General features: G+C 47.1%; 2 protein-coding genes across 4 annotated transcripts in view; both read left to right on the top strand.

The window, feature by feature from the left end:
- Window positions 1-20,836, top strand: part of LOC104638687 (transmembrane protein 151B-like) — a 23,556-nt gene extending 2,720 nt beyond the window's left edge. The window contains exon 2 of the mRNA XM_075754444.1: window positions 17,528-20,836. Within this exon, the coding sequence (XP_075610559.1) occupies window positions 17,528-18,958 (1,431 nt within the window). The 3' untranslated portion in view covers window positions 18,959-20,836. The remainder of the gene's footprint in view (window positions 1-17,527) is intronic.
- A 4,281-nt stretch (window positions 20,837-25,117) lies between these two features.
- TYRO3 (TYRO3 protein tyrosine kinase) lies at window positions 25,118-70,232 on the top strand. Of its 3 annotated transcripts, XM_075754437.1 has the most exons (19): window positions 25,118-25,564; window positions 29,118-29,301; window positions 31,598-31,698; window positions 35,795-35,965; window positions 38,711-38,797; window positions 42,889-43,004; window positions 45,831-46,008; window positions 46,500-46,642; window positions 47,958-48,102; window positions 52,361-52,490; window positions 53,326-53,426; window positions 54,479-54,574; window positions 56,933-57,013; window positions 58,442-58,534; window positions 59,273-59,394; window positions 59,697-59,806; window positions 61,275-61,434; window positions 62,817-62,953; window positions 67,784-70,232. In XM_075754437.1, the coding sequence occupies exons 1-19, from the start codon at window positions 25,477-25,479 to the stop codon at window positions 68,157-68,159; spliced, it is 2,619 nt and encodes an 872-aa protein (XP_075610552.1). In that variant the 5' UTR covers window positions 25,118-25,476; the 3' UTR covers window positions 68,160-70,232. The 3 variants fall into 3 exon arrangements, with proteins under 3 accessions (XP_075610552.1, XP_075610554.1, XP_075610553.1); XM_075754439.1 differs by lacking the exon at window positions 29,118-29,301; XM_075754438.1 differs by lacking the exons at window positions 29,118-29,301; window positions 31,598-31,698.
- Window positions 70,233-70,712: the final 480 nt, after the last annotated feature.

The raw sequence follows: 70,712 nt of genomic DNA, 5'->3' as shown, positions 1-70,712 counted from the left end.
CCAAATGTTTCAGCAGTTATTGCTGTAGATTGATTCTCTGGACATTTTTGCCTTTACTTTCCTCCCTGATGTAGCAGAACCTGCTGCTCTGTACTGCTCTGGTTAAGCTATGAGCTGGCTATTTTTCTTGTCTTACTTATTACTATGACAGCCTACACCTAACACTGAAAAGCTGATAGTGATTTTTCTGCATTTCTGCCAATTTACACCTCGATCGGGAAATGGTCTTAAATATTTAAATCTTTAAAACTTAGTTGGAAATTGTTTTTCTTTTTCAGGAAAGTAAAGCTGGTGAGTACAAGCATCATTTATTTGCTACCATAGCCAAGTAATCACTGAAGAAAGCTGAAAGCAGCAGCCACTTGACATTTTGAAATACCTATTTGTCTTGTCTGTACCAGCAGAGTCAAACAGCAGTTGTCCATGCCTGGTTTTATCTTCTCTTCCATATTTAAGAACTTCAATTGGGCATGACATAATGTAATCAGTTAAGCTATTTAAATAAAAGGGGGAAAACCTCATGGGTTGATGTTGCTGAAACCCATGGTCATCAGCTCACTGATGGAGATGTTACAGAAGAGAGATGCTGCTTAAAGCTGTCTCATCTGCCTCTTACTGCCAATGCAAAGTGCAACGGGAGCTTGTTTCAAACGTGCTATATTTGTGGTCACAAGAGCACCAAAGTGTGTTACAAGTTAAGAAAATATACATACTGCTTGTTTGCACGCTACAGCTTTACAGGCTGCCAGGTCAAAAGGCAGTTGGGTCCTTTCCTCTTAAGCATGCCACTGGAGAGACACCTTCTACTTCAGGGATTGACTCCATTTAGTTTTCCAGTTTTTTTATCCCTTTCCTCCAGTATGAATGTCAAGCATGTTTATTTTATTTGTCAAGGCTTATTTTATGGCATTGAAAACATCAGGCATAAAAGCCCTTCATAATCAAACTGGGAAGCTTTAAATTGTCCCCATCTATGGGTTGAGTCGTACTCATGTGGCTGAGCAGTGGTGGAGGAAGCGAGGCAGGTGACCCTCTCAGGTTTATCAGGCCTGCTGTAGGTGCACCTCCCTCACCCACAGATCCTCATGGTACAATGAAACCCCCTCTCTCACAGATCCACAGGAGCCCTTTTGCTCCGTGCTGCCTTTCTAGCAACCTCCTCTTCCTCTAGAGGCTTGTTGTTGTCCACAAGACTTCTGTGCTCAAGTGAAATGAACCCGGGAGCAGGGAGGGCACAGGGCCTGTGATGGAGGTTAATGTTCTTCCTTGCCACCTTTTAAGCAGAAGTTGTGGAGGGGCCATTGGGTACCAATCTCCAGGGAGGGGCTATTTCCCTTGTAAACCTCCCCCCCAAGAGCTGTGCAGGGCACTGACCCGATGGCCTCTGCTCAGAGGAGGGCAAGAAACATGACACATGGCTCCTAGGGAAGCTCTACGTTTTCTTCCCCTGAGCTCTTCCAAACCTCTGGTCCACTAACACCCTGAATGGTAGCTGCTGGTTCGCCCGGTGGAAGACTGTCACCATCCCAAACAAGTATGACTGACCAAACATTGGTTTTGTATGCAGTGCATGATGTTCCCCCTCTTGAGTGAGGGTCAAACAGGACAAGCCCCTTTCTGCCCCTCCTGCCCTTGGTTTATTCAGCAGATATAAAACAAGGAGTGCATCTCATTCCTTGATCCAAATGGTCTCCCTCATAGAGACAAAGGAAAAAGTCCAGCAGTAGTGGCATCGGAGGAACTGGAAAGCTCTTTTTCACAATCCTGTAGTTCGAGGCAATATTTGCATTGCAGATCCTGTCAGAAAATCCATGCTGAGGCATCACATAGTTTTTTCTGCTTTTGTTCTTTTCATTGTCCCACTTTATCTTCTGATCACGTGTCTGTTCTTGGTGCCTCGAAGTTGTCTGTCTTCCCTGCACTTCACACAAGAAGCTGTCAAGAGTTTAAAAAAATAGGAAGCATCAAATGGATGTGTCTGAGCTCTGAAGGGCAGCCTGGGCTCCAGCTGTGCGGGCTTCTATGGGCAAAATCTTCTGTCCTCTCCAACTGAGAGTGGTTCCTCACCACCGTGGCTGAGGCTGAAGTCAGTTGCTCCTTCTGGCTGACTTCCCCAATTCCCTCCAGCAAGGGAATTTTCTTAATGGAGCGTTGGGCTGGAGCAACTGGGGAGCTTGTGAAGCTCCATCATTGAAGGGTTTTAAGGACAATTTAGGAAAACAGCTGTTAAGTACACAGATGTTGCCTCCTGGGAGAAGGAGAGACTAGGTGACTCAGTGGTAGGTCCCCTCCAGACCTGGTTTCTAATGCTGTTCTCTCAGGTGGACAGACAGCTGATACCGGTGGAAAAGTGATGGGTCTGCACACTGTTTGGAAGCTCCAAATACTCTCCTTGTTCTCCCGTTCTCACTTCAGAGTCCTCAGGGGATGATCGCCGTCCAGAAGAGAAGAGCAGGTACCAAGGACGCTTTTCAATCAGTGCAAGCCGTTGCAAGAGTGAGGTAGGGTGTATCTTCCTGGGAACAGAGTGCGAGCCTTCCTCTTATCTGTTCCTACACCTTGGAAGAAAATAGCTCAAATTGCTCCCAGTGACCAGGAACATTGCGGAAACGGAGATTAAAAACGGTGAAATGTCCCCAGGTAGTCCATAGTGAGTGGGGCTTGTTTCTAGGTGTGTCCTAACACATCGTAGTGAGTTAACACCAAAAGTAGCAGCTGCCGAGCTATCGTCAGCCATTTCAGTTGTTGCAGTGACACTGTTGTGACACTATAGATAAGGTTGTGTTTGATTTTTCACTTACAGCGGGAGTTCTACTTTTTGGAAGAGTGTGGTTAAGTAGTTAATTAGTTTTTAAGTTCTAATCATGGAAAATATAGTTCACTCAAGAGTTCACTTTCAGACTCATAATTTGTCGGGCTCCTCTGAGCTTAAGAACTGTGAAGTTAAAAATAGCGCATCATGAAACTTTGTTGAGGTCACAGTTGTTATAATGGCTCTGTTAACTACCCAAAACTATAACGGGGTAACTTTGTTTAAGCAGCAGCACGCAGAATAGCTGGCAAGTTATTATAGCGGGGATGCTGCCTGCAGCGAAGCCGGCAGGGTCCCTGCCAACAAGAGCCCACAGCACAGGTCAGGGGTAGAGGCTGCCTCCCAGAGCCGCCCATGCCGGCTGCTCCCCGAGCACCGATCGCTCTGCTCACAGCACATCTCATCCACAGCCACAGAAGCCAGGAAGAAAAGTGCCTGAAACGAGCAGGACAGATGGCGAGTGGGAAGGCTGGAGGAGCCCGGCTGCGCGCGGCGCCGGCAGCTCAGCAGCACCAGGAGGCTGGCAGCCTTCCCAGAGCGGAGTTAAGGTTGTGAAGCGGTGTCTGGTGTACCTGGCAGCCGCTCTCACGATGACTCGTGTGCCACTGGGAGAGGACAGAGGGGCTTACACCTCATGAAACGCCTGAGCTTTTGACTTCTGTGACTTTACATCAGGTGAATAACGTACAGGGAATCCCAATTCACACGTAGCACCGTTTCTATACGACTGAGGTATTGCGCATCCCAGTTCAGCAGCCAGCCAGCGGAGACCTTGTTAAGGAAAGGCTGGTAATACAGGGAGGGCAGGGGCTGGAGACAGCTGGCTGGTGGGAGCGGGGACTGGTGGGAACTCCCAGTAAAGGGCAGAGAGCAGGTCAGGAAGGGTCACGCTCCTGGCAAGGAAGCTAACAGTAGGTGATTGGGGTGACTTGCAAATGTGGAGTCTGCACAACCTGACCTTACCAGGGAAGAGGATGGGCTCAGTCAGGGGCTTCTGCAGGTCACAGCATATTTGGCTGCGCGAGAGAAGTGATTTGTGGCCACGCACTTATGGCTGGAGGCCTTCTTCATACCCATGCGATTGATTGGCCTTAGGAGCTGGACTGGGAATTGTGAAGTACAACATTCAATTACTGTGGTAACACAAGTGATTCAGCACGAGGGATCAGCATCTTACTTTGAGTAGCTCTTGCAAACCAACACAGTGTGTCCTGGAGGACAAGAGCTGGAAGAGCCTGAGGGCCCACAGGCACAAGCCATGCCATCTCCCGCACCCTGCGATGGGCAGGGGGAGCACAGAGCACCACAGAGGATGGGGTGGTAGTATCTGCAGGTAGGGTCCTGCCAGCATGGGGGTCCCTCTGAAGACCAAAAAGATGGAGAATAACCCCTTCATGGCTGCCTGGAGGTGAGATGGCCAGCCAGAAGTGCCAGTACCTGGTGGAGGAAGAGGGTAGTGAGGGCGTGTGCTGAAAGGGTGGGAGTGGCAGGCTGTCTGCAGGCCTGAGGTGTGCAGGTTCTCTGCAGGGGAATGTCTGCCAGCTGGCCGGGGCAGGAGCTAAATCCCCTGATTCCCACCAGCTGGTACTCAGAGTGGCAGGATGCGACAGCTCACATGCAGATGAGACACCTTCCCGGAGAGTGCTGCTGCAATGCTCATGTGAAAGCACTTTATAAATGCTATTTTTTCAATGTCTTCGGGACGCATAAAAAGGTGTGCTGAAACCATGCTGTGGGTCAAAGTCAAGTAATAAAGTCCAGGTGTCCTGGCTCCCAGGATCCCTTTTAACCATTAGGTGTTTAAATGAATTTCCAGTGAAGTTTTCACCTGCTGTGCTGTCACATGTTATTGCAGAATGTGTTGCAGAGAGAGAGGAGAGAAGCAAGAGGGAGAAATAAGTGATATTTATCATGAAGCCTCTTTTCTCACAAGGAAGCATTAGCTGCTGGGATACTACCTCATCTTAACAGGGCACCATTATAAAAAAAAAACCTGACAGCACTGAGGTCCCAGCTGTGTTCGAAAAGGTGCAGAGATGGGGAAACGCACTCCCCAAATCTGACAGAGCAGCTGAAGCCCGAGCAGTGGCTGGGTGTTATTGCAAGGGATGCTCAGCTCAGCAGCGCGAGGGACCTGGCACGGCCGCAGCCTGAGCTACGGCAGCCCAGCAGCGCGGGGCTGGCAGGTCCTCTGCTGAAGTGTGGCTGGGAGGTCACATGTGGGAAATGAGAAGGCTGGAGGTTGAGAGGTCAAATCACAGAGCCACCTTGTTCTGCTTTTACTAGGTAAAAGGGCAGCTTTGCACAAAAAGTGAAAATAAAAATAAAACTTCATGGTTCTGGACAAAGCTTGATTCACAATTCACTTTGAAAGACTTCCTTTGACTTCACTGGAGCTTGGATCAGTCCCGGATCATATTTCTTCTGAGGACTCAAGAGACGTTTTTATCCCCCATTTAAATCTCAAGGTGTTCCTTCAGAATAAGCAAAGATTAAATGCTATTAATAATAATTAAATATTTTTCTAATTTGCAAAGCCTCTAAACAGAGGCATTCAATGACTGCAAATAATTGCCGGTGAGGAACTAACACTCCTTGGGCTTCCTCCTCACAAGGCTGTCTCCTCCCAGCTCCCTGCTTCCTTCCCCAGGGAAACTGGTCTTTGGTGGTTGTCCAGCCTGGCTCCAGGTCAGTCCCTCACTTCCCTGTGTGGAGACTGAGGGAAGGTTGGGCAGGACACACAGGATGTGTGGCAGTGGTGAGAACACTAAAGCATGGGACATGCACTCCTCAAGGATGGGGAAAGCACCTGCGGCTCCAGGGACCCACGATTGGGAAGGGACAAGCTTTAGTAGACCACTGAACTATGGCTCTAACATCCACTACTGCAGGCTGCTTGTTTGCACAGTGCAGGAGAAAATACGCCTGCTGGAGCACCGCCAGCTTCCTCTCGCTGCTCACTCCTCTCCCACCCCTGGAGAGCTGCGTCTTCTGAGGAAAGGTGGGTGTGAAATAGGTATTACAGGATTCCTGTTGAACCCAAGTGGTACTTTGTCAGGCACATAGAGTCCAGCAGGTAGCTACTCTCCCCTTCTCCCCTCCCTGCTGTCCCCATCCCTCCCAGACTGAAGCAATGGGAGCTGCTCCCACCAGCCCTCCTGCTTTCCCTTGGCTGGTGTCAGTTTTCCCTTCCTGTCAGCAAAGCCGCCACTAACACCCATGCCGTCAGCAAGTTGCACCTAGGTGATCCCCCAGGGCTGCGGTACCTCTGTGTCACCTGCGGCTTGCCCAAGGGTGCAGGGACCTGTGTCTGGCTTTCACAGGCTGGAGCACGCTGGAGCCTGCTCCTGCTGAGGTGAGGATCTGCAGCCACAGGATGGACAGACAGACGCACGCTGCCATCGGCCCTTCCAGGAGGTCGCTGCAGTGCAGGGGCAGGGGCAAGGGCACCTGCCCAGAAGCCTCGGTGCAGCGGGGCTGGCCGCTGGCTGCGGCGGGGGGGCAGGCAGCTGGCTAGGCATGAGGCAAGCTGCGAAATACCGAGCGACACAGCTATGGCTCATGCCAATCACTCGGTCTCGCTAATCTGGCAGAGGCTAGGAACTGCATTCCAGGAGCTTTTCTGATGATATGTGATGCTTTTATCGGTTGACTGATAAGTGTTGAGGTAAACCACATTGTTACACCTGTAAATTTACTCTGTGTCTACTAGGAACCACCGATATTCAAGGTGGGGGAGTGGGAAATATGAGTTAAGTCTGATGAGGATGCTTAAAGTGTAGGAAAACGAACCATTCTTGGAGCTACTCACCTGCTCTGAGGCAGCTCAAATCCCAGTTTTTCCTTCCTGATGAACTCATTCCCAGCATTGACATGACTGGGAAAAATCCTCTACCCCCAGAATATGCTCTTTGTGTTGCTGCTGAGTCGAAAGCCAGTGGCAACAACATCAGCAATTTGGGGGGAAAAGGGATAATTTTGTTAGTGTAGCATTTTTTGTGAGCTTGTAGGAAGCTGCCACTAAAATAGCCCTGATTTCTATTTTGCAAATGGTGACCACTTTGTTGCTAGGATTCCTTGGCACTGAAGATGCAACTTCACAGCTTTCTTGGAGCAGCGTGTAGGAGCATCACCAGCAGATGTGACTAGGGCCAAATTTCTCATGCCACTTGCATACGTACCCTTGCATTTTAGTGAGCGGCTCTCCCATCCTGCTGCGATGTGGGGCATATATGTTGGCTGGGATCCAAATGTCTGTCTTTTCTGGGATTTTCTTTATTTCTGCTTGAAGAACTCAAAAGTATCCTGCAAGAGCTACTGCCGAATCTGACATTTTAGAGGACTGGAGGCTCCTTCTGTCCTGACCTCTGCTTTCTTCTTCAGATGGTGGCTTGAATTCATGACGATGAATGGTGTGAAATAACAGGCTGTCTTTGCATGGTACTTCAGGGGGGTCCTAGCATCTGAAATTCAGGTGAATTAGCAAGATTTGTGCCTTTTTGTGGGTTGTCTTGTCCTGCGATAGGCTCTGCCGGGGAGAGGATTTAATGCTACCATTTTGTGCGCTTTCCCACCCTGAGACATTCCCTCTGACATCTCCGTGGATGGATAGAGGAGATTAAATCTCTGCAGGCACTTAAACGTTTAGCAAGAAACCAAGCAATCCCTGCTCACCACAGGAGGGCAACTGCCGAAGCAAATGCCTGAGTCAGTGATGCTACAAACACGTGAAGTACGTGCAGGTTATTCTTTTTAAACCAAGTAACATCATTTCTGTTTGGCATTGACGTCACGGCCCCTGCCTGCAGGAAGTTTTCATTCTCACAGCAGTGTCGTGGCAGAAGAGCAAATGGTGCATCCAAAACCTATGTGCAGCAACCAATGTGCTACGTGTTCAAGGGCTGGAGGGAAATTCTCTTTGATGCAAAGTGGCTTTTTCTGTTGCCTTCTAGCCCTTATATTTCCCTTTCCCTCCATGCTGGCAGCCACGCTGAGAGCACTTGCTACTGGCTCAGCGTGAGCTAGGGGTAATGGGCTTCTTGCCATTCAAAATGGATGGCAGGAGGGATTTTGTTTCAGGCTCCCCAGGAGGGGATTTATGAAGTGACTGTTGTAATATCTTCCTTTTCCCTCACCAGGCCTTATTATCGATGCCCCATGTGGTGCCCAGATTGGGTCATGTGGTGGAGGAGCACTTCTGCCCATCATACACCAACATCTGGTTTAGCGCGGCCCTGCAGGCTCCTTCCTCACCGTACTACTACTGACCATCTGACCTAGGAGACCTTGGAAGGCAATAAGAGGTTGTACTCTGACTTTTCTCCTGCAGTTATCTTCTCCTTGGTCACCCCAGACTTCTTGGGCCAGTCTTTCACCAGGATCACCTCAGGAGCTGGAAGATACCTGCACCCATGCCTGTTGTGGCTGCTTGGGGAAGGGGGGGGTAGAGATTTCCTTGCTCTTGCAAGCATCATCCCTGGCCACTGCACAAATGGTGAAGCCTTTCTCAGCACCAGAGGTTCATTCTGGTGTCAGAGCTCACCTCAGTTATGGTTAAAAGCATAGCCTAAGGCTTGCCTAGCAAGGACTCGGTGGTCCTCTCTGTGTTATATCCTGCCATGTCCATCAGGAGCTGGAGCATTTTCCACTGCCCTCACTTGATCAAGATGGAAGAGGTCTCATAGGTAGAGACAAAAATCTCCTTTCATCCAGGCAGGTCACCACCTGCGAAAGCGTGTGACTTGTGGTTATTGATTATTCTTTCCCTTTCATGTATCTTATTGGGATATATTCATCACTTATATAAATCTGCAGAGACAAATGAAATTATGACTGGCATTAATTTATCCATGTTGGCTTTTTTTTTTTTCTTGTTTCTCTACTTTTATTTCTTTTCTTCCAGTGCTATGTCAGTCTTTCCCCCTCTTTTTTTCCCCCATGGACAGGAAGATTTTTCTTGCTAAATGAAAGATAAAAAAATAAAAATAAGATTGACTCTCTGCTCAGATGAGTAATTTTGAGCTGTGGGGTCATTTTGTTGTTGAAGACAGTGATAAAGTCACCCTGTAGCCCTGAAACCAGGCCTTGGTGGACAGCAGGAGCACACTGTGATGCCGCACATCTTGCTGAGGCACAGCTGCAGCGTCAGCCCTACAACACACTGTCACCTCCGTGGGAGTCTCTGCCCCAATTTAGCACAGTCTTATCCCATGCCCCAGGCTGTGGGGAGGAGATAGGGGCATAGATGTGTTTTTTGGAGAAGTTCCCAGTGGCGAGAAAGCAGCTGTTCAGGAGTACTTCTTTCCAGGTCATAGATGGGCCGGGAGCACTGCTGGCTCATCTGATACTTTGGTGCCATCAGGATCAGTGTTCCCCCCATTTGATCCTCGCCCAGGTCCTTTTTCTGGGGCCGATTCCCTCCTACTCCTGCCCAGGCTGGCTGGTCTCCGTCCTCGCCCGTCAGCACCCTTCCCCTGCCTTGGTGGCATTTGGAGCATGTCTAGCCTATCCTTTTCTCTCCTCCGCCTCTTCCCAACCCTTGTGTTTCCACCCCATTTCTCTATTTCCATTCAGGCTATGTCTTCTCTACCTTCTGTTTTCTCTCATTCTTTCATTTTAGACATGATAGCATTTTGCTTCAGCAAAATTGCAGCTCTGGAGGTCAGCCACCAAGGGCAAATGCATTTACATGTGGGGTTTAAAAGGACAGGAGACCTTTTTGGCATGATTTCCCCGAAGGAGAATTTTAATGCTTTTGAAATTGGGGAATCCAGATATCTGGCTGCAAACCAGACACAGACAGTCAAAACTTGGGCCCTGAACTGTCCACAAAACAAACATTAGAATAAATTAGTGCTGTGGCAGCATATCTTCTGCTTATACAGCTCATGCTGGAGTTTTCAAGGAGACTGAAGCGTGAAGTCTGACAGAAGAGGAAGAAGCCATTTTTTCAATAGGGAGCTATGGAGAAATAGTAAACATAAGGCAAAATTATATATCCAATTTTTAAAGACTGTAACTCCAAAATAGATTGGTCCATATCCTTTGGACTTTGCAGGCTATTTCTCCTCCTCTATTGGGGTCAGTTTGGCAACTTTCAGTTCAAATTTTTGTTGCCAGTCAAAATCAGAAGTGGGCAAAACAAGAGGTTTATCGTTGTCACCGTAACCATTTGCATTCTGTAAGCAGTACTGAGGCAGCTAGAAAAAGAAAAGATTCTTCAAGCCCACGCTGCCACACAGCTATTTGTGGAGTAAAATACAGCTACTGGTGAAGATTGTACAGCAACAGCAAGCTCGGTGATAACGTGCTCCACTGAAGCTTTGGGAAGGTTTTTCTTACTATTGTATCTAGAGCTGCATGTGGGATTAGTTCTGGCAGCGAGCACTGGAAGTGTGAGGAGCACCTCGGTGTCCACGTAACGCCTGCAGCCTTGTTTGTATGATTGACACTTAGCTTTGTGAAGACAGTTGTCTTGCGTAAGTTAATGGGGTATTTAGCTATTAGATTGGCAGAGTTCTGCAGGAATAATTACCAGATTTGACACTATCCACTGGAATTAAGCATAAAATCACTGCTGGTAACATTTACAGTTGGCACAAACATTAGCAGGCTGGTCTGTAATAATGAGACAAGCAGAGTCCTACAGAGGGATCTGCTTCATTTGATAATTTCATTATTCAATCCAAAGCCAAATCTCAAGTTACACATTTCAGGTTGGAGAGTGCAGCCAAGCCTTCAGCTGACCTCAGAAACACTGACTCTAAAAGTACCTGGGAGCAAACCTTACCTGGGTAAGTGGTTAAACATGAACTCCCGGCGTGGTGCTGGGCAAAAATCTACTAATGCGACTCTTGGAGACAGTAAAAAGGGGGAATGAGTGGGAATGGGAGGTGATTTTATGTTTTGGTATGATGCCAGTGAAATAAGTGTTGAAGTACTGTTTCCACTTGCTGGGTACACATTTAAGAAGGATCTGAAGGTGCTGGAAAGAGAGCAGAGTACCAAAAAAGAGCTAGAAAAAAGGCTGTGCAGTGAAGGACTTCCAGACCTTGACCCATTTAAATTGTCAAAAAGAAGGCTGAGAGGTGTGATAATTAGAATGAAGAAGTATCTTCAGAGAGAGAAGGCAGTCATATGAAGGGAGTCTTTCATCACCCGGAGAATAGGCATCCCCACTGCCACGAATGGCGGCTGAAGTGAGATGAAATTACAATGGCAGTAAAATTTCACCACCAGAACAAATTACAAAGGGGATTGCAGTTTCTTCATTTCTTCATTTCTTTCAGTCTATCAGTTAAAGCAGAGTGTCTTTATGGAAGATGAGCTTTTACCAACCACTAGTTACTGGGCTGTACATAGGACTGTAGAGTGAAATTGCATTGCCTGTAAGATATAGGAGCTACGGGGAGAAGACGTAGTGTCTCCTAGTCTTAAGGTGTAAATGTAGATTGGGTTGTAATAGAAGCTGAACCTTCCTGACCCGAAATAGCCTTGAAAAGTTGATAGGAGAAATTTCTGTGACTACCTGTAAGTGCTAAAGAACCACCTGGCTGTTTATTATATCATAAGGATCCCCGCTGTCACCGAGGGACAGCCATGTGGCTAGTGGGTGAGTCCCACTATCAGATACACTCATATCTGGAGGTCAGCAAAAGCAGCCAGCCATCACTGGTAGAACAGAAGCATCAGAGTTTCAAGTTAGGCACCCAAAAACCTGGGCTGGTGGAATCAGTCTGGGCTTCTCTGAGCATGGCCCTTCCTCCTCCTGCTAACGGGGGGGCTCGCTTGGAAGAATGGGGACACCCAGACCACCTCGACCTGCGCTCCAGGAAATTCATTAGGTCTTATGTACCTGTCAAGAGGAAGGGAAGAAACACAAGCAGAATTTGCTCACCCAGAAATATGTTGTTCTGGTTCTCTACCATCAGTCTTACATTTCAAATACGCCTTTTAAGGAGAAATCAGAGTTTGAGTGAAGGTAATTTTTTTGCATTTTTGGCTACCCCCAATGCAGTTGCTTGCAGGCTCACTTAGGATGGTTACCAGATACAACTTACTTGCCCGTGTCTTAATGCTGGTCACTTGCAAGGAGTCAAGGGGTGGGTCAGAGACCCAAAACCCTGGCCACCAGCCCCTTGCTCTTGCCACCAGAGCACGCTCAGCTCCAGCAGCTAAGCGGGGGATGTGCCAGGCTGTGCACTCCCCCTCTGGTCTCTCTCCACCCCTTTACACTAGGTGAGATTAACAGCCCAAATCTGCACGCAGCTACAATACAGAGCACGTTTTAATGATTTTAATTACAGTTGCTGCAGCCAGAACCTGACCTGGCTGCTGTTGAGCCAGGACGAGTGCTGGGTGGGTGTGCCTGCGCGAGGGAGACTCCACGCCAGTCATTGCATACCTGCTTTTGATCTTGGGCATCTGCCATCGGAGGGTGTCTTTGAAGGCAGTCGCCCTTTCAGCCACTGCCTGGATGTTTTATCATTTGCAAACTAAGTTTTGCACAGAACTTTCTTGAAGGAGAAATCATCGAAATGTTGCCAGCCTGGAAACTCCTGTCTGCTACAGGTGTCAGTTGAAATTCCTGTTCTCCGTCGGCAGTTAGGGCTTTCCAAACTATTTTCCAGCAACTGTGGCAACAAATTAAATAGCATCTATCATGTAGTGTGTCGGAAGGCTCCACGCTACCAGACAGAAAACAGACCATGGGAGGATGTGGAGCTGCCTCTTTGTTTTGCGTGGTACACAGATCCTTGGCTTTCTGGAAATGACGGGCCAAAAAAAACCCCAACACAAACATGGAGCAGTGCTGTGGGGCCAACCACCTGGGGCCGAGGATGACTCAGTGCAGGGCTGTCCCCAACCCTCGTCCCTCTCCGTAAGGCCCCCAGCACAGGCCCACCAGCCCTCCCCACACGTGCCACCTTTTTCCCATGGCATTTTCCTCATCCGTGCTGAGATCTACTAAAGAATTTGGGAAATATTTTTGTCATCATTGTTTTTTAAGTGTGGAAGAGGAAAGTGAATTTTGGTTTGTGATTATGGATAGTTTCAGTAAGAGTTAGCAGGAGTTTCCAATCCAGTCAGGTGCGATGGGAAGGGTGGCCTCTGCAAGTTGTTCAGCAGCATGCCAGAGCGTAGCAAGACGTTATTTACAGCGTGTGTTTTTAACACAACTTGAAATTCATAAACAATAATACTGACAGCTCGGCTGTGCTTCTTCACAGCATGCCATCCAAATCAGGAGATTTTTACACTTTGTACTGTCATCAGAGCTGATTGGGACTTTTTGGGTGAAACATTTGATTTGTCAAAGCCATCCCTCTTCACAGAAGTGGTGGTAGAATCGCAGAACAGTTTGGATTGGAAGGAACTTTCAAAGACCATCTAGTCCAACCCCCTGCCATGGGCAGGGACACTCTGCACTAGACCAGGTTGCCCAAAGCCCCATCTGACCTAGCCTTGAACACTTCCAGTGATGGGACATCTATGACTTCTCTGGGCAACCTGTGTCTCGTTTAATCTTCTCTCAGGAGGTTTCTCAGGTCAATGCTGGAAGCAAAGCTCAAAGCAAAGCCCCCAACAAGCAGGAGGGGGATGAGACCTCTCTTGATTTGGGTTAGAGACCCAAATCCATGATCCTAACTCACAGGCAAAGTGCCTGGTGACTGAGCCTCCATCTGTTTTGGGACAGTCTCTGTTTGGCTCTGGCTTTCTGTCAGGCTCTCTGTCTTTGCTTTCTTCAATATGTTTCTCTATTAACATTTTCCAGGGGTTATGCTTTTGTTCCACATCAAAACAACACAGATCCTGCAGCATTCCTCAAAGGACGCTACTCCCATTTGCTGGCTGGCCCAAGTTATCATGGAAATTATTAGTTTCCTTAAGCATTTATTGTACTCATCCAGAAATACAAGCTTGCCCTGTTTCAATCTGAAACACTATGCACGGAAAGGAGAAAATTCCACGTACTGCCACAAACATCATGCTTGCAAGAAGGTGGTATGTTAATTAATAAAGTCTGAGATCCACTGGTTTAACATATTAATGAATTTGTTATGCAGAGAGAGATGGAAAGATATATTTCCTTATTAGATTTTTGAATGTCTGATACTTTTATTGTAATTATGTTCTATTTTGTATCTTTCTTACAAACACTGTAATAGTGTTTCTAATAGTATAATTATGTTAGATAATTATTTCAGCAAAGGGAAGGAGAAAGAAGAGTATATAGGCCAGATGAACATATTCAGAACTTGAATAGGAGGGACAGCCATGAGGGTAGACCCTGGAAGAGAGATCCTTTTATAACCAAGGACCTGCAGAGAGTGGGATCTGCTTTGGAACAAGGGAAGGTATGAGACAGCGGGTCAGAAGAGTCAGCAGAAAAGAACTGCGTTTTTCCCAAAGGGTTTTGAACATGAAGGCCCTGTTGAACTGGACTGGTAGGTGTGTGAATCAGAGATGTGGCAGTGGGCTCTGCATGTCTTCATTAATGCAAGGAGGAGAGAAGCTGCCTTTTTTACAGGCTGCAGTGACAATAGTGGAGGTAACTTTGGCTCGGGCTGATCCAGCCCTTCCAGTGCAGTGCATTAAAGACCATTTTTTAAGTGTCTCCAGAGGACGCATACAGAAATGTCATGTTGGACCTGCGAGCCTCTGAGCTGCTGCCAGCCCAGCCCGGTGCTGCTCCAGGACTGGTGAGACCAGATCCATCTCTTCCACAAAAGGGGAGATGGCATTTCATGGAGCTAAGCACATTAGGAGGCATTTGCCCGCTCTGATATGGCCACTGATAGCCCTAACCAGCGGTGCTGGTTGAATCACTGCTTGGGCAGAAGCCAGCCTGTGGGTTGTAAGTTGGACCACAGAGCTGCAGAGAGCGGAGAAGTTGTTAGTCAAGGGAAGTGAGATAAAGGGAAGGTGCGGATTGCAGTGCCTTTCACAAATAGAGCCTTAACTGACATGGGACAGCCTTCTCGCATGGCTGTGCCCAGGGCCAGGCTGACAGCACTTTGAACAAGTCGTAGAAAAAATTGGGGTTCCTGGAGCTGCGTGGAGTACTTAAGTACTCACCTTACATGAAAACTAACTGCTGGACATCTTTTGCTGGGTCCACTGGCATTCTTCACAGTATTAACCATACGCAATTTTACATGAGAGGTACTTGTGGAAACCTAAGTGTGAACTTAAATTCCTGTGTTAGAATATTGCCCAGCTGTTTTCTTCTGCACAGTCCCAGTGACTGCAGTAGAGAGACGTTCATTTTTCTTCTTCAGAAAACCTTCAGGGGAAAAAAAGAGATAGAGGTTTGCAATTCTTCATTACAGTCTATATTTTTGCATTACTATAGCACTTAAAAATTCTAGTTCTGTGTCAAGAAGAGACAAAGAATAGAAGACAGTGATTCCTGGTGGAGTTCCCATGAGTCGGGAGAGCCTGGGGCTCTTATCGGGGGTCCAGTGTATGGCTGGGACAGAAGCCTACGTTGGTGCAGTAACCACACTGGGACAGAGAAGTGGGTATTTAACAAGATTTTCAAGAGATTAAACTCTCCATGACTGCATGTAGATTTAGGGAATCACCCCCAAAACTCCCATAGTTATTTTTCAGCTGACTTAGAGACTCCCTGAAGCCACTTTGTGGCTTTCCTCAAGGTTTCTTGCAAAGGCTAAGGAAAACAGCCTTATTCTTACCCATAGTAAGGTCTTTTCACTGTCCTACCTACAGAAAAGTTATATACCGTGTCATTTATAACCCACTTAGCTTCTCTACACCCATTTTGGCCACTGTAAAGAGAACACAGTCTAGAATGCTTTATTTTGACACATACACACATACAAAAAGTTCGGGATAAGAATAGAAATTCTTTACAGATTCCTTCTGGATGCATCAGGAAGAATCATGGGCCAGATTCTGCCCTTAGTCCCTGCACATAAATACTGGTGTAGCTCCCTAAAATCAATAAAATTACTCTGCACTTACACAGTGTCAGATTAGAAGCTACAAAATCAAAACCAAACCCCATGAAGTCTAGTTTGGCACTGCTCACAGCAAGCCATAAAACCCTCTATAGTTACTTAGAAGTGGTTCTCTGTCCCAGAAAAAAAAAAAAGCTCAGTATTAAATCTGACCTTACAGCACTGCAAGGTTAGATGCCAATGCTTCTATATCATTGAGGAGACAGTAAACTCTTCTTTCTAGTGGTGCCGCACTGTTATTTCCTGAGTCATAAGATGCTGCTCCTTAAATTCCTTGCTAGTTCAAGATTACTTACTAAATCCTAACTGCTGAGGGTCCAAGATAAGCTATACGAGGGGAGAACTTTATCCCTGGAGGAAGAAAGAGAAGGCATTTCCCAAACCTAGCATCTGTTGGCATCTACGGAGCAGTCTGATGCATTGGAGGTGGCCCCTTGGGAGGAGTAACAGTGTGCTTCTATTTTTGCATGAAGTCAGGCTTGGCAGAGGGCATGATGATGCATGAATATCAGTGTGTATCTGCTTTCTCACTGTCATTTCCTCAGAGTTAGGAAGGAGGCATAGGACGGCAGTAACAAGAGGGACAAAGAGAGCCCTCCACGTTAGCTGTCAGGGCAGCGGGAGGTCTTGCTTCACACACTTTCTGCAGACAGGTGGCAGCCAGCCAGTAATGTAACTCATGCTGGTGCTGCTGGTTGCAGGGAGACAGCTCTGTTTCTGCTAGCTGCTTGACTGAAATTGGCATTTTTTTATTATAGCCAAACATAGCATGACAATGCAGCTGATTCACTGCACCGTGCCTAGGGTAAGGACTGCAATCACACTGTCTCAGGGGACGCAGTGGGAGTATGAGAGTGTGAACTCCGGCTCTACTCCTAACACAACTTTTGGGACTTGAAAGAGAGGGATGTGCTACATTTTAAATATTCACGCATACACCCTTAGCTCCAATGCTTCATCTTTCAGGTATTTTAGGTTGGAGCTAGTCTTCTAACCAGCCTGAAGCTATGCTGCACTGTGCTGTAATCCTCACAATTTTTTCAACTAAATGTGCTTGAATCTAGTAATTTTCCCGATGGCTCACCTCCAAGTAAAATGGTGTCGATCATTTGGTAGGTTTCAGGGTTGGGTGTGAGTCAGCTCTGAGTCAGGCAGCAGCGCCAGTTCCATAAAGTGCTGGTCCCCCTGTGCTGGCACGACCCGTGGGGCCGTGGCCCTGCGATGGATGCTGCTGCTGAGCCTCCCCAGCAGCATCGTGTGAGAACCCAGGTGCTGAGCACTCGCAAAGCAAAGGGGCAAGTCCACTGCCCCACGCTTTAGGCTGTTCATGTGCTGCGAAGCCTTCTTGGCCTCGGAAGATGGTGAGGTGCGTAGATGATGCTGGGTCCAGGCAGGGAGAAGGAGATGAGGACCCATCCTGCCCCATGCAGAGGAGCCCATCCAACTGGGGTGAGGGCATGGCAAGTCACTGCCATGAGAACAACTTCCCTCCTCAAAGACAGGAAGAAGCAAGGAAGGAGATTCGTCCAGATATCTCCGTCCCTGGCACGGTGTTTCTGTTTATATTCACATTTATATTAAGTAGGGTGGTGTCCCAGTCCTCAGGCAGTCAAGAGCAAAGCCAGACGCAGTCTCGAAAGTAACAGTCACTGTGTGCGTGAAGCAGCATGATTGATGGGTTCCTCGCTCTCTTTTTTTCTTTCTCTCCCCCTCGCCGGTGGTGTGATTGAAGCAACGCCCTGTGAAGCAGTCCCTGAGCGCCTGCATGTGCCGAGAGTCCCACTGGAAATGCCTCCTCCTCTCCATCCTCATGTATGGCTGCCTGGGTGCAGTGGCCTGGTGTCAGCTTGCCCGGGTCACCAAGCTCAGCTTCGATAGCTCCTTCAAGGGCAAGTCCATGATCTACCATGACAGCCCGTGCTCAGACGGCTATGTCTATATCCCGCTGGCCTTCCTCTCTATGCTGTACGTGGTGTACCTGGTGGAGTGCTGGCACTGCCACGTCAAGAGAGAGCTGCAATACAAGGCGGATGTGGACAGTGTCTATGAATGCATCAACCGCATGCAGCAAGCCACTCCGTGCATCTGGTGGAAGGCCATCAGCTACCACTTTGTACGGCGAACCCGACAGGTGACCCGGTACCGCAATGGCGATGCCTACACCACCACACAAGTCTACCATGAGAGGGTCAACACCCACGTGGCTGAAGCTGAGTTTGACTACTCTCACTGTGGATACAAGGACATCTCCAAGGAGCTCCTGGGCCTGGAGAGCTACACAGCCACCAAGCTGAGGTTCACTAAGTGCTTCAGCTTTGCCAATATTGAGTCTGAGAACTCTTACCTGACTCAGAGGGCTCACTTCTTCACAGAGATCGAGGGGCTGGATGACTACATGGAGGTGAGGGAAGGCATGCAGCTCAAAAACGTGGACTTTAAAGAGCTTATGATGGCCTATGGGGACCCGGATCACCTCCCGTGGTATGTGTCCCACTATGCTTTCTGGGTGGCAGCTATCCTGATGATCTCGTGGCCACTCAGGGTACTCATAGAGTATCGAACTGCTTATGTTCACTACCACGTGGAGAAGCTGCTGGGCCTGGAGTACACGGCGCCCACGGTGGCAGAGGAGCCCTTGTACCGGTACCGCATGCCCCGAGATGCCACACAGGACAGCACTGAGCTGGAGTGGCACATCTGCACCAACCGGCAGCTGATCCCCAGCTACTCGGAGGCCATGCTCATGGACCTGGCCGACTCCCCGGCCTACAACAGCTACGCGGTATGCCGGTACGGTGAAACAGCCCACGGCTGTGAACGCTGCAACCATGCCTCCAGCACCTCCTCCATCTTCTCACGCCATGCTTTCCACAGCTGCAGTGGCAACTCCCGTCTCTCCCTCAACACCAGCCGCTTCTCCCTCTGCCGCGTCCACGGCTCCCACAGGACAGGCCTCTGGAGGAGCCGCAGCAGCAGCATCGCGGACCGGGGCTGCCAGGACGAGCAGTGCTGCTCCTACTCCAGCCAGCTGGCTGTCAACGAAAACCCCCCAACTTACCACGATGCCCGCTTCTTCCCCGTCCTGATAGTGCACAGGCCAGAGGGGCACGATGGGCGGCATTTCTACGTCAGGCGCTCCTCCTGTCTAGAAACCTCTCTGTGACAGGCCTCCATGGTTTCTCAGCTCCTCTGCCCTGGGACAGGGCTTGCAGAGGTGCTGCCGGTGGGGAGTCTGCAAGCATTGGTCTCCACAGTGGGCCGGCAGGAAGAGCTTCAGCTCTTCCCCCTGCCATTGCAAGAGGATGTAGTCCTCTGAACAACGGCCAACCTCATTTCCAAGAGCTTCTCCCCATCCCTCACTGTTCTCCGTAGTTATTTGTTCCCCTCCTCCTTTCACTCTTTGACTCCTCGCCCTTTCTCTGCTCCTCTGTTTCCCTGCCTCTCCTCCCATCCCACCCTCAGTCTTCTTTTACGTTTCAGTCACAGCATTTGACCTCTGTTCCTGCTGGAGAAGCCTGTGCTTTGCAGTGTATTTGCCCTTTTGGATGCCCTGCAAGGTAAGAAACTCAGATAGAGCAAGGCGAAAGGCACGCGGCCAGGCAGAGTCAAGTCAGTAGGAGAATTCAGATCTGCAGGCGCTGAGTCACCTCCTGCAAACCCCAAACAAGGTGCTTTTTTATTTATTTTATTTGCACCAGTCTTTTTTCTTTTGTCATTTATTCTCTCCTTTCTTCATGTTCTCCTCTTGCTTTACCCTCATCTTCCTTTTTTTCAGTTTTCTCGCTTCTGCTTTCCAATCTTTCTGGGGTTTTGCCGGTGAGGACGTCTTTCAGGGTGTAATTGCCTTCCATTGGGCAAAAATAAGGTATTTGCGACACAAATGTCACTGACTGCTGACACAACCGCAGGCTATGCCCCTGAGAAGTGCCGAGGACTTTCTTTCCAGAGCAGTGACGTACACCAATAAAGCAAAATGCCCTTTGCTCACCTTGCCCTGTCTGGTCTGCAGCAGAGACATTGCTGTGTTTGCAGCTGTAGTTAACCTTGTCCAGCTCCACCCCTGTTAGCAATCGTTGAGAGCCGTAACGTAGATCAAGCGCCCTGTTAGTGCCGCTATTTTTAGGACTGTGGGTCTGGTTTGTGGTTATTTCATTCCTACACTTGCTCAGAGCAGCACGGGCTGGACAAGGGGAGAGAGGCTGGAGAGGGAAAGGTAGATATGGTATTAACCCTCCCACTGATAGTCTGGACTTGTTAGGAAGCTCTTCCACCCACAGCATCTATTAGAGCAGTTGCAGGACTGCTCTACCTTACCCTCAGCTTTCTGTGTGCCCTGGGGAGGGGTTTTGGCCCATATCCCACTGCTGCCTTCCCACCTTCCCAGGCGGGAAGGGGTGCCACCCCAGCCCCAGGCAGGGAGCACAGCTGGGAGCCAGCCCCACCGGCCGCTCCTGCCGGCTCTCCAGGCTCTTCCTGCAAGGCTTCCCCCAGAGCAGGTGCAGCGCCTTCCAGAAACTATGGGATTAGCCCCAGCAATGCCAAACCCAGAAGGTGTCTGGTCCTGGTGGAGTGGACTGCTGCACTGTGGGCTGTGGGCTGCCCTCCTGGCCCAGCCGGAGACCCCCGCTGCGAGCCAGGGACAGACCCAAGAAGCTTATGGCCACACTGAGGACCTGCCAGAGACCTTGCACTTGCCCAACCTCCATCCCACAAGGGATGGTCATATGCTGAACAAGCTCCATACCATTTTATCGTGTGGATGGCGGAGGTTATTGTCCACCATGACTCACAGGAGAATGCAATACAATCGCAATACAGTCACTTTCAGAAACAGTGTTGTCACTCCCTACAGCAAGTAGGTAAGAAACCGAGCCCCCAGAAGGGCTTGCAGCAAATGCTTCCTCCCAAGTCCGTTCTGTGTGTATCTACATGTAATAGAGATTTGTAAAATCATATTAGTATGTGTAGATTATATATAACTCTGCATACTTATATGGTGATTTCTTATGGCATTGACTGTTGCACCATGTTAAATACATTGTTTTGGTCTGATGACTCCATTTTGATGTGCTGTGTTTATTTCAACTCTGGAAATCAACATTGGCAACCAACCTGGGTAACCTGCTGCAAACGATGGTACCCTCAGAAAGGTTGCTGAAATTCGTATGAGTCGTTCTTTTTTAATGTAAATACTTTATGTATGATTTATGTGACATTTTCATTCTGACAGCTTGGCATTTATCGCAAAAGATAGATAGCACATATGATGTGTTAGTTTATCACCTCTAAAAAAGAAAATAACCATCCCAGACACATGGAGGAACCAGGTTTGGGCTTGGGGTAATGATTATGGTTGGGCTTGGGCCAAACTAGGTAACATTGAAACTTAGGGAAAAATCCAAACTTAGATCCACCCTACAGTGACCCAGTCCTAGTCTCTCAGCTACACCGTGCCACCTACCACCCCCAGGCAGAGCTGGGAGAGTTTGGGAACTAGGAAAGGATCAGACTCACCCCTGATTTACTTGTATTCCGAAGACGAAGTAAATGCAAGTCTTTAATATAGTTCCCTGTCCTTGTCTTCATTCACACGGAAAGATAAAACCAGCACATATGGAAGATGTAAGAGCTGGAGGTGGCTGAAACTTCACGAAACAGAGAGGTCGGAATATTGCAACAGTTTCTTACTGAAGGAGTTGGTGGGGAGGAAGACAAGAAAGGAGAAAGGAAGAGATGGTAGAATAATATAAATTAGAAGAGAATAGAGTTCAGCTGCAGCTAAGATAATTCACAAATGAGCAGCATAACTCAGTTATGGCAAGCTTAGCCCAGACACAGGCAGGATGAGTTTCAGTCTTCTTGTGTAGCTGTTGCAGCCACCTGTGGTTTTAAATACCATGTCCAAGGTCTTGGCATGGCTAGTTTGGTCCCATATATATTTCAAGATGGAGAGTTATATTTGGGTCCTCAGAAGTGGCCATCTTAAACAGTATTATTATCTGACATGAACAAGCTCTGGCTATCCCATTGTTATGATGGGTTGGGCAGAGAACGGAGGCAGTTTATGCCCAGTTTAACCTTTTCAGTGTGCTCTGTAATATCCAGCAGCTCTCAAGCTGTGTCCTTGGCAGGGTTTGGGAAGCCCAGAGGGGTTTTGCCTCCTCACTCTTTGTGTTCTGGCCTAACTTTGGGGTATTTATTTGAGAAGCCATCCCTAAGCTGCAAAAGCCCTTGCACACATGGAGCTCCCTCCTGTCACTTGCTATAGCCTCTGGTGGTGACTGAAAAGCCGGGAGCAGCTCCTGTTCTGGCCTGGGGCTGAATATGCTGGTTTCAGCAGATCACCCACTCAGGAAGCACCTGAACAGCCATCCTGGGTCTCTTACACCATAGAGCAGAGCTTCTCTTGCGATTCTTGAATGCCACTTCATTGTCACTCTTCCCATTGCCGCAGCTTCCTGATGCAGGATGAGGGGCCTGTCCTCCAGCAATGGTGGAGATAACGCTGGTCCTCAAATCCCAAGTCAGAAGATGGAGCGGACAGGTTCTCGAATCCAAGTGCAAACCACGGAGCTCTGTGGAAAACGCCTTGTACAAAACATGGGGATTTTGTATTCAATTGCAGGCTGACCACCTTGACAATGGAGTAGTGGCATGTGCCAGCAACTTTTGCTGAACTTTTAGGGCTATGGCTTCTCATGTGGAAATGGGTGTTTTGGGGTGCTTTCTTACTGGGATAACCTGTCCTTGATCTGTTGGGTCTCAATACTTAGAAGAGGCTGAACAGCAGAGGAAGGTGAGGAAGTCCAGCAAATACTTCTCTCCCTCCTGCCTCTTCCCTTCCCTCCCTCCTTCCCTCTCTTCCTTTCTTCCTTTTTCCTTCTCTCTTATCTTCAGAAGTCTCCCAGAACTGGGAATTCACCTCTTGATTACTGTGCAGCTCTTCAGGCATTTTCTAGAACATGCCTACACCACCCAGCAAGTCCAGTGAGATGTGGCAACACACTATCGCAACAAAAGTAGTAAGGAAAGGACATAAACCAGGAAGGCACTGGCTTATTTATAAGCCACTGTGCTGTGTCCTGTACATGTGAGTAGTGAGCACTGCCACTGGTGTTACGGCCTGTAGAACAAAGCCACGTTGCTTAATTCAGTAGCACAAGAGGCCAGGAGAGTTTATTTGTCTTCAGTTGCTAAAAGCATTTCAGAATCACCAGTTCCTTTGATTTCTGCATGGCAGTATTGCACTCTTCTGTAAGTTTTCCCGCAGCAGTTTGCACTCCAACTGGCAATGCGTGCAGGATTTCGGTCCAATTTTCATATGGCTCTTCCTGCCTATCACTGTTGACACAAAGCCCTTCTCAGAAGAGCTGCAGCCAGATCCTCTGCTGGGGAAAATTCCCTTTGGTCTACTGCTTCCAGCACAGCTTTACTCTCTTACACCAGCCCAGAGTCTGGCCTGTGCCGTGTTACAACTTCCTATCCCGTACTTTTTTCAGATGAAAGCCCCTTTCCCCTTCTCCTTACCCTTCCCAAAGCCTTTGGGAGCATTGCACATGACATTTGGATGAAGCCCAACATACCCATCAAGGAAAGCTCCAGGCACACAGCATGGAGTCAAGCCTCTCTTGGCCACTGCCTCCCTGAGCGTTGGCCAAGTCACAACGCTTGCCTGTGCCTCCTCTCTCCTGCTTGCATGCTGGAGCATTTCCTGAGCCCACAGGGCCAGTAAGGCGTTGTAAGCCTCTGTAATTGTAAGGCTGGAAGAAATCCTTAGAAGGAAAACACCGTAGAAACACAACGTTATTCTAATGGCCATTATTTTTTTCTCATGAGACAACTAAAATCTGCAAAAGTAGCTACTTTCTGGAAGACGCTATTGCCATGAGTAAGTGCAGAAACACGCCGTGCACTCGGATAGATGGGTATATACGGATACATGGGGGAGAGAAAGCAGCGACAGCAAGTGCGCATGAAGCTTTTAGCAAACACCGATGCAGAAGCTCTCAGCCCAGGAGTCGTCGTGATCCCGGCAAGAGGCATATCACAATTTCATGTCCCTGAGAGCACCCAGGCTTCCTGCAGGCTCTCGGGTGGATGGCTTGTCAGTGTCTCTTCCCGGCCGCCTCATTGCGTCGGGAGGCACTGGGGAGGGAGTGACATTTCCATTCCAGTCATGAAATCTTCTTGGCGTAGCTCCAGTCCCCTAGGAATTCCTATCAGAAATGCAAATGGCTGGGAGGGGGGAAGATCTGAGCTTGGGAGGGAATTACCAGAGCTTGTTATGCCTCAGTTTCTCCATCCCTGTTTCCCTGCGCTCCTCTGTTTAGCCAGGTTTCCAGAGTATTGCAGGAGCCGCTGGGTAAGTGTTGCACACCGATGGCTGTGGCAGAGCTGAAAGCTGCATCGTGTTGTAACGATATTGCTCCTTATGGTGCCTTTCAACCCAGATTCTCACCGTAACTCCTACGAAAAGCCAGCACCAGATTTTTTAAAAATTGTTTGTCCGTGACTTTTTCCACACCGCGCTAGTAACTGTGTGGCAGCAGAGATCTCCTTCCTCAGACCTCTCCCTACTTTTGCACTAGCAAAAAAGAGGGCAAGGCTGATCCCATCCTGCTTGAAGGGCACGGGCACATCTCCTCACGTTGCCAGTGCTCCTCCACAGATCAAGCACAGGGATGGGGCGGCCAGCATCCTCAGAGCTGAGGTCTGGCTGGTGGGGGGAGCACAGCCAAAGTGAGGAGCTGGAAAGGAGCATCCAGGAAAGATGGAATTGGGGGTGCTGTGTGCATGAGGCGAGGTGCTGCTCAACCCGACAGCCTTGGTTTGGGGGGGGGGCTGAGCCGAGGTGGTGGCCCCAAGCCCTCCTCCCCTGGGACATGGAGGGTGCACGGGGGGTCCTGAGGGGCCAGGTTGGCCTCCTGCTTCCATATGTAGGTAGGGAATAAGCGACCTGGTTTTCCCTCCCTGCCCGGGGCACCGGCAGCTCCCGCCGATGTGGGTCACCCGCTGCCGGCGCTCTGGAAACCAGGCCGCCCCGCGCAGCAGCCCCCGGGCTGCGCCGCCTCCAGAAACCCGCTCGCCTGCCTCCCCCCCCGCCCCAGCCCGCCCTCCGGAGGGGTCCGACCCCCGGGCACGGCGCGGGCCGGGGCGGGGGGCGGCGGGGGGCGCGTCTCCGGTCCCGTCCCGGGGCGGTGGAGCGGGGGCGGCGGGTGCGGTGATTCGCCGCTTCGGGGGCGGCGGGCGCCCGACTCATGCATATTCATGAGCGTGATGTCAGAGGGGGAGCACAGCGCGCGGTGACTGCCCGAGAGCGCCATTTCCTGAAGGAGAAGGCGGCGGCTGAGGAGGGACGGACTGAGGGACGGACCCGCGCGGAGGAGCCGCCGAGCGGCGCCGCGGCGGCTGCGTGCCGGCAGGGGGAGACCGCCCAGCGGCGGCGCCCGGACCGACCGGACCCGACAGACCCTCGCCGTCGCCCCCCGACGGGGCCTCCTGCCGCTCGCCCCTTCCGGAGCCGCAGCCAGAAGTTTGAGCGTCCCCGCAGTCTCCCGTGGAGTCCGGTGGCGGGCGGCGACGCGGGGCTGCCTTAGCCGCTGTCACCGTCGCCGCCTGCGCGGGCGGTGGGAGCCCCCCGCGGCGCCGGGAGCTGGGGGTGAGGATGGTGGTGCGGGAGCGATGGAGCTGAAGCGGAGCATGGCCATCCCGCGGCTCCTCTTGCTGGGACTGTGGGCTGCGGCGCTCCAAGACGTCGCCGCCGTGGCAGGTGAGAGGGGCTGACAGCCCGCAGGCGGCGGGCGGGGTGGCGGCTGCCGGTTGCCGCGGCTGAGGTCCGGGGGCGGCAAGGAGGGGCGGCGGGGCAGTGACCCCCCCCAGCCCTCTGGGCGCGGCGGGAGGGGGCTGCGGGGCACGACTCCCGCCGCCGGGCCGTGAGGGGGGGCTGCCCCGCTGGCGCCGCCGGACTCGCTTCCTGCCGCTGGCCGGATGCCCCCCGCGGGCAGCCCCCGCAGCGCCGCCTCTACAGGTGTCGGCATCCAGCTGAGGGCGAGCGCGGGGCTGGCCCGCAAACAGCGGCTGGGTGCCCGGGGACCGGTCGCTGGGCAGGGCTTGGAGCCGCGCCGAGGTGCGGGGTCCGTCCGGTGTGGCGGCCGCGGGGCCTCGGGCAGCCACAGGTGGGGGGTTTTGCCCCCCCCCCCCCGGCCTGGCGCGGGGGGCTCCGTCGCCTCTGTGGGTCCAGCGGCTGGGCCAGCTACGTGGCGCTCCGGAGCCGGCGGTGCCCGGCGGGGAGCCCGGGCTGTGCGGGGTGCTGCGAGCCTCACCCGCCAGCCTGCAAGTGGAGAGTAGTAAGTCGCAGCCCAAATGATCCTCTTCGTTGCTTGCGGAGGCATTGCTCTGGTATTTGCCTAGCGCGGATTGTCGCCGAGGAAAGCTGGGCGCTAACGCATTCCTGAGTGGCTTTTGTTGGTTTTTCCCTCCTGAACTCATTTTCCGAAGTTTCACCCGCGAGTTGGCAGGGAAAGGCAGCGTGTGAGAGCCTCTCGGTGCTCAGGCGAACGTCCTGCCGACTTCACGGGGAGTTTGGGCTCCGCGCTGCATGTGGAGTAATGTGTGTGCAGTGACACTGAGCTGGAGAGGCTGTGGTACAGGCTGGATCGTTAGATCAGGGTCCTGAGGAATCTGAGGAGCAAAAAGCTTTTCCCTTGGCGTGCATGAGTAGACATCTTATCTTCCCCTCTCTCCACTCCCAACATAACTTCACAAAAACCATACATCTGTTCCTAGGAATAAAAATATTCAGAGGTGGCAAGTTTAGAAAACAAACAAACAGCTATGTCATGTATTTTGACAAGTAGTATGTTCGCTCGCTGTCAATTCTGTCTGACAACTGCTTGATAAGAAATTTAATACAATTTTATTTCCTAGCTATACATTTGAACTCCTGCAGCTCTTACAGGTAGGCTTGGAGGAACCTATTTGGATGAGATTATTTCTTGCGCTGGCAAGAATGTTATCAGATGAGAAATCGTGAGTGGGAGAGCAAGAGGAGGAATAGGTGGAAATTAAAATCCCTAACAGCCTCTTATGTGCTTCTTCCTGATATCTGCAGGAAGAGATGCTGCAGCTAAACTGGATTTTTGTCAAAAACCTGTGAATTTATTAAAAATCCCTGATCTGTATTCATTTCAGTTGATCCTGATGGAGGGATTATACTTGGGCAATGTGGAGAACTACAACCCAAGCTGAACATTTGTGCTGTGTATTAATTTTCTACACCATTAATTTGTATGGGAACTGAAAACCATAAGGGGTCTTTCACAACACTTCTTTGTTTAATTTTTGGCTAACTCTTTCAGCAGGTCAGTCTGAGGAAAGCTGAGTAGTTTGCTTTTCCATGAAAGCACCTGTAATGAATGTGTCTGTCAATTTGTGAATGTGTTCAGCAGCCTGGCTACATCAGTTTTCTGTAAGACAGAGAGTTGCTATGAAGCTTTCATGTTTTATTCTAATATTGTGAGTGGTGAAAGGGAGGGTGCTTTCTGGCATGCACTGGGACATGTCATTTGTGTGACAGATGAGTTAAGTAATGCGAGGTTAGATCATCGTCACCCAAGGTGATTAAATACTTAACCCAGCAAATGAGCTGTAGCAACTAAACTAAAATGATCAACTTACCAGTTTTCCAAGGCTGTCTGTGAATTTGCTAAATTAATAACAGCAGATAGAAAGGTAAAAACTGAGTGTGGGAAAACAGCTGTTAACAGGCTGGGGGATCTCATTAAGGAAAGGAGTAAGGTCCTCCTGCCTATGTTCTGGGATTGATCCCGGACCACTGGTGCTCTGCCGGGTACTGGCTGCCAGCGGCAGAGCACTGGCTGGTCCCACAGTGCTGGCTCCCCCTTCTTCCAGCTGTTAGAACCATGCTGCAAGTCCCTCTGTTGTTGCTCTGCCCTGTGAGGTGGTGCCCTCATGGCTGTGGGAGGGTGGCATTTTGGCAAGAAGGGAAGTGGCACGTGAGAAATCTCTGTATTTGATCACTGGTAAGGCTTTAACAGAGTTCAAGGGCAACAGGGCTGCTTATTTAGCAGTGCTCTGGATTTCACAGCTGGCATTTTTCTGTCCAGCTCTGTAGCTAGTGAGGCATCCTGTGAGCAGCTGACCAGCCAGGGAACTGAGTGAAGTTGTAATGTACTGTGATACGTGGCTGGGCAAGAGTGATGGACTCATTTTTTTCTGAATGATGTGGAGGCCACTGCCAGGGCATAATATTGAGCTGTGCTAGACCTGTTCTGGTCTGTCAGTCCTGTGCCACTGCATAGGAAATGGCCATTCTCCCTAATGAAGCTAGCTTTACATTTATTTTCCACCTTCCTGCTTTCCCACGGTCTCCTTTGATCCTCTGGTTCCTCCTTTATATGCCTTTCTTTCTTAAATGCACTTAAATAGTTGGCTTCCATGTTTTCTCATGGTAACACATTCCATATATTCGCTTCTGCTTGAGGGAAACACTCCCCATCCACCCACACATGTAACAGTGCTCCGGGCAAAATTCTGATCACTTCTGTGTCAACGTAAACCTGAGCAGCTCCACCAACTCTGGCCCTGCTGCTTTGGGGTCACAACTATATGGGTCTTGGTACAACGTGGTCCTTTGGCTGGACTGAAGGGTCAGGGAGGCTCATTTGAGCACATGCCCACGTCACGCGACAAAAATATCTGTTCTGCACACAGTTCTGCTCCTCGGTGAGGTATGCTGTGGAATAGGCTTTGCTTTCACGGGTTTTGCAAATTGCAGAGAAGCTTTCTGTAATGCAGAGGAACAGTGTACACTGAATAACGAGACATAATTGATTCTTTCTCGTATCCCAGCTCTTTACAAATGCATACAATGGAGCAAGCATGATGATTTCTTAGCAGCACAGGAACACCATAGCTGAAATTCAAGCCTGGGGAAAAGAGGGAGGTGTGGTATTGTGTTAGGCGAACGCACTTAGCGCTGCTGGATCACTGACACGGCGAAGCTCCCAGCATTTCTGTCTGGCTCTGCCTGGGCACTGCTCTGCAGAAGCTCACCCTGCTGTTACATGAGTTGAAAAAAGCCCCGTGTACACACTGAGCCACCACTTTTCTCCAGCAATTGTGCTTTCAGTGCTTGCCTTTAACTATTGCTTAGCAGATAGTAGAGCAGTGCTGAGACTAACAGACCCCTCTGCAGCGTGTGCTGGTAGGGTATGTAATTCCAGACCACCAACCTAGAGTAATTTGCTGTACTCCAACCCCCCTTCTTCTGGGGGTGGGGCGGAGTAGTATTTTTTTTTTAGGTATGAAATTTACAGGATCTCCAATCAAATTAAAGGTGTCCCAGGGTCAACCCGTCAAACTAAATTGCAGCCTCGAGGGAATGGAAGATCCCGAGATGTTGTGGATCAAGGACGGAGCAGTGGTGCAAAGCGTAGACCAGGTGTACATTCCAGTAGATGAAGAACACTGGATCGGCTTCCTCAGGTACAACAGATGCAGAGAAGGAAGAATATCGTGGAAACTATTGCACAGTTTTCTGCTGTCAACTATATCTATGCAACTGCAGTGCCTTTGGCGGGGTAGGGTCCTTAGGTCTGCAGTTCAATGCGTGGCAAGGGCATAACTGAGAGCAGAACTGAAGCCACAGAGGGCTGAGATTTTATGCACTAGAACCATATTGGTTTCCTGACTACTGTGGTGACAGGTGCTTTGCTAATGCTTGTGATGCTTGAGACATGACTTCAAGGTGAAAGGATGTTCTTGCCTTGTTTGTTCATCTTGTTCTGCCGTCCAGCAGGAAGACTGAGGTCTGACTTAGGATTTCTCTCTCGTACTCGTTCCATTCTCTTACTCTCTTTCTTGAGCTGTCAGTCTGCTTAAAGGATTGTTGATTGAAATGCGACTCCCAGTAGTACATCCCCTTCCTTTCTTTCGGGAGGAGTGTTTGTCACCTGAACCATCCCTGAGTCATTTTACAGAGACTTTCCTAATACATTTACACTACATGGTATTAGTCCTGCCCCTCTCAGAGGTACAAAAACTCTCTTCTGCAAAGCAGCTCTCTGTGCCTTTATTTCAGCAGAAGAGGGTTGTCAGCTAGTTCTGGAAGTACCAAGTTAAGCAAGACCCAAGGTTCTGCTCTGGCTTTTTCTATGCATAAAGAGAGCTTGTACAAGCAAACATGCCATCACCGTGAGGGCTCAAAACTGTTGACTGACTGAGAATCACTCTTCCCTGAGCTCTGGCTTCATCTCCTGTTAGGTTTCTTGGATTGACATTGCAGGGAGTCTCCAATTCCAGCAACTAAAAGTCTCTGTGCTAAAGCTTGTCTGTAAGAAACATTTTGATAGGAAAAAAATCTGTGCCCAGTAAAACTATTACATAACATTATATTGTGGAAACAGTTTGTCTTGAAATTATACCGTTTACTTCCCCCCAGTTCCACTGGTTAACTCTCTTTGCCCCTCACAATGTCTCAGTCTGATCTCCTTTCTCACCTCTTGTTTTCCTCCACTGAGAACTTTCTGCAGCACCAGGGATAAGTTAGGGTGCTAAATCTAGATGTGTCCGTATCTTTTTCTCCTTTTTCCTTTCTTCTCCTAAAGTGATAATTTCTACCACCCACTGTGTGACTCTCTGCTGCGATCGCTGTGTTTCAGAACATGCGGCTGGATGGGCAGGACAGCTGATGCCATTTGAAGGTACAGCTCTGAAAATCAGGCTGTAGTGGGTCCATTTTGTGCATTTCAGCAAACACTCTTCCTTTTCTGTCTTCCTTCCTGGGACGTTCTTCCCCTTCCCCAAAGCGGACTGCTAACATTAGAAAAGCGGGCATCAGGTCTGCTGAGGATCCCTGCATGGCAGCAGACGCATGGCTGCACATCCCGCGGGGGGCAATCAACATTTATTTGTACATTGACAGGTGCTCAGAGTCACACTGGTGCCTTTGGTAGCTGAGACCTTGTTGCTTTGGGACCAAATTCTGCCCTTACTCACGATGCTAGCCTTGTGTTGCTAACATCAGTGAGGATACCGCAGATTTCCAGTGGCAGAGCAAGGAGCAGAATTTCTCCCCTGAACTGGAGGCCTACAACTTGATTGCCGCTCAATCCCCGCGGCTTCCCCTGCTTGGATGCATCTTCTCAGAAGGGGAGCTGTTGCTGAGGAAGGGGGGGCACAGAAAAGTCCTAGGGTGAGGTCCTGTGCTGGAGTATAGGCCAGCATAACCCCTTGAAACCGCAAATTGAGAAGCCCGAGGAGTTTTGTGGTGTGAGGCGCTCTTGGGATAAGAATAACACTGAGTGCAGTTGAAGTGAGGGGGACCTTTTTCTGGCCCATCTGTTCCCATATGAGGCTGTCACCAGTCCTGTCACCTAACTGAAGCTAAACAGTCGGTCTCGTTGGAGATTTGTGATTTGGAGTTTCCTGCTAGGCCAAGCTGTCGCTCTTGAAGGCTAGCTAGTCACGATTCAGGATCGAGATGACCAACCCCTTCCTATCCTCAGAGGACACAAATGGGTTTTCTGCAAGGACGTTTCAGAGGAAGGCTGTTTGCTCTGCTGAGGATTCCCTCCACCCACTTTAAAGAGGAGCCTCCTGTCTCCGCTGTTCTGCCACACGCTTTGTGCTGGCTGGCTGTTGCCCTTCTCCCCAGAGCTGGCTGCGTCTCAGTGGGTGTTGTCCGTGCATCTGGTCCGTGCATCAAACACTGGAGGGTCCTTTGGGGCAAAACCATGCTTTATCCACGTAAAATATCGATGTGGCTTTTGACTTTTTTCAGCTTGAAATCCGTCGAGCGGACAGATTCTGGGAAGTACTGGTGCCAGGTTGAGAACGGGGGGAAGAAGGAAGAATCACAGCAAGTGTGGCTCATAGTGGAAGGTAAGGAGGAGTAGTAGTGCTGGTTGCTTTTCAGGGCTGACCCACCAATACGCTCTAGGTGGAAGTGGCAAGAGCAGATTGCTCCAGTCACATGCTTCTTGGCTCTGAACCATTGCTGCTAACTGTAGTGAGATCGCTCCAGAGCAGGAGTAAGAAATAGAGTAGCTTCAAGAAGAGGAGCTGTCAGTTCATTACCTTCTGGTTTTATTTTGACATGTTAGGAAACAAGATCCTTTCGTGCACACAGGTTTCTTTCCAGCCCCTCAATCCATTGTTGCTTTCATCTCCAAATAATTCATAGAATGATGGGATAGTTCAGGTTGAAAGGAATCCAAGGGGATCATCTGGTCCAACCCACTTCTCAAAGCAGGGTCACAGCCTGGTTCTGTGTATCAGCCAAACAGGTCTTTGAGGGCAAGGTACAGTTTTAGCCCAATTCTGAGTTTCAGGGGAAGTGCTGTACATCAGCGCTTCGTATCTGTGACTTCCACGTGGCACTGTTTTGCCCAGTCTTGTCTGATAAAGAATAACTTCTGCATGGTTGCCCAAAAGTCGCCCAAGGCAGCATGGATTGGTGGCTTCTTACTGTCTCTAGTTTCATTTCCCTTGAGCCATGATTGTGTTAGATCCTCAGAAGCTAGTAGTCATAGGATGGCTTGATGGCTTAATATTTGGTAAGGAAGTTGACAGGAACAGTGCATTTGCAGCAAGAACTGGCTTTTTTGATGCAATTGGTAACATTTTGGGCCAGACCCGAATCGACAGTCTTAAAGTGGGGGAGCAGGGAGGGTGTCATGGGTGGTGGTGTCGTCTGGGTGTTTTACAACAAAGCTCTCACTCACTCAGAGCTGTGGAAACATTCATAGTAGTTCTCACAGGAAGAGGAACACTTACCTGCTGCCTTCCATAAATCCCATGCTTTTGTCCACCTAAACTTTCAGGTGCAGTTTCAACTGGAGAACATTGTTTATAGCTTAAAATGCTCTCTTGTGCAGAGTTTCCATTTCTATTCCAATTACCATGGCCCGCGCCAGAGGTGGCTGCATTTGCATGGTGGGTGTGTTAGCAGTGATTGGGTAGCTCAGTGTGCTAAGCCATCTAAAAAACAAAGGAGCCCTTCTGGACAGCACAGGCAAAAAAATGTCAAAGTCACAAAAAACAGCTGCAGCTAGGCAAGGGGGAGTTGAGAATGAAGGCCAAAGCTTACAGTGGAAGTGTAAGCTAAAAAAAAAAATGCAACTAGTCACCTTTATGAGAAAAGCAAGTACAGCAGAAGCTAGTTAAACATGAACTGAGCTTGTAATCATGTGAAACGGGAGTTAGCGGAAAAAATTAAAAAATAACAAGTAGTGATAGGGCATGGATTCTTAAAAATGTGGAGCTGTTAGCATAAGAAAACACTGGGGAATGCAAAAGCCTATCAGTCCCACCTTCACTGTTATCCACTGTTATCTCCGTATGGGGCATACCAGCTTTGTCTAGAAGTGGTTGCTGTATCAAAACCAACTTGTCCTCTTTGACTGAGAGAGGCTCTTTACTCTGGTCATTGCAGCCTTTGGTAGGTGCTGACACCTTTCAGTGTGCCACACAAAACAAATGTCGACTACTGGTGATCTAACCTAAAGTGAGCTCGAATGGGTTTCTATGCTGTCTAGTATCTGTCTTGAGATCCACTTAGGTAGTCTGTATGAGGCAGAATTTGTAGCAATGGTATTTGAACTGTCTTTGTAATACAGCTAAAATGTTTGATCTTATGAAACACTCCTCAGAATTTACAAAAACAAAATTATTTTGAAACCATTTTCTGGTTTAGAAACTAGACTCTGGCCTTACCAGGAACATGATAGCATTTGATGCCTGGAGAGGTAATTGAAGAGGCACACTGCAGAGTGTGACCATCTTAAAAATACGGATTATGTTCCTTACAGAACTTTCCCTCTGAAATTACACCTCTGACCACGTAGCTGTTCCTGGGGCTGCTACCCCCAGTTGTGGCTACAGTCAGAGTCCCAGCCTCACATGTATGGACACATCCCCCTGAATTAACACTGCCTGAAAACTGAGCTGTAGGAAAAAAAAATTGGCCCCGTAGGTTGGATGCTGGCTTGGAACAGGGAATAGACAGGCTCGTTTCCTTGCATTGCCACTGATTTCCTGGTTGTTGGCTGCTCAGTGCCTCCATGGTGCGTCTGTGAAAGCGGGGTGCTGGTCCTCACCCCTTGTACCAGGAACTGGGAGGCTAAATGTGTCACAGACAGTGAGGATTCCAGGTAACGTTCTTACGGGGACAGTGCAGGTTTCTGAGCTGGATGAGTCAGCTGCACTCCCTGAACTGTGGGAGTTTTTAATTGTGGTCTTATCTGATGTGGTTAGCTGCTCCCAAAGTGAGAAAACCTGCCAAGCTGAGCAGGATTCTCCCAAAATGTTACCTCGGGTGCCATGCAAAGGGACAAGAGGCAGGGATCCTACTCACAGAAACTACGGTATTTTCCCTTCTAATCTCCTTTGGAGAAGGGTGGCAAAGCAAGTGGAGGTGTCACAGCTGGTATCCGGAAAGTTTATTCACTTTTATTGTTTATGTATGACTGCAATAAAAAAATACAACATGTAAGCAAAAAACAGCAGTAAATCATGATGATGGGTATACCTGTCCTGAGCATTAGCGTTGGCACAGATAGGCACAATCATTCTTGAAGTGACCTGATTTTAGATTTGTTTTAGTTTGTTCATTTACTTGCCACTCTAAAGGGAGTGGCAAAGAGGTGAGGAAGACACGAAGAAACTGCCACATGAAAGTCACAAACAGCGACTGGACGGTCAGTGAAAGACTGAGGACGCCACTTTCAGCTGGAGCATAGGGGAAATGTCAAGTGTTAGGCTTCTAAATCCCTATTTAGGCACCTACATTAATTGCCTGCTGTTGGAGGTGCTTAGCATCTGCCACACCAACTTTAGCCTGCCATCTCTCGCCAGGGAGAGATAGTGTAAGCATGCAAATGCACAATGTTGTCAGTTCCTCTGTTTCTGTGAGGTGGCAGATCAGCAGTTTCCAGAACACACTGTTTCCAGCTAAGAATACCTTGTTTTGGTGTAGATGCAGTCAGTAGCGGCTGCACTTGACACCCAAAGCTTTGACTATGAAAGGGAACTCAGTGTTTCTCTGGGCCTTTGGCTTCTCCACCAGCCACCAGAAGCACATGCTGGCTGTCCTGTGGGGTCAGTACTGGTGCTGATGGATGGTGAATTTTGTATTACTGGTTTGGAGCACTGAAACCACAAGAGTTTTGTCATTGCCCATAAGAGGAACCACATCTCTTGATGTGTTGAGTTATGCTCAGCTATTGCCACTTAGAGATGACCTGAGGTAGTTAGCATTGCAGCTGCATTTTGCACCCCATGGGCCTGATCTAGGGCCTGTTGTACCAAGCAGGAGTCTTTCTACAGTCGGGAATGGATAGTTATGAAGAGAGCCGTGTCCATAGATAGCCTTCAGCTCTGAAACAAATTACCCCTAACTCTAAGGCAGCCTGGTTCTCATGGTGTTGGAGCGTGCTGGAAGGCAGCTCCAGTCAATTAAGCTGTGGAGAGGGCATTGTAAGTGACCCCTGTCTCTCACTGGGGGGATTCTTCCCTCATTCATGGGTTTGTTACAGCCGCTAGTTCAACAAATTCACAAGCTTCAGTTTTTAATGCATGGTAAGAAGCATCTGCAGCTGGATTAGGTAACGTGAAAGTGGTGTCTGCCACCACTAAAATTATTGACTGTTGCCTCTTTAAACTCCAGTCTCTCCAGCTGAAAAATTGAGCAAATACTGCCACTAAAAGCTACTTCATACGGGAATCTTGAAGGAGACTGAGTGAAAGAGGTTTTTCAAAAGCATTTTGTGAAGCAAGCACTCTTCTCTCTGACTTCTAGTGGGAGTACTTACACGTTTGTGCCCTGAGGTGATTGAGCACCATCCTTGGTTCCTGTGAAGGGCTTAGAGGGAGTCGGATTAGGCATAGGGGCAGGGCAGATGGGGCACTGATATTAGCGGAAACAAAAAAGACGGAAGGAGTCTTTCCAGTTATTATCACTTGTCTGTTGCTTTTCTAGGTGTGCCTTACTTTACTGTGGAACCTGAGGATGTGTCCGTGTCCCCTAATGCCCCATTTCATATGGCCTGTGCTGCTGTTGGTCCCCCTGAACCAGTGACAATTGTCTGGTGGATGGGAGACTCTAGAGTGGGGCTTCCAGACATCTCCCCCTCCATCTTAAATGTGTCAGGTAAGGCTGCTGCCAATGCAGGGGATCACTTTGAGCATCAGAAGAGGAGGAGAGCTCTCTTCTGATCATGCCTAATGACACTGGGTAGCCACATAGTGTGAGAATGGTCTCTGACTGTGCATTGAGGCTTGAGAGATCATGATCACATATAAAGCCAGATCATTCAAGGAGTGATCGTTACTCTGTGTATTTTCTGCTGGCTTGAGGTGCACAGGCTCTTACAGAGCTTCACTGGGGCTGGCACTGTGGTAAAGGTGCTACTGGATGGATGATGCATTGGGTGCCCCTTTTGTTCCACCTCGTGGAGGGTGTTCGTGGTTATATTAAGTGACTATGTTGTGACATTTGGCTTGGAAATCCCCAAGCACTCGCATGTAACAGATGCCACCTTCTCCTGTGCACAGTCATGTTGCGCACTGCTTTCCCCTCTCTTCCCCCCCCATCCCAGTTCTTGCAGACTTGCTGGATGCTCTTATCATTAAAACCTGACCACCTCATGTAGCTGTTTGACACTTTTAGAGTGGTTGTATTGGTGCTGAAGTGGGCTGGTTGATATCCTCAGAGACCAAGGTTTGCCCCAGAACAGGTACTAGATACATGGTGGTAAGACTGCCTTCCCCAGCAGTGACAGCTGAAGAACTCAGGAGCCAGTGTGTGTTCAGGCCTCTCTTCAGCCCACTGTATCTCTACCAGGACCTGACCACAGCTATTCTTGTAGTTACCTCCTAAAGGTAACCTTATTCTAGTTGGTTGTCCAACAGCTTTGTGTTACTTCTTCTCTTTGCTGCTGTTTTATTATTCTCAGCAGTCCCGAGCCAAAGTTGAACTAGCAATTTAGATAGGAAAGGTTTTATGACTAAGAGTCATCTCTGGGGCCTCTTCATCAGTGTTAATACAGTTACACCCAGGGGGAGTTTCCTTCTGTACATCTTTGGCCATCCTTTGAGCTATCCAATCCTATTAAGCCTTCCCTTAGAACCTAATTTATATGCAAATCAAAACCTGTTTTGTGATTTGCAATGGTTTTATCATCTGCTCCCTCTCTTACATATCCACTCGATGCTGTTCCAAGTTGGCAATGATAACTGCTCCCTTATGATATAATCTGCCTGTTGAAATGGGAACTGAAAAGATTGATAGTCGTGAGGGGAAAGACAATAAAAAAAATAAGTTTCCCTTTCTCCACTGAACTCATCCCATGAAACTTCTGTCATTGTGGGACAGTGGCATGGAGACCTAAAGAAGGGCACCTGTGCCTGAAGAAGGACATCTGCTCCTAGTGATTCTCCAAATTATTGCTATTGTATATATTCATCACCAGCACCTTTCTTTGCCCCTTTCAGTGTTCTTTGGGATGTCCCTTGGCCAGATCTTGTCTTTGCAATGGAAAAAATGTGGCAGGACGCAAGCTACATGGTCAGATTGTCAAAGCATGTCAAAAAAGATGGTAAGAAAACAAGCAATGCTAGCTAAAGAAAGTATCAAATTCTGAAGAAAATAATAAAAGTACTGGCTAGAAAGCAAACATTTAGAAGGTTCAGCAAGCAGTTGGCTTGGTAAAAGGATTGTTGTGTTTGGAAAGCAGCACTGGCAATGGTGTTAGAGAGCAAGGAGATCGTGGTTTGTGGTGTGTTTTGTGTTTTCCTCAGGGCAGGGCTGTGTTTGGTTCTGCCTTTGGGACATGCCTACCACATCAGGTGCTGCTCTACTCTGCTGCCTGGCCTTCAGCCTGCTGGCAGCATTTTCCTCTTGTTCACTGGGATGAGTGGAAGAAGCTAAAATACCTTGCTCTTTCATTTTATAGCAGTCCCTCCTTTTTTCCACTACACCTTCTTGGCAATGCCATTAATCTCAGGCTTGGGAGATGAATCAAAGGGCAAAGACAGACACTGTGCAAGCTGCTCCGTGCAGCTCTGAAATCTTTTTCCCTCCTAAACTGTATGCCCATAGTGTGCCAATCCTTAACCTTTCTCAGATAGAGCCCTATAAGGCAACTGAGAACCAAGTCGAGTGAAAATGTATGCTGGACACACTTCTTCAGACAGCTTTTCAAATCTGTCTCAATTCTGATTAATTAGCAATACCTATATGCATCTTGGAGCAGCCGGACATCAGTATGATGCCATATTCAGGCCCTGTGGGATGCATGGATGCTCACAGAAGAGAGGGAGCGTAATCCTCACTTGTATCACCACTGGAAAGTGCCTCAGCGCTGATGCAGTGGCATTTTACTTCCACTTTGTTTGTGTGTCTTCAAAAGTCTGGTGGACAGGTGGGCATTAGCTTGAAATTTGCAGTGTCTGGTTGGAAGTTGGCCTGGGCTTATAGCCTAGTTAGAAGATGGTTGTTGCTCGGGTGGCAGGCTGAGATCCAGAGCATTGGGCGTTGTATAAGCACAGGGTTCAGCATGATCCTTCCTCCAAAGATGCTCACCAGAATGTGAGAAGTGGACATCTACTAACTGAGCACTGTAGGCTGCTGTTCTGCCAGATTCATCCTTCTTTTTCAGTGCTTTCTGAAGCTCCCATGGAAGCTTTTCTACATTGCCACAATCTCTCCATTAAAAATGTGTTTAGCACGTTAATTACACTGAAATCCACGTGCCTTTGATTGGCACCCGGCTCAGCCCTCCAATTGCTTGTACAGCTTGAGCTGGATGTCACACATAATTGAAATTCTGCTGAAGGTTGAAGCTGGATTATATAGTTGTTTGTGTTTCCTTTCCTTTTCTTGGCTGATCTCCAGGTATTAATCAAAGCACAGTTTTCTCCTGCGAAGCTCACAACGTAAAGGGATTGTCTTCATCTCGGACAGCCACTGTTCAAATTAAAGGTGAGAGAGTGCAAGAGAATGGGCAAGGTACTTGGGTTTGCTCTCTGGGGTGGGAAAGTAGGGCTCCTTAATGCAAGAAGTTGTCTCAAAGCTGCTAGCAGCCAGCACCGGTTGGAGCTCTCAGCAGTTGAAACAATGCTTTGTGCTCTAACAGTGGTTTTCGCTTGCTATGCAAGGGCCATATCCCAGGCTGTTGAAAATAAACCACATCTGATTCAGGAGTGGAAATGCGATGTCAAATAACAGTTTTTTCCTTGAAAAGGACAGAGTCTGACCAGTCAAATTGTTTGTGAGAGATGACGCTGGATATAAGTCTGTAGCTGGGGAAATCTTTTCTTCTTGTAGATAGATGGGTCTTATTAGAGCTAAAGAGGCCATTACTTCTGCTTGCTTCTGTTGGTGTCACATTAGATGCTGAAAAAAAGACAAGGCGATCACCAGTAGCCAGAAAAGTCTGCTCATCCACACTGTTTTTATGGATTTTACTTTTTTAATTCTTTGTTCTTTAAAAACTCATTCAAGACAAATAATTCCAAGCCTTTGCGTGACCAGTTGCCATTTAGAAGTCCCTAAGTTGATGTCATGTTTCCTCTGTTCCTCCAGGTGATTGAAATGGGGATAATCAGAGCAATCAGCTCTTCCCCTCCTCTTCATGTTGAGATGCTTCTGCATTTGAATTTTTAGTCGTGCTTTAACGTGCATTAAATGACATGATTATCAGTTCCAGGAGAGGCATGTCACAAAAATTGTTTGTTCCAAGTGGTAGCTTATTGCTCAGTGCAAATAAGAGCAAACATTTATGTCTCTATCAGGACTCAGTTGTGTTAGCTAATATCATTAAAGGATAACTTAAAATCCAGCTGTAGATCTACTACTCTTACACCATCTTTTTCTTCGGGACATTGTGGTTACTTCTATGCCAAGAATGCTAGACTAGTAAGATTTATAACTTAATTTAAAAACATTTGGAGTTGTTGCCTTAAAGGCTTGTCTACACAGGGGAATTAGTTATTGTGGAATATATCTTCCATGGATATTTTTACCCTGGGATAGAATTTAGTCCACAAAGCTGTTATTCTTTACAAAAAATCTCATCAAGCCATAATCTGAAATAACATTTAGCACAAACAAGCTTTTTTCCTTTTTTTAAAGGTTAACACAGATTATTTTTTTTTTAACCATTAATAAGATGATGGGGTAAAGGCCTAAGAATTCTCATATTTCTCAGCAATTACGTTTAGCCAAAAGTGCTCCATAAGGGTCAATCATCAGCTAATAAATCCACACAACTTATCTGAGAGGGACAAATCACTGTCACAGACTTGCGCATGCACAGACACACAGTTCTTAGAGCTGAGGAAGAGCAAGCTTAAGTGATTTGGCAAATATTGCACCAGTATGTAGCATGTCCTGGAGATAAAAACCAGATTTTAAATAGCAAGTCCAGTGCTGTAGTCACATAAGTTCTAACTGTAATACCTCAAAGATATGTCTGAAAGAGTAGTTATAAACTTAGGGAAGTGACGAGGCTCTTCTAAAGAGCAAAAGTTTTGAAGATCTAGTACAGCCCCTGTTAAAATTAAAGCAAAATTCCTAACAAGGACATCAGCAGGATCAGGGGCAGGCCCAGGTAATGTTTATTTAGTCCTTGATCCTATGAACGTGTAGACTTCAATGAAATTACTCCCGGGAGTAATGATCAGGGCCTTTTCTTACACTGATCCATCCACTAATGAGGAATCTCAAGTCTCTCTACAATTTATTAAACAATTTGTTTCTTCTGTGTTTCCAGAGACAAATATTTTTGCTAGAACATTTACAAACTGTTAACATTTTCCTATTTGCTGCTGCTGTTGTTCATTATCTATTCTCTGTAGTGCCCACAATGTGCTGGGTGTACTCCAAGCAGAAAATTACTGTTATTGTGGCCCACAGTCCCCAGACTGTACAAAGCCCCATTGTTCCAGCCACTCTGCAAGCACGGAGGAAGTTAACACTCATTATGTTAACACTCAAGGTCCTGCTTTCAGACTGGCTTTGCTCTCCTTCATGTGTGCAGCTAAGACTTTTAGGGTCATATCCCGTGTTTCAGAGCACAACAGGAAACAGCCACCCAGGGTTTTTTCCCAGTGGACGATGGGGAAATGCATCTGTTCCTTCTGCAAATTGCAGAGTTAGAGGAAGATGCTAGCAAGCCGACCCTCTTCAGTGGCTGTCTTCATTACAGCGTGGGTGTGTTAGCAGTTGATTATTTATTCTCACTGGTGGTATAGCCCCTACGTCCTTTGGGCCTGTTACCAGTGTTGAAAATTACATGTTGCAAAACCCGAAAGTTACAAGTGTGCATACAAAAGACTTGCGTTAATGGCAACGTTTCAATGATATTCAAGTGAGCAGTGAAAGAAAGCTTTTTTTCCCCCCAAAGAGCTTACAAACCTAATACCCAACATCAAAAGGGAAAGAAACAAAGACACAGAAAAGTCTGAGCTAACTCCCAAAGACCTTTCACTGAAAGGCGAAGAACTCTCTTTCCCCATCTTCCATCCCAGACCCGAGCTCTGCTGCCCTACCTCCCACCCACGCACATTGTTCTTACCTAGGTGGCAGCCCCCTACCCTGGCTCCTGGTAACTAGTTAACCAGACAACAAAGGCTTTACAGGGTTAATCTGTGGCACCATCTATTCCCTGCCCCGTCTTTTCCTCTAGCCCTATGTAGAGACCTGGGAGGGGGGCTTTGGTCTGTGCATTTCTCCTGCAAGATGGCCCAGTGAAGATGCTGAAGGCAGTATCGTGGTTGTCCTGGGTGCAGTGAGAGACAAAGGTGCTCTCTGACAGAGTAGAAGATGCAGCTGGAGGAATCCTGGTTTGCAATTACTTTTCCATTGCTGTTTTCCACTGGATACAGCTCAGGAGAGGTGGAAAATTCAGTCTGTAGGCAGAGCCTTGTCCTGAGGACTGTTTGGTTTTTGTAAGAAAGAGGACTCCTGAGGGTACAATTTGTTGAGGTGCTGCAGGAAAAGTATTACTCAAAGCAGCAGTGTAGGGTTTTTTAAAATGAGCAAAAGGTCAGGAAGAGGTTAGTGAAGCTGTTAATTTTTTCAGGAGTGAGGTGCCTAAATAAAAACAGAGACTCAGGAGTGAAAAAGAGATGGTGAGGGGTATATCAGAGAGAATAGGAAGTGACTATGTGGAATTACAGTGGGAGGAAAACAGAAGGCAAAGGGAAGCATTGAGGATCCCAAAAGGAAGCCAAAGAGCTCAGGTTAAATGCGAGGCCCCTGCAGTGATGGAGGGGTCGGGTCAGAGGGGCAGTGCGCTGGTGCTGCTCTGTGGCAGTAGGAAGCACAAACATCTGATTGAATGGCCAGTCTGGGAATCCTGATTTTGTTCCTGGCTCTGCCCTTAATTTGTGGTGTGGTATCAGCCATGTAAGAGGCACTCTCTTTGACTCGAATTGCCCCTCTGTAGAACAGAGTGCTTTCTGAGTTTTTTCATCCCAAGCCTGAAGGAGGCACAGTTTTCAGTCCGGGCTCCTTCCCAGGGTGCTTGAACGAGAGTTTGTAATGGATACCTGGAGGCGGCGCCTTCACAGCACCAAGTGGTCTACTGCAAATTCAGCTGCAGGGTATTCAGGTCACTACAGCAAACCACCCCCTGACTGGTGCTGGCAGAGCTGGTTTCGGGGGCTGGACCGAGAACAAGGGAAGGGATTTTAAAGCCCTGATTTGGTTCGCTATGTAGGTCCACAGGCAATTGTGCGCGCAGGGCTGGGTCATGCATTGCAATGGAGGGGGCAGGGAAGAGGGCTGAGTAGCGAAGATGTAAACATCACACACTGGCATTGCCATCAAAGAGATCAACCTCTGCCTGTATGCATCAAGCAAGTATGCTGGACTATTAAAGAATGGATGCCAATGTTAAAATAATACTTTTGCTCACAGTAGCCAGGGTCACTCTCTAAAGATGTCATCTTGTAACATTTCTGTTAGTGATTTCATTGCATAATTTCTAGCCTCAAGCCTCTGCCATTTCCATGTGAATACCTGCTCAGATCTGTGTATACTGAAAGGTCTCTTTGTTTTCTTTATAGCCATGCCTCTCCCGCCTCTCAATGTAACTGTAAACCAAGTCACCAGCAGCAATGCCAGCGTGGTCTGGGTGCCAGGATTTGATGGCCGTGCACCCCTCCATTCTTGCACTCTTCAGGTATGGCCCCTCTGGATTGTCCCTTGCCCTGCATGAAGAATGGGTCTCCCCTGAGCGACGATGTTGCTTGGGCCATCTTTTGCTCTCCTAACTGCTTGTAGCAGTGTTTGAATTCTTATTCCAAAGTTTTAAGACCTGGAAACTTAACAGGATGCAGCTCAGGGCATATATAGATGCCAAAGAGCAGGGCATGAAGTTCTGAGCATGAAGTGTCCAGCTGAGAATTTGAGACTGGCCCTGTTCTCCCTCCCAGCAGGTTATCACATCAGTTGTTCTGTGGCAGCTACTCCATGCAGATGATTACACTGCAGCACATATGAAGCACATATCACTTTACGGGAAATGCTCTTGAATAGCTGCAGGGTGCTGACACGTCCTGCTAGTGTGAATCAGGTGCTTTGTGGTGCCAGAGGAAATGCTGGGATCTGGACATACCAGTGAGCCCAAGGGATGAGGAGCTTGCAAAGTGTAGGATGTGCTACAGTAAAGGTGGGAATGATGGATTAGGCTTCTTAATACAAAGTCGGGTCTATTTGCATGTTTCAGAGTAATTTTAAGTTCTGCCTCTATATCTTGATTGGTTTTTGGTTGTCAAAGACCAATTCTGCCCAGAAAATTAAGGGTGATAATATCCTTTAGCTCTACTGGGTTCTGAGTACTCAACATCTCTGAAAGATTGGACTGCTTCTTCAGGTTCCTGGGAACAATGGTACGTGTCCAACTTCAGGCAGAGTTAGTTTCTAGCACTGCACACTTAACTGTAAAATCAGATCAAACAGCTGGTAACTGAGTGTCAGAAAGAAATGGTGATTCCTGAAGCAGGCTGTGCAAACACAGCTAGGCACACTCCCTGTGGATTTATCTGCCAGGTGTGAATATTGGGCCCCTATGCTTTCCCTACCTGATTACAGCAGCAATGTGAGCTGGATTGGAATTTCTGTGGGGTGTTGCCAACTATGTAGAGAAGGATTATAAACACAAGGTATGATGGAAGCAGCCTAGCTAATTTACTTGCAGTCCTCTTTATTTGAGGAGGAAACCAGAGATTTCATTCTCTTATGCTTATTCCCTTTCATAAGTAAAAGAAATCATCATCTTGTTCTAACTTGCTGGCAGAAAGAATAGCTGGCCCAGGTCTCTGGATTTTGTTGCTGCTTCTGTTCTTGTTCGCAGTCAAAAATGGTTTTCTTCCTCTGTTTTACAATGCGAGTTATCTCCAGTTGGAACAGCCTATTCTCTCTGGCTTGCATGCTGCAATGCTAATCACCCTGGGTTTTGAGTTCCTCCCCTCGCTTTTGGCAGGGGCAGGGGTGGGGGGGATGGGACATGTGGAAAAGAGGCTGAATCAGAGCAGCTCAGTTTCTGTCCGCTCAGCAGTCTCTCAACCCTTTTCTAAGCCTTTTCTGTTCTGTTTGGGGAGGATGAAGTTCCTGCGTTTGGATCTGGGAGCAGAGTAACTCGGTAATAACCCTCCACTGACAGAAAGCCGTGCTTCCCTTGTCTTCCACATTGAGAGATTTTGTGAGAGACATTGACCCACATCTCCATGTGAAAATGCACATGCTCCTGGCTCCCTACAATTGCACTTCTGCTCAGAGTCTCCCAGAAAGAGAAGGGGGAGTGAAACTTGGCTGTGGTTTTCTGGCACCCGGGAATTGCAGCACGTGCCTCAAGAGCGCCATGTTCAGACAGGCAGATTGCTTCTGGGGAGAGGGTAGGGAATCACCGTGTTTACTGACTGTTAACACAAACCATGTTCCAGGGCATAAAGAGGGCAGATGTAAGAGCACCGACTCTTCACACTGTTGAGCAGAAATGCATCATCAAATTGACACGGTTTTACACAAAAGTCTGCTTGTTTTTTCCCTGCTTTGGATAACACTGATAATGACAACAATATGCTTTTCTATTAAGGAAACTTGAGATTCTTTCTTTTTATTAGCTGTATAAATCAGTGAGCCAAAAGTGTGTGTGAGAATAAGCAGAAAGGCAGGAAGAAAGGGAGAAAGACTGCTGTATAAAGAACATAAAGTCCATGAGTGTTTCACTTTTGTCAGCACACCTTGCTTTTACTCCTAGCTCTGCTATTTCATATGCATTTGAGAAGAAAGATTGGCTGAGCCTGGGAGCTATGCAGTGATTTCTGCTATTGTCAGTACAAAAGCAGGAACATTGAACCTGTCTGTGCATTAAAAGGACACAGTGATAGCAGATTTAAATTAATATTTATGTTGCTTAAAAGTTCAGATATGGGGGGAAGGAGGGTTCCAACAGTGATAAAAAGTTTCTTTTCAGTCTAATTTGAAACAGTTTAGTTGAACCAAGCCACCAGTGTCTACCAAGTCTTTAATTCACTACAAAACTAAAAATATATAAACTGCTGAAGAAGGAGTTGAGAAAAAGGTGACACTAGGTAACAGGGGAGTTGATCGACCAGTTTTCATTGCCCAAATTTAGACAAGCTTCAGAAGCCAGCTACTAGCACCCAAAGAAACAAGCACATTTAGTTTTCCTTAAAGGAAATAATAATAAAGTGTAGAATTTGTAACATAGGTAAGGAAATGTTTTAAAAGGTGGAACCAAATTTTCAGCTGGTGGAAAATTGTTGTACTGCCAGAGTTAGGAAAGTGATGTCAATTAAACCAAATAAAGACATAGCTCATGATTCTTAGTTCGACACCTCCCTTTTCAGTATTTTAAACACCACTGATACCATGTCTGTTCTTACACATTCCTAAACTAACCATGAAATGGATTCTTATCCCTATGGACCTGTTCGCCATATGGCTTATGGTAACAGTCTTCTCTGTTTCACTCTTGGCACAGGTAGCTGAGTCACCAGATGGCCAGGAGGTCTCCACTGAAGTCACCCCAGTGCCGCCCTTTGCCTACGGTGTGCAAGGCCTGAAGCATTCCACCAACTACAGTGTTCGTGTGCAGTGCAGCAATGAGATGGGTAGCTCCCCTTTCACCGACAGGGTTTATTTCCAGACCCTGGAGCTTGGTAAGCAAATAGCAGACAAGAGCAGGAAAGCAGTTCTGAATCTGAAAAAGAAACGATGATAAACTTCATTGGTCTCCTCCTTGCTAATTCTGAAATTCAGGAAACATTACACTGTCAGATTGCTTGTCCACTCTAAGGGTCTCCTAACACCTAACATAAAATAATAACATGCAGTCCAATGTGGTTAACAGCAATGATGCATGATATATAAGTTGACCAGACACAGGGCTTCTGCATGCTGGGCCTGTGTCCCATTTGCTCTCTGAGATTCTTGGGGTCTCGGTAAGAAACAAGAGACACTGACCAACCTTACCTTCTCCGCTTGAAGCAAACATAGTGCTGGTGGCTTGCAGAAGTTGTTCTCTCCCCTCACATTCTCTCTTCCAGCTGATCTCAGGAAAGAGGGTAAAGCTGTCTTTTCAGCCATTTTCAGTGTGGATAGCACCTTATTTTCCTGCACAGAGTGATTCTGTTCTGTCCTCTGCTTTCAGCTCCAAGCAGCACCCCACAAAATATCCATGTTATCCAAAGAGATCCAGGTCTGATTTTGGAGTGGGAAGGTGTGGCTCCAGATGTGCTGAAAGAAAATGTCCTGGGATACAGGCTGGAGTGGATTCAGGATAATGTAACTCAGGTAACAGATCGAGAGGGTATCTGAGCCATTGGACACAGAGTTGGAGAATGTTCATATTAAATTTTCTAGGCATTAGGATCCCTCATCCGTACCAGGGAACTAGATTGCTGGCATTGCTTGTGTGTAAATGGATCTGTTCTGATCTGCAACAACTCCTCAGTATTTGGCCTCAAGATTTAGGCCTGTTTCTCCCTTCCTGGCATATTCAGAATTCCTTCATTTGAATGTTCATCTGCAGACAGACCAGTTCTCTGCCATTCCTCGTACAACAAGGACAAGATAGAACTCAGTTTGTTTCTGCCTCTTTCTAGTGCTGTCCCAAAGGCAGTTCAGACTGTGCAGGATCTGGGCTTTCTCTCTCCTGTGACTGGGACTTGGCTTTCCAAATCCTAGCAGCAAAGGTTTATTTAACAAGTGAATGAGTTGTACTGTAAATCACAGAAAGAAGGTCGCGGATTCTTTTGTTTAATTTACAATATATAGAGAGTTGAAAGGACCCTGTCAAGGTAGAAGGCCTTTCATTTGTTCTTCAGTGTTGACCTTTCCCAGGTATCTATCTGCCTTTGAAGTTCACAGCATTTCTTATGGTTTCTCATTTCTTAACATGTATTTAGCCAGTGCTTATTAATGATGAACAAGCCTGTAATAATAGACAGCTAGAGGGAAAGAGACTTATTTCCTTTTTTGCATGACCCATTTCATACTAGGTCAGCATCACTGACTTTGACAATATTTTGAGTTCTCATTGAATTTACATTGTGTCAGTGGTGGCAGCCAAATCTTCATGGGTTTACTGCAAATGATGTGTATGAAGAAGATGCGGAAAATTGCTGAAAATATGTTGGCCTTGCCATCCTAAGTGAAAATTGGCTATGAAATTCAGAACCCATTTGGGGTTTGATCAACAAGTTAAAACAGACAGACTCCTCCCTTGGATTAAAACTGTCAGATGCTTTGCAGTATGTTAGCTCATCTTTGTGTTTAAACCACAAGAAGGAGGTATATCTTTTAATAGCAGAAAAAAGCCCTCACATTTCTATAGCAACTTTCATGGCAGGACCTCAAAGGAGGAAATCATTAAACCTCATATCTTCCCTACACCCTGGGAAACTATTAGCAATTTTTGAGAAGAGAAACCCAAGATGACAGCCCAAGGTCGTGGCAAAACTGAGACTAGGACCCAGGAGTCACAACTCCCAACCCTTATTGTAGTACCAATGAAGTACACAGTAATGTTTTGGTTTGGTTTTAAAGGTGAGGTTTTAGACTAGATTCCTTTTAAGACGGCTTATAGTTTGTTGCTATTTGCTCTCAGGGGGAGATGATCGTACAGGATACAAAAGCTAATCTCACAACATGGAATCCTCTCAAAGACCTGATCATCAGGGTCTGTGTGCTGAACTCTGCAGGATGCGGGCCCTGGAGTGACCTCTTCCTGCTTGAAGCCCAAGAAGTCATGGGTGAGTGTCCACTGCCTTCCCTTCACTTTGCGGAAAAAAGTCAGAAGCACTAGACTGCTGTTTTTCTCTGACTCTTACCCTTTCAGTGCTCACAGCTGACTGAGCCACATGGCTTTACACAACAGCACACTTCATCAAGCAGAGTAGAAATTAAATAATATTTAAAGAGCTGGTATAAACGAAACAGCTTCTGGCCACTACTGTGTCTTCTTTAATGGACTTTTGCTGTGCATAGTGCAGAGCAGGGCAAGGGGAGACACAATCGAAAAGGTGCAAATGAAGGTTTGAAATCCTTTGTTTAGGCTTACTCTTTACAAAAGTAAGTGTGACAGAAAACTCCTCCACTGTAGGTTCTCTTCTCTGATTTAATTTGAAGCCATTCCTGACTAGTTTCAGTTGAGCCTGATTTAAACCATGGCCACATGGGGTTATGTAATGGTTTTACTCAATGTGTTTATATTAAGCCAGTTTAGCGCTCTCCATGGAAAAGCTGAGCCACTGGCGGAAGAGGGAGATGATGGTATAGAAGCTGTACTATCCAGTCTGGACCATGTAGAAGGGTTTGTTGGGAGGGCAGAACATGCGTACGTGGAGTGCATTCCTAGTGATAAGGGGAGTTAGGCTCATCTGTGCTGGTTTGCTTGCTGCTTGTATCTCACAGTGAATGGGAAATGGGAGCCAGGCTATGGAGAAGGGCTCGATGTTATATGGGGAGATGGGTAGAAAGGAGAAGAGAATGCTGTTTGTGAAGGAAACTGTAGAACAACTAAGAGAAAGATGTTCCAAATAAAAATATGGACTGCTGATAAGAAGTCAGTGAGGTGCGGTCATGCAAAAATGCCACAGTCTCCAGAGGTTTTGTTCCCAGCACCTGCGGCAGGACAAGACAGCAACCTCTAATCTCTGATGCCGACCCACCTGCCACTGCTTTCTTCCCACTCCACCTGTCTTTTGAGGAATCACATGGACATTTATCCCTCTTGATCCCTCCACACTTAGAGATGGCACAGGGAACCTAGAGTGGGGTTCCCAGGCAAGCAGGAAGTGGGGGATAGGGGCAGAGTAACCAGGAGAGAGCTATAGCCTTACTTGCAGTAGTACATCTAATGCTGGTTTTAATGTCCACATTACTCAGAAAGGCCCTTTGGTAACCTGGTTCCTGTGATGAAGTCAGTACTGATGGTTATATGTGAGCACACAGTCACTGGGATCAAAGCCTTCAAATTATTTAAAGCAGAATGAAGAGATGCAGAGGTCTAGAGCTGACTCTACTAGAGGTTGGGCATGGGCTCCATCAATTTTTTTCTCCTGCTTTTTGCTCAGGTATTTTCTGTGGCACCCAAATACAGAGAAAAGTACTCGAAAGGATGAGAAGATCCATTTAGAAAATGGCCAGCACTGGCAAGAAGTGCCAGGGAATGTATAGGGTTTGCATTTTACAGGGAGCTGGAATGGGATAATCCTGAAAGCACAATATTTTTGCTTGATTTTATTTACAAACCACTTCAAAAAAAGTAGCATCAGGAGTGGTGCTTGTTTTGGCCAAATGCTGTCTGAAAGCACATATATTTCTTCACAAGCATAACAGGCTGGCAATAAAGGTTTGCTGTGGAAACACTGACAGGCCTTATACAGCAGAGCTGCAGAAAGACTGCAGTTTTGTTTCAGGCCTGGTAGAAAATATAACTTGCTTCCTTTCCTAAAATAGCAAACTGGCACTGGTTGCTTTACGTGAGAAATGCCAGGGGTGGTTTCTGACCAGCTCCCAGTGCGGCAGTAAGGATGACTAAGCTTGTATAAACTTTAAGTTGTATTTGTCATCACAGCACAGCTAGTGAGAGCTCCACCCTGCTTTTGCAGACATCTTGTGCACTATTAGCAAAGATTGTTTTAATATTTTCAGAAACGTTCTGAGTAGAAAACCTCTCTCAATTGTCTAATAGCTTTTTCCTATCTGCAGTCTTCATGACTGTATGCAGAAGACTCTTGGATTATGTTCTTTGCACACTTTTGTGATATAAAACCTGCTACAGAAATAAGAAAGGGTTCTCTCATCATCAAAGGGCTCCTAAATACTCATTTAAGCTCATCTAATAATACTGTCTTCTCTCTACCTTGCGCAGTCTTAAGGCATATGCCTGTTGGAAAAGGGGGGTGCAGGAGATGGGAGAGAGACAGAGTTCAGGGAGGAGAGGCAACTCAATCTTTACTTGGGCTGCAGCCATCCTCTCTAGCTCAGTGGCATGAGTGGGAAACAATGATCTCTGGGGCAGAGGAGGAGAAGCAGTGAATTTCAACATTCATTTCTATTTCTGATACATTTGCTATAACCTGTGCGATGGGCTCCTGATTCCTGCCAGTTTAGAAACAAGGAGAATTGTTTTATTTGGTTTTGTTTTGTTTTGTTCTGTTTTGTTTTGTTTTCATTCATCCTCCTTTTGGAGGGACCCCCCCAGAGCAGAGGTGACCTAAATCCCTGCTCTCTCACTAGGCCAACTAGCAGTCAGAGACTAGAAGAACAGGCAGAGCGAGGTTTGTCTCACCGTAGGGGGAAGAAACTTTATCCTTAACTATCAGAGAGGACCTTTTACATCAGCGTTGTTAATTGTTTCTACCCTAATTGTTTGGCAGGAACAGCCCAAGTGATTGTCTTGGGAATTGTGAAGAAGGTTGAAGTTACCTTTTGTTGTATTTTCATTCCACTTCTGTTTCTGATCCCTCTCCCTCCTCATAAGCAGCCTTGAAGGCCAGGTCAAAAGGTGCAGCAAGAAGGAGTATCATAAAACCCAGAACCTATAAAGCCTTCTGGGTAGAAAAAGAATATGTGAGTCACTGAAGGAGATAAGATGCTGGAAAATAGGTGCTAAAGCTCTGGTAGTTTGTTTCAAGTGGAGAAATACTAGTCTGCTTCCTCAATGGTCCCGAATTCTGTTTCCTTAAGCTCTACCTGTTTATTAGACTAACATTGCTTCTGTAAAAACTTGGATGATAAGGCTCAACAAAGTAACTAGCAACCAAGTCTTAGAAGCTTTTTGCCTGCCAGGACTGTGCCAGTAAGCATGTCTGACTCCTTTTCACATACATCTATGCAGACATTCATCCAAATCTCAGCCCATTAACATAACATCTCTTTTGAGGACAGGTTTACTTATACTCTCATGACATATAACATAACAGGATTACTTACATCATCAAAGACGATTCTTTCTTAGCTTCTCGTAAAACACAGTCAACTCCTGAAGGTGAGCAAGGGAGCATGAAAATGAAGGAAGTGCTTAGGGACCTGTTACCTGTTTTTGTTTGGTTTTAAAGAATTCGGAGATATGAGGGCTATCCTAGATTTTAATAAACCCATTCAAATTCACATTTAATCTTTAGTAATTGTATTTGGAGAAGAAATCTCTCAGGCAATTGGATTAATTTATTTGTTGTTTGCCAAGCATGGGTAATACTCTTTTATTCATAACCATATTGCTTATCTTCCTTCTCTGGCAGCTTACTCAGATTGGCAGCATCTCCATTTCTTCTGTAGATAGTTTGTAGTCAAAAGTATACATATTCATATTAAACCAGAATTGGAACCTGCATGCTGCCTAACCTATTTCTTGACTCACAGGGCACTTTTTAAAATTCACCTTTTCTTAGGTAGACAGACATTGAGAAGTTACAACCCACGACATTGGGAAGTTACAGCCAATATCAAGTCCCATAGGGTGCTTTTCTTTGTGGGAGGGGTGAGAGGGGAAATGTAAATATTTTAAACAAGATTTCCATGAGGCAATTGTCTTTATTGACTTTTAAAATGTTAATCTGGTTGGCATTCAGGCAGTGCTGTGTAGCCTGGTCAAGGTTCTGCTGGCTGCTTCAAACAGAACAAGGTGAAACCTGCACAGAAAATGCTCGTGTTAAGCAACCATTTTGTCCTGAGACTCCAGTTTAAAGCACTCTAGATCATGAACTCATGTAAAGTAGTATAATCTGGAGCAGCGCCTTTTACTTTCTTGAGGCTCAAAACTAAGAATAGATTCTCATAACTGGATGCATCTGCTCTGCCTTTGCTGTGTGAAACAGCTTATTTTTCTGATGATTGACTGAGTAGCTGTTTATGCCAAATTCCAGTGTACAATGATCCACTGTGTACACCAGATCCAGCAGCATGGCTTTTCCATTTAAAAGCAAAAAGAAGAAATATCCCAGTATGATCTGTTTACCATTGACAGTCTTCTATTTCCTGACTGGTGTTTTCTCCGTCATCTAGGTGGCCAGAGACAACCTCCTTATGGGACGTCCTGGGTTCCTGTGGCATTGGGCATTCTTACAGCTCTGGTCACAGCTGTTGCCCTGGCTCTCATTCTCCTTCGAAAAAGAAGAAAGGAAACTCGGTTTGGGTAAGGGAGGTTCTCCTTGTGCTGGTTAGAGAGATGTTTGCTTTCTCCTCTAGTGTGGTTTCTGACTCAATTATTTTTCGAAAAGCATTGTGGATTGAGTACTTTTGGCACTTTCTTTGGATAAGTGTTTTTTCACAATTTTGGGCGCGATCCTGGATTAGAGACTAGCAGGAATGTGCCCTACCTTTTCTTCCAAATGAGAACACCAAATATACAGTAGAAAAAATGTGATGTCAATAGCTGGGCTTTATTAGAATATGGAAATACAAACTAGATCAAGGTAATTCTATAAGTCCTTAGCTCTGCTGCTTAGGAGATTCAAAGAGAAAGACCCACAGATGAATCATCTTCTGTGTTCTTCTGGGCTGGGCCCTTCATCCCATGCTGGTTTTCAGTCTAGCAGCTGCTTGTAACTTCCTGACTGCCCAGAACCCTCTGGAACCCCTGGAAAGTCTTCTTTCCACCACCTCCGACACTTGGCTGTGTGTTGTTCCTTGCTGCAAGCAAGGTTCCCATTCTTTTCAGAGTCTCCCAGACCTCCCTCTCACAGCCACATCTCTGTTTATGTGACTATTGCAACCTGCTCCAACCTGCAGCTTCTCCCAGGCACTCAGGATGAGTGATCCCCCTGTTTTGGAAGGCTCCCACCCCCTCTAGGTGCATCAGCAAGGCAGCATAAACCCATCGTTCCTCCTCTCCTGCTACTCCCTCTTTAACAAAAGTCTGTAGTATTTATATGGCAAGGGATGAGAAATCATCCGTACTGTTCAACACACCTTTTTAGAAGTGAATGGCCCATGTAATCATGGCCCCGTGTGTCTTTTCTGCCTTCTAGCCATGCCTTTGGCAGTGTGGTTGGCAGAGGGGATCCAGCGGTCCATTTCAGAGCTGCCAGGTCTTTCAACAGGGAGGGCCCAGAGCTCATTGAAGCAACATGTAAGTAAAATAACGGGAGTGATTCTGCCTGAGAAGCTGTGTTCATGTATGCACTATGCCCTCTCTTTGTTTTCCCTGAAACTGATGGTTTTGGGTCAAGAACATGGGATTAATTGACAAGGAGGCTTAGACACTGTGGATAGGAGAGGTGAAAGGTCAGAATGGCTGTTGCCATACCAATTACATAGCACTTGCTAATTACAGCTACAGTCATTGTGTATATTAGTGCAAGGCATAAGTTTGCCACTCCCCTGCCCCAGTTTCACACTCCGACTGTAATGTTATGCAACAGTGAGATAAATATGGCTAAACAATATTAGCAGTACGCCTCAAACTCAGTGTGCTGAGCTGTGCTACAAGCATGAACCAATTAATCAGTCTTGGAAGGCCAGGAATTAGTAACTTCTCAAACAGGAAGCTGAGTCCCAGGAATGGCCAGAGTTAAGATGATCCATTTCTGTCTCCTGGTTCAGCAAGGGCATGGCTGTCTGTAGTAGCGCTGCATGGCTGGGTTGGGATGATGCTCCAGCTGTCTTTGACTTTGCTTCCCTGGGTTTAGAGGTCTCTCCATTAAATCTACTGACCATAAACTGTTGGACGTTATGTTACCCTCTCAGCCAGGTACTATGAGACTTGTACTGTACTTAAAATAGTCTAAGAGCCAGTCATTGAAAACTGGTGCATCTCCATCAACTTAAATGAAGCTGTATGAAGCAGTGTCTATCAGTGTCCCTTCGGACTGGATTTTGTCTTCTCAGCGTTATTTACAATAGTTCTGTATTCCTATTGCTCTTGGTGTGTTTAAGGGTGGTATTATTACACCCTCTCCCTTTCAGCACTGTTGGTACATTTTCTTGTGGTTGAAAGTTACTGGCCTCTTGTCTGTGGTGACACTAGAGGACATGGAAGGGAGCTCTGTCTTTTTCAGGTTTTCCTGTTTACAGTATGGGAATCAGATTGGAGATGGAGATTAGAACAAGTGACTCTTGATGTTGTGACAGAATATTTAAGTATCCCTTATTTGACTCTTCCTTTGTTGGTTTTTTTTCCAGTGGAGAGTGTAGGGATCAGTGATGAGCTGAAGACAAAACTCAAAGATGTCCTAATCCAGGAACAGCAGTTCACCTTGGGAAGAATGTTGGGCAAGGGTAAGAACCAAAACTGAACAGGGCTTTACATTGAAAGTCCCACTTGTGTTACCTTTACTGTTGAGTAGGGAGAAGCAATTATAAGCAGCTTGTTTTCTCTCTTTCTGCTTGTAGAGGGCAATTTAAATGTAACTTTCCCTTTTGCTGGGATAAAACATTTCAAAGGTTTAGCATAACTAAGAGGATATTGGCTAAGCCGTTCCTATAATATGGCTCTACAGTCATGAACTGCAGTCTATGCTCAGCTTTCCAAAGTACTGTTGATTCACTGGTGTGTGGATTTGTTTCAGAAATTTAAACAAAGGAATGTTCAATTAAACTTCTGCTCTTTCTACTAACAAAGTGGCGCTATAGAATTCCTTCCATTTACATAAGCACGCGTCAAGTATTAAATGGGCTGAGACAATAAAGAGACAGAGATGATCTACCTCAAACACTCCAACCCCTGAAAAAAAAAGTTGATTCAGTTTCAGATATTCTCAACATCTGAGGTTGGTTGACTCCAGGTTTTATTTTGGTGTGCCTCTTACGGAGGCACATTTGGAACAGGTACTGACTTTTGCTGACATTTGTCCTCATTAGTTCAGGTCCTTAGGAGCTCTGCTGACTTTGGATCTCCATCTGGATCTCCCACACAGGTGCTCCTAACATTTCTCTGAGGTTTCCAGGTCAGGAGGGATGGGCAGAGTAAAGATGGGATGCTTGTCATCTGACTGTAGCTAAAAGATTGGCCCAGAAACTCTGTGTGAAAAGATGGGTTTGAATTTAGATTTCCCAAATGGCAGGCCAGTGTGCTAACTGTTGAATCATCCTTCCCTACTTCTAAGGCTGAAGGCAATCTCTAGAAATAAGTGAAAACGTGTAATAACACCAATAACTAAGAGACGAGCATAAGTCAGGGGTCACAGGCAAAAGGAAGCTGAAGTGTTTGGCTTCCTTTTTCTTTGTAAGACTAATTTTATTGCAATTTTCTTTGACCCTTTCCCACTGGGAGCATTCTTCCGCTCCATTCCTCTTAGAACAAATGTGGTTCTTTCAGAGCAGGAAGATGAACTTCCTGAAAAAGTGGTCTCAGAGGGCTTAACAATGCTAGGTAACTAAACAGCTGCATCATCTGTTTGTGAGTGTCAGCTCTTGGCCGGTTTCTGGGATCCTGCTTCAACCCTTCCGGGCTGTCCGCATGACAGGTAGCAAACTGGGAATCGGCTGCAGAGGGGCCACTGGGGATGGCCTTGGTGGGAGGATGCTAGCTGGCCACATTTCATCTGTGTTGTCAGCCTGTTCCCGCAACCCCACGCTCAGCATACAGGTTATAAGATGGCATGAATGCTTTATCTTGGGCTCTGCTGACTCTACAGCTGAGTGGCAGGTCCATAATATGGAAGCAGTACAAAATGCCTTTGCTCTTTCTCATTTTCCTCTTTTGTGGTCAGATTCACTGCTCGTGGTTGTTGTGAAATAAGCATGTGCCATACAGTAGCGACAGGCACGGGTGAAAAGCTAGTGGAAAGATAATGCTTTTGGGGTAGGTGTCCCGAGTGGCATATTTTGCTTCCTTCTTTTCAGTACCAGAGTTCCTCATACTTATGCATCTTGGGTGGGGTAAGCAGTTATAAAATTAGGGAGAGCAAATCTAGAGCCAGATGTAATACAAAGAGTCTGTTATGCTGTGGTATAAAGCCACTTCAGGCTAAAATAATTTGAAGAGGGTTTGGCCACTTGCATTTCCTCTTATCTCCCTCAGAGAACACACCAGGGTAAACACTTCCTCCTGTGAATTAGCATATCATGCACACACAAGTAGGTGTTCTATGTTTTGTCTGGTCAGCTGTGATTCATAGAAGTCATTCCCTGAGTTTTGAGACATAAGGCCTGATTGTGTCTCAAATGGCTGAGTCCTGGCACCATTACTCAGTTCTGACAGCTGTCAGCACTGAGAGCTTCCTCAGCCAACCCATACACTCGTCGCTCCAGCTAATAGCCTCCTCTCTGACCAGAGCCCACTCAGACTCAGCCCTCGTGATATGGCTTCCCCAGAAATGTATGCCTGGGATCCCAGCTTATACTCTGACTCTGCATTGTCCATCTGGTAGAGGATTGCTTCCTTTCTCTCTTGTTTTCCTTTGCCTTCTGGACTGCCAGCACAGCAGCATCTGTCTACTGGTAGTGCCACCTCTTCTAGGCACATGTATGCTGAAAGCTGCTGGCTGGAACTGCAGAATGAAAAATGTAGCTGGTGACTGCATTTCTTATGGTTATTCAGCTTCTTTGCCAATGACCCCTGGAGTGAACCTGCTGTGAATCATACTTTGTTCACAAGAACCTGTTCCCTCACTGCCTGCTCTGGTCATTTCACAGGGGAGTTTGGGTCAGTTCGAGAGGCACTACTGAAGCTAGATGATGGCTCTTTCCAGAAAGTGGCAGTGAAGATGCTGAAAGGTAAGTGGAAGCAGGGCTATCCGAAGTACTTAAGAGAGCTTGGAAAGATTAAATGCTATCTGTCCTGTTTTCCTGCAAACATCCCCTGATGCTCTTTACTCCTCTCTGAGCTTCCCACTCAGCCACTCTAACCATGTTGTCTTTCATCCCTTTCATGTCAGTCTTTTTGTAGTGGAAGCTCTTCAAGGAAGAGCACCGTAGTTGCTTGTACAGCACCTTGCATGTGGTGAGTGCAACCAAAACCAAGTCATAGCTACAGCTTCTGTGTATAGAGGATCTCGTTCAGTTGCTTGATTCACCACAGCACTACATCATGTGGCGTAGACAGCTCAGACAGGTCGGCTTTGCCGTAATAATTCAGCAGTGAAAGACGATATTCCTCCAAGCATATATCCTAGAATAAACAGAAGAGTGTTTGGGCTGAATGCAGTGGCAAGCTAAGTCGTCTCAGTCAAGCATATTTGCCTAAGTAGTCCAACTCCCTTCTGATTTGTCATCTGATGAGTGTATATAGTAAGGGCAACTAACACATTCATCAGACAGGAGTCTGTAACAAGAAAAGCAGTTAATAAATAGATACAAGTCAAAGCAAGTATGTGCATATATGTATGTGTATATATATATGTTAACCTGTGTTGTTTCACCCCTGTTGCCTGTAATGCAAAAATTAACTGTCGCTGACTTAAAGTAGAGTCACACTCACTTATCTTTGGAGCTGAGTTTGGCTGCCACAGAATACCAGTTTGTACTAAATATACTAATACCACATTAATGTTAAGTTGCATCATTTTCTCCAGTTTAAACAATAATTCTAACCAGTTTGCAAGATTTTGTGTAGTCAGACTGTCTGCCTTCAGGTATCTAACTTGGGAACTCTGTCACCCTCCAGAGGCACTTTCCTTTCTCCATTGACTGTAAAAAGAATCTACTTCTGTCTTCTGAATCATATGCAAATTACTTGCATAAAGCAGATAATGTGAATACTCCCCTACAGGTCTGAGTCTGATCTTGTAACAGGACTGGAGGACTACCACTAAATTCAGCAGCAGCAGTGGGGGAAGTAGTCCACTGGACTGATTCTTGATTATATTGATACACTTCCATCAATCTGGAGTAAGAGCAATGAGAAATAAATTACTCCAAATTTATGCTGATGTGAGTCACTGCTGAATTTGGTCCAAGCTCTCCAGTAATGTGATTATTTAAGAAATCTTAGCTCTAGCACCTTAGAAGACTCAATCATGCTGAGACATAAAAGTGTGCTTGCTGCCACCCATCCCAGGAGAAAGTGTCAGGCTCTGCTTTGTTGTAAACTGGCTCATGTAGCTGTAGGTCTGAGAGGATGTGCAGTGCCACAAAGAACAAGCTTCTGATAATCATTTATCTGTAATGTCCCTTGGAAGAAAACTTATGGTCACTTTTTTCCAGCTGACATCTTCACCTCGACTGACATTGAGGAGTTCCTGCGAGAGGCTGCATGTATGAAGGAGTTTGACCACCCGCATGTCACTAAACTGATTGGTAAGCCAGCGCTGCTGCTTGTAGTGCCACAGAGCAACTCCCGAAGCTGCACAGTCCCACGCAGCCTCACGTACTCACCCCCGCTGCTGTCCAACAGCACTGTTAGTGCAGCCACTTCTGTGCTGCCTGGAGTCCTACATATATCAGCATTGCTCCTTCCCAGGCCTAGAGGGAGTTGGAGTGTGTGTCAGTGCTCGCAACACTTGCCTTCATACACTGACAATAAGCATCTCTTAATAAGCCATTTCTTTGGTTCTTGCAAATACTACAGAGAGAGTTTGGCTGGCTGAGAAATGTCTGAACTGCTGTGAAATGCGGACAGGTGGGTCAGTAGACAAATAGAGTGAGGGGAGAGCGTGCCTTTCCAAAATACTGGGTAAGAAGTAAGACGTTGTGGGGGGGGGCCACTATGGAACATGGGCAATTTCCAGAATGTGGAGACTGCTCTGCAGACCCCGAGGTTTGGAGCTGTCTGATCTGGAATGATCCTAGAAACATTTATAGTCTGTCCTGCAAGGGACACTGGGCACTTAGTACTGCCTCTGAAGTAAACAGGGTTAGAGGTACCTTAACACGTCCTGGCATGAAGCCATGCAAAGGAGCTTGGAGCATGGAACTGACCCACCAAAACTGCACGTTTTCTTCCAAATTTGTAAGAGAAAGGCACAGCAGCCTGTAAGATTCCCCTTGGGACTGATCTGTTTGCTAAAACCTCTTTGCTGTGTGTGTCCTCGTTAGGAGTCAGTCTACGGAGCCGTCCCAAGGGTCGCCTCCCAATTCCCATGGTGATCCTGCCCTTCATGAAGCATGGAGACCTTCATGCTTTTCTGCTGATGTCACGGATTGGGGAAAACCCTTTTGTAAGTCTGTCTTACTGTATAATTCCTTCTGGGAGGGTATGGATTTCCAGAGAATGTACTCAGAACAGTTCAGGGTTGGTCTCTCAAAGGCATTGGCAGATGTCCAGATTTTGATACTAGAGGAAGTTGTGGGATGTGATGTTGAAGTATTTAATTCCATGCATGTTGAGGATCAACTTTTCCATTCCATCCCCTCCCTATATCCCCCATCCCTGCTCAGTAATCTAGAAGCACATCTTGCAGTTTTGCCATACATGCTTGAAAGCTTCCAGGATCAGAACTTAAACTGTTATTTCTTTCAGAACTTGCCTGTTCAGACACTCCTCAAGTTCATGATTGACATTGCCAGTGGGATGGAGTACTTGAGCTCAAAAAATTTCATACACAGGGACCTTGCAGCTCGGAACTGCATGTAAGTGACCCATGAGTTTTTAGAGAAAAGAGGGACTGGAGTGGGTGAGAGAGGGATGAGAAGCCTTTCACATGACAGAAGTGAGGAGGGATCCTGTCTGAGCATGCTGGTCCTTGCATTTAAGTGACAGTAGTCATAGGGGAGCCATGGCCGTGGGGGTGGTGGTGCGTGGGGGTGGTGGTGCTGGGAGCAGGGAGCAACTCCTAATGTCCCACTGAGCTTCCAAATCAACCCTATTTATAAGGAACTTTTCCATCATTGGTCTGCACGTATATTTTCATAGGGTTGATTACAATATGTGGTTGTAATTAGTCACTCTAGTGACTGTGTGTCAGCATGGGCTATTTGTTCCACAATATAATATAACCAACAGGAAAAAATAGGTTTGGCTGGGTTAGGAGAAAGGAACTTTCATCTGTATTTCTTGTGTCCATTTTGAGGACTTGATTATCACGATACAAGAAATGTAGAATTTCCCTGAAAGCTTGTGAAGAATGGCTTATGTGGAGAATGCCTTTAGAAGTAATTGCATGGTGAACACGTTTATGATCCCACATTGCTGTTCTTGTCCCCAAACTGCCTTGCCTGCTTTGAAGGGAAGAAAAGTCCATTTTTTATCCTTTCCCCTCTGCTTCTTCCCTGAGAATGGAGTAAGTAACAACCCATTCTGGCGGACAGAACTCTGCCTCTGAACAAAACCACGACAACTGGTAAAATCCGCAGTGAGACACAGATTTCCAAAGGCATTTCAGTGTCCAGATGTACAGACAGGAGCCTGATAGTCATAATGAAAAATGATGGGTTAGCCTGCTTTGACATTTGTGAGAAACGCACACTGATTTTCTATTTTTAAACATTTAAAAAAATACAGACTTCCTTCAGAGGAAGTTGAATGCCTATTTCATCATATCTTCTGGGAAAAGCAGGGAGTCTTTTATAAGACCTAGGAGCATGAAGTCTTTGTGGGCTTTATTTATGTGTGCTATCTACCAATGTGTCTGGGTGTAAGTGGGTGACAGAGCAATTCAGACCATTAACCAGGCCTGGAGAGAACATCTTGCAGATCTAGTTTGAGCAGTTGTAGTAGGCAGTCTAGGCAAGCACCTGTGTTTTTTTATTGCCTATACAGGGTGTAGGCCTTAGTGGTAGCAATGAGCACTACAAATGTCCTCTGTTAATCTTGGAAACTACAGGAAGCATCTGAGTTCGCTTTGGCTGACAGAGTATACCATCTGAGCATGGCCATTTCCTTACTTCCATAGTCCTAATTATCTCCATTAGTTTCAAGGAACTGATTGGGACCACTAAACTATTTTGCTTCGGTCATCAAGTAGGTTAAGTCATTATCCTTCTGGGCAATACTTGTTGAACTATATACCTCAGTTCCCTGGCCGGACAGGGACATACCTCTTTTTTTGCCTGAAGTAGCCAGTAAGTGCTTTTCTCAGTCATTAAAACTTTTCCTTAGGTTGGATGAGAACATGAACGTGAGTGTTGCAGACTTCGGGCTTTCTAAGAAAATCTACAGTGGAGACTACTACCGTCAGGGCTGTGCTTCCAAGCTGCCAGTGAAGTGGCTTGCTCTGGAAAGTCTGGCAGATAATCTGTACACAACACACAGTGATGTGGTGAGTTTTGCACTGGTGCATTTGGGGATCACCTGTATTCCTGCTGAAGTGGAGAAATCCTTCTGTATTCGTTGAGGGTGGAAAAAGGCCCTGGTGATGGGAAAGGGAGTTTACCTTGTGTTTGAGGGACAGTGCCACCTCTGCCTTGGGTGCTTGCAAAACTCAAGACTGAAGATATGTACGAGTACTTTATGGCAGAAGATATGAACCCTCTTCCTCTTGTCCTTTGGTCCTTCGTTCTTCAGTGCTTATCCCCACCCCCTCCTTCATCTTTCCCCTTCTCGTTTTCCTCTGTCTTTATGCAGTCTCTTCTTTCTTACTCTTAGTCTTTTTCCATTCTCTTCTGAAAGACACCTTGAAGGTGACATTTGAAATGCATGTAAGCCACACACTCATGTACAAGTGCAGCAATGGTACTCCGTCCTACAGAAGGCATTGGTGGAACTTCTTAGACTCTGAATATATCAGTGCTTAGACACTCCTCCCCATAACTTTGCCTGTGGAGAGTGAGGCTAAACCCATTCGTCTGAAATGTTTGCTTCCTTTCCCTTTTTTTTTTTCCCTCTGATACATTCTCCTGTCTTCCTTGCTGCCTTCTGATCTGGTTTCACACTAGTTTTATCCTTCAGACCTGTGGACTTGCCTTCCCAGTTATGCATGTCATGGTGTCTCCGAAGAGATCACCAAGAGCGCCTTCTAACTTGGCTGCTGTGTTGCCCAGTGACTGCTGTAACCACTGTAGACAGTGTTTAGTGATTAATGATGGCCAGTTCAGCCAGTTTACAGTAGAGAGAGTTTTGCTTATGAAAATCAGAACTTTTTGCACCTAACGAACCTTGCAGTTTAGATTAAAATGTACAAGTATGACTGTTGCAGTGCAGAGTACAAATGAATGTGAGCCATAAGTGGTTTGTTCCTTGCCCTGCTTTATTGGCTAAATTCTGATTTCATTTGTGCCTGTACATTTCCAGTAACCCAGAATCTGGCTGAATGAATTAAGCAGCTGATTTGTGAGCCTCAACCCAAAATCTTCATGTAGCTGCAAACCACAAAATTGATACTGCATGCCTTAAAAAACCATGAGTAGGAGATGCTTGGGAGAAGTCTGCAGGTGGAAGACAGCAGTAGCTCCCAAATCCTCCCCTCGTCCACTGCAGGTTGATGCTGAGCAGGGCCCTCAGCTGTCTCCCAAGATGATGTGTCAGGATCGGCTGGGTCATTTCTTTGTTTTCTTGCTAGAAGTTGGATAGTCCTTGCATCACTGCTACTCATATGACATTACCCCAGGCTGTGAGGTTCGGCGCAGTCTGAGCATGCTGAAACCCCACCCCAGCAAGCAGGGAACGGTCTGTTCACTTGTTCTGTGTGCTCTTCCCTTTCAGTGGGCGTTTGGGGTGACCATGTGGGAGATTGTGACCCGAGGGCAAACCCCTTATGCTGGCATTGAGAATGCAGAAATCTACAACTACCTCATCAGCGGGAACAGGCTGAAGCAGCCACCGGAGTGCCTGGAAGATGTGTGAGTACTTCTTTGCCCTGCTGACATGTGATTCCTTGAGAAGTTTGGCTCACTGGAAGGAGCCAGGGGCAGCTGGCTGCAGCGCTGGGCTGAATCTATCCACTTTCCAGTACACAGAAGCATTCACTAGAAAGTCTCTGGGTTAGCTACCAGATACTCTCTGCTGGCACAGCTCCCTGGAACCTGTGGTAGATACGCAAGCAGCTAACTTGGCTCAAGGGTTTGAACAGTGTCAACATCAGAAGCTCTTGGCTTTGTGAAACTATAACTGTGTTTCCAGAAACTCACTGCTCCCTACTTTCTCAGGCCAGCATCTGAGAAAAGAGATGAGTTTCATGGCACATCTGAAGGCTGAATAGAAAAGCAAGCTAGCAAGACTACAAGGAAACTGGATTGCAGAGACAGTGGCCTGCATGTGTCTTTCAAAGCTGGGACCAGTTTTCAAAATTGGATCTACTACTCTCACAGAAATAGCAAGGTGAAAGAAAAGAGGGGAGATAGGAGGATCTAAGGGTCTGTAGATTAGTGTCCCACCTGAAATTACAGGTGGAAACAAAACCAGGACATTCTTGCAGATATCGGTTTCAGATATTTTCAGACTTGCAGGAAGGACTCGGGTAGCCCGCAGAGGAGCAGGCAGCTACATTCTACAGGCTGTACTCCTGCATTAGTCCTGTGTCTGAGGGACTGTTCTTGGTCAGCAGGTTACGTGAAATGTGTGCGCAGAAACCCTTGCTCCCTGGGTGGTGGCTGCAATAAGTTTCCTAGAGTCCACAAACAGGACTGAGGTCCACCAAGGAGTGTCACCATCACTTCTCCCAGGGTAAAAGCTTGCCTAGTCCTGGCTGTTGCAGATGGAGTGGTAGAGATGTACTTCACTCACAAGAGAGAAGCAGCAATGTATTTTCGTAGAATCATAGAATGGTTTGGGTTGGAAGGGACCTCAAAGATCATCTAGTTCCAACCCCCCTGTCATGGCTAGGGACACCCTCCACTAGACCAGGTTGCCCACAGCCCCATCCAACCTGGCCTTGAACACTTCCAGGGAGGGGGCATCCAAAGCTTCTCTGGGCAACCTGTTCCAGTGCCTCACCACCCTCACAGTAAAGAATTTCTTCCTAATATCTACTCTGAAGCTACCCTCTTTCAGTTTAAAACCATTACCCCTTGTCTTATCACTCCATACCCTTGTAACCAGTCCCTCTCCAGCTTTCCTGTAGGCCCCTTCAGATACTGGAAGGCTGCTATAAGGTCTCCCCGGAGCCTTCTCTTCTCCAGGCGGAACAACCCCAACTGTTTCAGCCTGTCTTCATAGGAGAGATGCTCCAGCCCTCTGATCATGTTTGTGGCCCTCCTCTGGACTCACTCCAACAGCTCCATGTCCTTCTTGTACTGGGGACCCCAGAGCTGGACGCAGTACTCCAGGTGGGGTCTCACAAGAGCAGACTAGAGGGGCAGAATCACCTCCCTCGACCTGCTGGTCACGCTTCTTTTGATGTGCAGCCCAGGATACAGTTGGCTTTCTGGGCTGCAAGCGCACACTGCCAGCTCATGTTGAGCTTTTCATCAACGAACACCCCCAAGTCCTTCTCCTCGGGGCTGCTCTCAATCCATTCTCCACCCAGCCTGTAGTTGTGCTTGGGATTGCCCTGACCCATGTGCAGGACCTTGCACTTGGCCTTGTTGAACTTCATGCAGTTCACACGGGCCCACCTCTGGGGCCTGTCAAGGTCCGTCTGGTCGTCATCCCTTCCCTCCAGCATGTTGACCACACCACACAGCTTGGCGTTGTCGGCAAACTTGCTGAGGGTGCGGTCCAGCCCATGTCGCTGACAAAGATGTTAAACAGCACCGGTCCCAATGCTGACCCCTGAGGAATGCTACTTGTCACTGGGCTCCGCTTGGACATCGCGCCATTGACTGCAGATCTTTGAGTGTGACCATCCAGCCAATTCCTTATCCACCAAGTGGTCCATCCATCCATCCATCATTCTATTAATAAGAAAATTTGATGATAAATGCAACAGTGGTTTAACAAGATTCAGTGTCAAGCCACACTGGATTATTTACTGCATAGAGGACAGGGTCAAGCAAAACTGTCAGGGAGACCCTCCCGTTGAGTCATGAGGTTCAGAAAGGACCCCCCTGCTTTCTAAACTCCTACTCAGAGGAGTCTGGGTGCGGCTGAATCCAATCCTAGTCTCAGGGTTGGTCAGCGGTTTGTGTCTAAAGGATTATATGTGCACAATCAATCCTTTATATCACTTAGCTAAGATTTTCAAAGTTTCAGTACACTTATTTGCAATTCACTTACTGAGTATCGGATGCGAGAAGGATTTTCTCATCCTTGAGGAGTAACCTTGAGAGGCGTCCCTACTCAAGGGGAGATCCTGTCATGCAGCCCACTGCTGTGCAGGAGAGCTCAAAGGGTTCTTGAGCTGCTCACTATTTATGGGGTTAAGGTGGTTGACTAATAATCATATTTGCATACTGACCACAGATGTTAGTTTCTTCTGAATTTGGCTCGAGTTGGACATTGACCAGCACTGTGGTTAGGTGGGCACATTGCTCAGATTAGTCCTTGGTTATCTGTCTCTGAATCCACTTTGAGCTGGATGTAGCCATCACGACCAGATGTAGCCATTACCACCCAGCCGTTACCACCGCCACTGGGTTGAGCAGGGCTTGAGCAGCGCTACGGGAAATAAAGGTCAGGTTGCAGGGAGCGGGAGCACGTGTCACAGGACAAGGTGAGAGCATTTCACCGAGTGCCCAGGCAAGTCTCTCTTTTCTTTGTGTCCTGCCCAAAGCAAGACATAACTGTGAGCACTGACTTTAGTGAACTTTTCAAGCCATTCCTTATGTGTAAAATGGACAACGTGAAGTCCCCTTTCCTCCCTCTTCCCTCCTGCTCTGATGGTGGTTTATTTCATGTGGTTTCCTTTCTCCAGCCATTTTTCCACATAGGGAGTAACCTGTACTCTTGTTATTAAAGCTGTACACTTCTGTCTTCTCAGCAGTACATTTTAACTGTTCCTGAGTTTAAATGCAACCATTGTTACACCACTGCTTAAATTCATTATATGTCTGTATCTTGACTGCTGTGAGTAACCTTGGTTCCAAGTTGTGGAACTTATGGCCATAGGATATTATAGATGCCAAAAGTGTAGAAGGGATTCAAAAAGCTGCTAGGCGTTGAAGAAAAATCCATTAAAAACTAGTAAAAAGATACAACCTCCATTTCAAGAGGCCCTTGAGCTACAGGTTATTGAGACCTGAGAGAATGTACCAGAAAGATCTCGCTACATGCGCATCCTCTGCTAATGGGCTTTTGCCAAGTGTCTGCTGCTGGCCCTGGTCAGAGGCTGGGTACTGGGGCAAATGGGCTTTGGGGCTGATGCAGTATAGCCAGTAGTTCTCTACCTTTCTTTCAGGTGAATTTCTGCTGTTTGCCAGGGAAGGTAAAAAAAGACTTTAGTTTGGTGCTGCAGAATATGAAGTTTCTATTTTGTCTGGAGTGTTCAGAGTTATTTCTACCATTTGTGAGGGACATAAATCAGGATTAAGACAATTGAACCATAGAAACTTTCTGTAAAACTAGCGTGAGATCAAAAAACAATCTTGTAAAGCTGATGATAGCAAGTGAGGGACACAAAAAGTAAAATAAAAGCCATCATGAAATGCTTTATTTCCCAGTAAAGGCCATATCAGATTTTTTCCATTTACAAGTTTAACTGAGGTTCGTTTGTTTGTGGTGTTTTTCAGTGCCAGTACTGTGCTTTGTTCCTGTTCCCTGCAGAACTGGCAACAATACCGCCATAGGAATGCAGCTGCCAGTCTTGTGGGTGATGCACAAAGAGGAGGAGGACAATGGCTCTGGCCACGCTCCAGCCCAGTGGGCTCCGGCGGGAGGCCTGGCCGGCGAGAGGCCAGCCAGCGCAGGCACTGAACCGCAAAGGCGGCTGCAGGGGAGCAGAGCTCCTTGCCCCTTGCCTGAGCACAGCCCATTGGAGCCAGCGACATCTCATGCTGGCCCTCAGGCAACCAGAGCTGAGGTAGCTGGTGTTCAGCCGCAGGAGAAACACTGCAGGATGGGGCTCGAGGGTGGTAATGGCACTGAACACATCTTCTGCGTAGGCATGGTGCCTTTGTAGTAGAAAAGCCTTTTTAGCATCCCTCTTCCAGCAGTGAAGCTGTTGTCCATTCCTCCACAGCCCTCCAAACAAACCCACTGTGCCTTTTTCCAGTCCTGCTGGTAACCTGTCAGGCAGCAAGAGTGGCACACCTCCGTTACTCTGGGAGCGCTGAGTTAACGGCAGTGTGGAAAAAAGAGTATTCTGGAAGTAACTTGCACCTCCCACAGTTGGAACTCTGTTTTCTTTCTTCCTGTGCTTTATCTGCTCTTGAACTAGAATTTGGAGGGATGTTTTCAGTCATGGCAGAGGTTGTCAGGTTGCTTTTTGTGAATAAATTCAAAAGGCATTACTAGGTGGTGTCATGCTCACGATCCTATTCTAGCCCTCCAGAGACAGGATTTTATCAAGATTTTACCAAGAAGTTCAGCATCCTTTGACAGGGCTTTTGGATTTTTTGGTAGTGTCTATAATTAATTTGACCAAAATGAGAATGCCTTTAAAAATGGGAAGGAACAATGAATTAGATCCATAATGGCTGCCCACTTACTGTCATCCGTGCAAGGCCAAAGCCGATAGGTTTTGGGGAAGGTATCTGTGCTTTTTAAGCTGCACTGTGCAGAAACCCTGTTTGAAGGTGCAGGGGGTGGCTCCTCTGCTCTGCTTCTCAGTGCTCTTGTCTCCCTCTGTTTTGCAGCTATGATCTCATGTGCAGATGTTGGCACCCTGAGCCCAAGCTACGCCCCAGCTTCGGAGTGCTCCGGTCCCAGCTGGAAATGATTCGGGGGAGGATGTCCACACTTTCTTCCAGTCAAGATCCTCTCTATGTCAACATTGGGAAGGACAAAGAGGCATCTGCGAGTGACCCTGCTCTGCACGCCTCCTTTGGAAATACGGACGGTGAGGAGATCATTGCTGGGGCAGCTGCTGCTGTCACAAGTGACTATCGCTACATCATGAGCCCCTTGTGCCTTGGAGATGATGCTGAGGGTGAAAGGCATCCGGATGGGCAGGAAGGGGAGGACAAAAGCCTTCTGTATGAGCTGGAGACAGAAGGAGAGAAAAGTTGTTAGTCTGTACATAGCGGTGACACTCTGCTTCCCTGGGATGGGATGCATGCAGCCGCAGCGCCGTGTCCCTGGGGCTCTGATGCTGGATCTGGAATGGCTTTGAACAGCACTGGCCAGAGCTTTTGGGCAACTTTTGTAGCTTTCACCAACTATGTGGGCTGCAGTGGCGGACGGCTTGGAAGGACCACAACCCCAAGAACCCCTTGGAATTGGGGGAAAGGGTTACAGGTTGATCACATTCCACTGAAAGGTGTTCAAAGCTAAGGCGGGCAGTCAGAGTCTATACTCTGCTCCTTCTTACTGACTGCTGGAGCAGAGCTGAATACACCTTCTGTTCAGTCAGTGCTCGCTCTTGTGTAGATGTTGTCTTTGATCCTGGCTGCGTGACTTCAGGACTGGTACCTCTGAAAACACTAGTGGGTATTTACACTGTCATTCAGGACAAGAGGGCAAAATTCCCTTTGCGTTCACTCAGCAGTACTGCCTAGACTTCTTGCCTACCTCAGTGGTTCTCAAACTGATCTGCGGATCTGCTTCTACCCAGCACTGAATTTGAACATCTGGCTTATTTTGTGCAGCGACACTTGCTGCTTCCTCAGTCCGGGGCTCTTTAAAGAGTTTCAGACATTTTGGTGAGCGATGAAATTAGAAAAAATGAAAATCCAGCATCCCTCTTCACCCCACGTACCTCTTTTATGTCTGTCTTTTTCTTCTGTTTGATGCCAATTCAGGCCTGACCAGACTTGCAGCTGGCATTAAAATGCAAAGGGGGGGAGAGCAGCTGGAGTGTGTAAGGACAGAATCCAACTTCAAAGGGATGGAAAGGAAACAGTGTAGAGAAGACTTAGCAGCAGTGTGGGGAAACAGTGCTAATTTAATGCTAAATGCTGTCCTCCCGGAGAAGAAGGAGACAGGTTAGATACTGAATGGCAGGCTTGCTTCAGTTTCAGCGGAGCAGGATTCAGCATTTGCTTTAAAATAGGATTCGTTTAATCTTTCTTTTTAACAGTCCTATGACTTTTTCAAATAACCAAGTGCTGTAGCTGCTGTAGTGAAGGTGTGAAATTGGTTCTGGGAAGGTGTGTGCGTTGGGGGGAAGGGATCAGCTGAGAGATTTCTTTCTGAAGAGAGAGTACTCGAAAAAGCTTGAGAACCACTGGCCTTCCTATTTAGGAGGTCTGGCATGCTGTAAAAGCTACATCAGAACATAGACTAGTATCACTGCAGCCTTCCAGACAGGGCAAAATTAATGGTTTTGCTCTTTGGGTTTTGTTTTGTTTTCCAATCAGCATGTCTGACTCACTATAACTGCAAGCGCTTGTGTGTTTTTTTAATAATTTAATATTTTACTGTAAATCAGCATTTGTTTTGTGCAGTGGTTCCCAGCAAGGACGTGCAGTTACATCTTACTCTACTTATCCTAAATGTTTGCTAGATCTTAATTTCTTTTATTTCAGTGCGTTGAAAACTCAGCAGAAAACGCAGTATCACAAGACTTAGGATTCCACATTGCCCTTCCTCAGAAACAAATACCCCAAATGTCATCGTTTGCTGAGTTGGCAAAGGTGGAACCAGAAAGTCAAATGAGATTGCAGGCTTGGTATCGGAACACTCCACCTGTCGATGCCCAGTATTCACTTATTGTAAGGTTTGGGGCTAACTACAAAATTCAGGTCCAGTTTCAGCCCTTAGTGAGAACACTTCCTAGGGAAGGGGAATTTCAGGGGCTTGGGCATGGGTCCTTTCTGTAAAGCTTCCTACCGAACAGCGATGTCCTACAGATGCCTCCAGAAGTTCAGTACAGTTGATCAGTCGCAGATACAAACTGCACCATCTTATACTCCAGGCGGTACAGGGTTTTTTCTTCATTTAGGTGGAGTGCTGTAAATGCAGGTGAGAAGATAACACCTAACAAAGGGTAACAAAAACCCGTGCGGTACACGTTTGCAGCGAGGGCAGGCTGTGCTCCCTGCAGCTGCCTGGGAAGCGCAGATGTACATATGGACTCTTAACTTTGGGAAGCATGTGTTTAGTTTTTATGCATTTTTTTAATAATAAAACATGTACTGTGTCTGAGTCCCAGCCTCTTATTTGTGGCAGAGTTTGTGATGATGCTTACTTACTGGGTGGGGTCATAGCCAATCTGTCAGCCCCAGCTAAAAGCCATCTCCGTCTCTCTTCACCAAGCACGAGTAAGCTACTTCTTGGAGGCAGAGAACATTTGACCTCCCCAGGTGGCAGTTACTCTGCATTGCTCCAACCTTGAGACCATGAAGGCTGAAATCTTGATGGACATGGGCCGGTGGTTCCACATGGAGATGGGCTCTGCGGCCATCGCTGTGCAGCAGCCTGGGGAGAAGCCCTTACTGGGACTTGCTGCGTCCTACCTGGGAACACAAAACCTCTGCATCAGTTCCTCCCTGAAAACTGTTGCCTGCACCCATTCAGCTACTCTCTGTGGAGGGGAGGTTTGGAAGTGGTGGGTAAAATTCAGCTGCTGAGTCATATGTTCCAAGCACAACATAAAAGAGCCCCTGGATTTCCAGCTTGCAGAGA

This window comes from Balearica regulorum, chromosome 5 (genome assembly GCF_011004875.1).
Source record: "Balearica regulorum gibbericeps isolate bBalReg1 chromosome 5, bBalReg1.pri, whole genome shotgun sequence".
NCBI lineage: Eukaryota > Metazoa > Chordata > Aves > Gruiformes > Gruidae > Balearica > Balearica regulorum.
This window is presented reverse-complemented; position numbering and strand designations above follow the sequence as displayed.

Coding starts and splice junctions, on each gene's coding strand:
- TYRO3 (XM_075754437.1), top strand. CDS start 25,477: ATGGAGCTGAAGCGGAGCATGGCCATCCCGCGGCTCCTCTTGCTGGGA. Junction 29,302..31,597: donor CACTGGATCGGCTTCCTCAG/GTACAACAGATG, acceptor GACTTTTTTCAG/CTTGAAATCCGTCGAGCGGA. Junction 62,954..67,783: donor CCGGAGTGCCTGGAAGATGT/GTGAGTACTTCT, acceptor TCTGTTTTGCAG/CTATGATCTCATGTGCAGAT.